The sequence below is a fragment of the Urocitellus parryii genome, chromosome 4, assembly GCF_045843805.1.
Source record: "Urocitellus parryii isolate mUroPar1 chromosome 4, mUroPar1.hap1, whole genome shotgun sequence".
Classification (NCBI taxonomy): domain Eukaryota; kingdom Metazoa; phylum Chordata; class Mammalia; order Rodentia; family Sciuridae; genus Urocitellus; species Urocitellus parryii.
The window spans coordinates 138,285,695-138,357,783 of NC_135534.1; positions in this window are offsets into that span (position 1 = coordinate 138,285,695).

Below are 72,089 nucleotides of genomic sequence, written 5' to 3' on the forward strand. Positions count from 1 at the left end.
TTTCATTGTAAGTTTTCATTAAAAGGACTCTATTTAGCTGAGCACAGGGCCACGTCTGTAATCCCAGCAACTGGGGAAGCTGAGGCAGGAGGATTGCAAGTTCAAGGCCAATCTCAGCAATTTAGTGAGGCCCTCTGCAACTCAGTGAGATTCTGTTTAAAAACAAAACACAAAAAGGACTGGGATGTAGTTCTATGATAAGGCATTCCTGGGTTCAATCTGCTCTAATAAGTAATAAAATAAAAATAATATTATTTAATTCCTTTTTCCAGTTTTTCTGTAAAGAAGTAATGAATAAAGAGAGTTTTCACTTGCATTTTGTTTACTGCAGATTAAGAAATAAACTATTAAATCACAGACAGGAAGTTGAGTGGTGGTTGCCAGGGACTAGAGGATAAAAAGGAGTTTATTTGTTAATGGATATGGAGTTTTGGTTTTGCAAGATGAAAAATATTCTGGTGAGAGGTAATGATGATGGTTTCACAACAATATGAAAGTACTTAGTATCACTAAACTGCATAATTACATGGTTAAGATGGAATATTTTATGTTATGTGTTTTACCACAATAAAACAAAATTGAAAAAAAAATTAAGGCCAGGAATTTAGCTTACAAACATCATCTGCTGATCCCTGGTTTAGTGCATACACTTCCGGTTTATCTGATTCTAACCTAACAGTGCTTTTGAGCTATTTTATAAACTGTAAGCTGATAACAATGCAAATTAATTATATTCTATGCATAAGAATATAAATATTGTCTATTATAGATTCTGTTGATTTTCCCCCCCATGGACATACTTGTTTTCATGTCAATATGCAAATCTATTTCAATATTTCTTTACCTCATATACATTTATATTTCTTTAAATTTTCCTTTGAACTAGTTATAATTGGGTCTCTATTTTAATCTGCTGAATAAAATTTCTGGTACATGTTTGGTTTATAGCCATATGAGACTTCTAATTTTACTTATTTTTGGAGGGAACTGTCTATTAAGAGTTTGCATATTGTTAATGTTCACTTCATTATAGTGGGAAAAGTTGTATTGTTAAAAATTTTAAATGACATGACTGTATATTATAGTTTCTTTTCAGAGATAATTGTCAAATGGAACATTTCAAATCAAAATAAATCTTATGTTTTTACTTTTTGAAACAATTATTATGAACAAAAATGCGCTACATTTGGAAGTAGAAGAGTCACGTAGGCGAAATTCAGATTCTAGTCATTCCTTGTCTCTCACAGAAGATACTGACTTCAGTCTTCTCCAATGCTGAGACCAATTGCCTTCTCTCTGAATTTGCGTTTTTAGAATCACTGATTGATGTAACATCAAGTATTGAAAAGTGCTCTGAAAAAAAGATTTAAATAGAATAATGGAGTGAAGAATTGTGAGAGGCTGGGGCAATGTAGCACTCCATGTAGACCTTCGTGGCTGCCACTAGACAATATGTATGCACTTATATATAACTTTACACCTTGCTGAATTTTATAAGATGAAGGAAAATATGAGTAAGAGAAGAGAAACTTTTCAGAAACACATGGCATTACACAGCAGGGTAATTATGTAGTTTTGGATGTACAGCAGTTTGGATTTACTTACAGAGGACAGATTCACTTAAACTTGGTGAAGAAATACATTTATTAAATGGAAATAAATGTATTTCAGATTCCTGGGAGGTCTGGAGAGATGAGCTTTGAGCTGGATGTGGAGATTGGCTTCTTAATGTCACACCTAACAGACTGAAAAGGGAGTTGATGATCTTGTCAACATCAGGAAGTTGGCCACTCCATTGGGAACTTGAGATACAGCTGCTTTCTCCAGAACAGCCAGCATCTGTGAAATCCAGCTCAGCAGAAGAGTGCTATTCTTTCCACTTAATTTAGTTCATCTGATCTGCAAATCCATGTAAAGAATTCTTAAAAATGTACTTTTCATCTCTCCATCTCTGTGGTATAGGCTATCTCTGAAGGAGCTTAGAATATATGCTTAGTAAGTTAATTTATTTATTCACCACATCACTTTCTCCTCAAATGACTGAGTGGAATGGTGTTTATTCTAACACCCATTCTCCAATTGTTCTGAAACACAGAGTGAATATGTAGGGCTGAGGAAAATTGAGGTTGCAAAAGTTCACTCCCATGACCCACTACCTCCTAGTTTTTCTTTGTTTTTTTTTTTGTTGTTGTTTTTAAGTACTATAGTTGCTGGCAAGGATGTGAGATGAAAGGTACACTTACACATTGTTGGTGGGACTGTAAATTGGTATATACTGTTTGGAAAGCAGTATACAGAATACTCGGACTAGGGATGGAATGACCATATGACTCTACTATCCCACTCCTTGGTATTTATCCAAAAGAACTGAAGTCAGCATACTATAATGAAACATCTATACCAATATTAATAGCAGCACAATTCACAACAGCTAAATTATGAAACCAATATAGGTGTCTGTCAACAGACAAATGAATAAAGAAAAAAATATATATGATAGACTTTTATTCATCTATGAAAAATGAAATTTTATCATTTGCCGATAAATATATGGAACTAGAAAATATCATGTCGAATGAAATAAGCCAGACTCAAAAGCCAAAGGTAGAATGTTTTCTCTCATATGTGGATAGTCTGAGAACGTATTTGTATGACATCTATCACTTTAATATATTAAAGTATATTTTATGCCCCCAAATGCAGTTATCTAATGAATATTCCATGTAATTCTGAAGAAAATGTGTTTATTATGTTGTTATATGGAGAACTCCACAAATATAAATTATAATTGGTTGTTTGATGATGTTGCTCAGATCTATTATGTCTTACTGATCTTCTGCCTGCTGGATTTGTCAATTACTGATAGTGGGCTGATTAAGTCACAATTACAATACCAGATATCTATATTTTCCTTTGTAATTCTATTAGTTTTGGTCTTGTATTTGTTGACAGTGGTTCAAAGTATACATATTAAAGATTGTTAAGTCTTCCTAAATAAGTATTTTCTGATGTAATGTCTCTGTTTATCCCTAACCATTTTCCATCTTCTGAAGTCTACTTTACCTGAAATTCACTTGACAACACCAACTTTTGTTTGATTAGTGTTCAAATGGTGTATCTTTCTCCATCCCTTAACTTTTCATGGATCTGTACCTTTGTATTTATAGTGGTTTTCTTGTAGAAAACATTCTCTTTGTTCCTTTTCATTTCACTGTGACAGTCTCTATATTTTAATTATTCATTTGGACCATTCATATTTAAGGTGATTACTGATATAGTTGAATTAATAACCACTTGTTTCTCTTTCTGTTTGTTGTTTTGTAATTTGTTTCTTTTTCTCTTTAGGTATAATTTAAAATATATTATAAATTATGATGCATTATGTTTAAAAACTATTATTTGATCTAATAAACCATCTTTAGTAATTTATAAAAAATTGGAGTAAAACCAGTGTAGACCCTGTCTCTGTTCATGGATAGGCAGAACTAACATCATCAAAATGGCCTTATTACCAAAAGTTCTCTATAGGTTTAATGCAATGCCAATCAAAATCCCAAAGGCATTTCTTGTAGAAATAGATAAAGCAATCTTGAAATTCATATGGAAAAATAAAAGACACAGAATAGCAAAAGCAATTCTAAGCAGGAAGTGTGAATCAGACAGCATAGCGATACCAGATTTCAAACTATACTACAGAGCTATAGTAACAAAAACAGCATGGTACTGGTACCAAAACAGGTGGGTGGACCAATGGTACAGAATAGAGGACATAGAGACTAATCCACAAAGTTACAACTATCTTATATTTGATAAAGGGGCTAAAAGCATGCAATGGAGGAAGGATAGCATCTTCAACAAATGGTGTTGGGAAAACTGGAAATCCATATGCAACAAAATGAAACTGAATCCCCTCCTCTCTCCATGCACAAAAGTTAACTCAAAATGGATCAAGGAGCTGGATATCAAATCAGAGACTCTGTGTCTGATAGAAGAAAAAGTTGGCTCCGATCTACGTATTGTGGGGTCGGGCTCCAAATTCCTTAATAGGACACCCATAGCTCAAGAGTTAATAACAAGAATCAACAAATGGGACCTACTTAAACTAAAAAGTTTTTCTCAGCAAGAGAAACAATAAGAGAGGTAAATAGGGAGCCTACATCATGGGAACAAATTTTTACTCCTCACACTTCAGATAGAGCCCTAATATCCAGAGTATACAAAAAACTCAAAAAATTAGACAATAAGATAACAAATAACCCAATCAACAAATGGGCCAAGGACCTGAACAGACACTTCTCAGAGGAGGACATACAATCAATCAACAAGTACATGAACAAATCCTCACCATCTCTAGCAGTCAGAGAAATGCAAATCAAAACCACCCTAAGATACCATCTCACTCCAGTAAGATTGGCAGCCATTATGAAATCAAACAACAACAAGTGCTGGCGAGGATGTGGGGAAAAGGGTACTCTTGTACATTGCTGGTGGGACTGCAAATTGGTGCGGCCAATTTGGAAAGCAGTATGGAGATTCCTGGGAAAGCTGGGAATGGAACCACCATTTGACCCAGCTATTGCCCTTTTCAGACTATTCCCTGAAGACCGTAAAAGAGCGTACTACAGGGATACTGCCACATGGATGTTCATAGCAGCACAATTAACAATAGCTAGACTGTGGAACCAACCCAGCTGCCCTTCAATAGATGAATGGATAAAAAAAATGTGGCATTTATACACCATGGAGTATTATGCAGCACTAAAAAATGACAAAATCATGGAATTTGCAGGGAAATGGATGGCACTAGAGCAGATTATGCTTAGTGAAGTTAGCCAATCCCTAAAAAACAAATACCAAATGTCTTCTTTGATATAATGAGAGCAACTAAGAACAGAGCAGGGAGGAAGAGCAGGAAGAAAAGATTAACATTAAACAGAGACATGAGGTGGGAGGGAAAGGGAGAGAAAAGGGAAATTGCATGGAAATGAAGGGAGACCCTCATTGCTATACAAAATTACATACAAGAGGTTGTGAGGGGAATGGGAAAATAAACAAGGAGAGAAATGAATTACAGTAGATGGGGTAGAGAGAGAAAATGGGAGGAGAGGGGAGGGGGATAGTATAGGATAGGAAAGGTAGCAGAATACAACAGTTACTAATAGGGCATCATGTAAAATTGTGGATGTGTAACCGACGTGATTCTGCAATCTGCATTTGGGGTAAAAATTTGGAGTTCATAACCCACTTGAATCTAATGTATGAAATATGATATGTCAAGAGCTGTGTAATGTTGTGAACAATCAATAAAAAAAATAGAAGTTTTGCCTCCCTGAAGTTAGATACTAAATATAGAATTTACATGAAACCATTATGTGGCTGCTTTCTCAATATTTAAGAATATTATTTAATCATTTCTAAAATAGTTCTATTTTATTTTACTTATGATACTTATATATTACATTTTGAAATTTCAGTATCAATTAAAGGTTACTTTATGTGCTTATCATTTTGATATCTATTTGAACTTCTATTTTCCAAGCTTCACTATTCAATTATGAGATCTATGAATCAACAAGAACTTTCTAAGTATGCCAAAAAAGAAAATAGTGTTAAGAAAATCACTAATATAAATGTAAATACTTATTTATAGTCATTCAAATCAATTCAACTACATATTTTTCTTGTAAATCTATGGATTTAAGGTACTGTGCTTATCAGCAATGGTTATCAACCATGGGGAATTTTGTCCTCATGGGTACATCTGACGATGTCTGGAGACAATTTTCTTATTACAATTGGAGTGGGGGGTGCTAATATCATCAAGGGGGTAGAGGATAGGGATACTCTGACATTTTAGAATGTACAGGATATCCCCTCCCCAATAAATAGTCTGTCAAATATGTCAATATTGCTGAATAACTACAGTAAAATTATCAATAATATCTGTTTCCAGTTATCATGATGTTATTCTATTTATATCTCCTAATTCAATATTACCTCAAGCTTGGTGATATTATCATTGTTCTGGAGATATATAAGGAACTCTAATATAACATAGAAAAACATTCATAATTGCCAATCATTTAATTCAAAACAAATATTACACTATGAAACAAAACTAATACAATTTCAGCCACATAATTTTGTGATGTTAATGTCACATTTATAATCTATTGCAACCATATATAAATAAGAAAAGAGAGCAAATAGTTTACCAGGTATCCATTTTTTCTAGACAGGGAAGTGATGAACTCTACAGTGGATTTCTAAGGATTATTTTCAGGCAAGAAAGAAATTAATTTCTTGAGTGTTTAATTATCGTATATATATATATAATTATCATATAATGCATTGTGTAAATATTATTTCATTACATCTTGTGCACTGTGAAATAGATGGGAGAATATGGGGAGGATAAAACATGTAATATGGCAAAATATCAGATCTAATCAATAGGAAAGTGGGTTTATATCCTAAATCCATCTGCTACAAAACACTAATACCACTTATTCTCCTCCTGTTTTTCTCAGAGAATAGATATTTTATTGCCTGTACCAGTAGAGAACCACCCAGAGTGATGACAATTACACTTGTAAAACAATGTGTAAGTAATTCCCAAGAACTAGTATATAAATTAAAGGGCAGGGCAAATACCATCATAATTAAAATGTTATATCTTGGGAATGGTTTTGGCCATATTTAATAGATAACTTGATTTATAGTAGTCTAAACAACAGTGGTTCCTTCAATACAGAAAAGAGAGGAGGCAGGTAGTCCCAGGAGTCTTGTGGTTGCTGAGTGAACTCTAAGATGTTGGTTGGTACTTATTTTATTATCTTGGTCTTTTACTTATTGTCACAAGTCATTTGAAGGAACATCATTTGAAATAACAAGTGTTCTAACAGTACAGAAAGCAGGAAAGAGTGAAACAGAAAGGACTGTACTTTCATGTCATTGGAGCAGAGGTTTAAAAGAGGGAACAGATTTTTCAGAAACCTTGAAGTTTGATCCCATATCTTGGCTATTGTGAATAACGCTGCAATGAACATAGGAGTCTAGTTATTTCTTTGATTTATTGACTTCAATTTCTTTGTACATATATACCCAGAAGTGGGATTACTGGCTCATATGGTAATTCCTAACTGTTTTCCATAAAAGCTGCACTAATTTGCATTCCAACAAATAGTGCAACAAGTTTGCTTTTCTCCATGTTCTTGCCAATACTTGTTATCTTTTGACTCTTTGATAATAGCCATTCCAATAACCGTTATAATTTATGAGATGATAGCTCACTGTTGTTTTAATTTGGATTTCCATGATAATTAATTAGTTAAAATTATTTTTCATGTATAAGTTGGCCCATCCCTGTGTCTTCTTTAGTGATGAATGTTTAGGTCTTTGGCCATTTTTAATTATATTATTTGTTTGTTTACAGTGGAATTGCTTGCATTCCTTATGTATTTTGTAAATTAGCCCCATGTAAGAGGCCTGGTATACAAAAATTTTTTTCCAATTCATGAGTTGCTTGTTCACTCTGTTAATTGTCTCTTTTGCTTTGCAGAGGTCTCTTAGTTTCATGCAATTTTATTTGTCCATTTTTGGTTTTGTGGCTATTGCTTTTGTATTCATAATCAAAAAATCATTATCTAGACTAACATCATAGTGGTTCCCTATGTTTTTCTCCAGCAGTTTTGCAGTTTCAGGTCTTGCATTTTTTATTCTATTTTGAGTTATTTTTTTTGTGTCTAGTGGGAGATAAGGATCTAATTTTAATTTTCTACATATGGATATTTATCCCTTCACCACTTATTGAAGAGACTGTCCTTTTCCCTTTTATATACTTGACACATTTGTAAAAAATCAATTGAGTATAAATGTGTGGGCTTCTTTTTCAGCTTTCTATCCTGTAACATTGGCCAGTGTGCCTGTTTATATCAGTAGTGTGATGCCACCTATATTTCTTTTTTTTAAATTTTGTTTGTTTTCCTTAAGGTTGCTTTGGTTATTTAAGGATTTTTGCTGTTTCATACAAATTTTAGGATTTTTTTCTATTTCTATGAAAAATAACACTACAATTTTGATAAGGATTGTATTGAATATATAGATCATTTGAACATTTTAATGACGTTAAATCACCCAATTCATGAACATGGGATAACTTTCCATTTATTTGTATCATCTCAATATTCTTCATTAGTTTTAGCTTAAGACACATTTGTCTTGTATGTAAAAAAGCTTAAAGTTATACAACTGAGTAATAGTAGAATAAAATGTAAATCTATATCTAATCAACTCCAAACCTAATATATTAATGATTATAGAATTATAATGACCTATCCATGGGTCACTTCTAATAAGTGAAGACACTAATTAAGTTTATACACATGGATTGATCTTACCATTGAATGTTTCCTTTAATATCACTCACACTTTATTCATCATCATTATCATCATCAAAATCATCATCTTTGTCAGCAGCAGCAACAGCAACACTACATCTGCACATCACAGATTCATACTGACATTGAAATTCAGAGATTCTGACTTTGTCTCTCAGGATTGCAATTACTTTCCCTTAACTCTCATATTCTCATGCAAACATTTCCATTTCTCTGCTCTACTATTTCACTAACCACACCTGTGTAGCTTCCCCTCCATCTGTCTCTTCCATGTTCTTATTTCAAGTCCCTCACATCAAAACAAGCACAGATTTGCTTACAGAATATTTAACATCATATTTTTCTTTTCTTTTTTCTTTCTTCCTTCTCTATCCCTCTCTCCCTCTCCCTCTTGTTAGATTCTGTGAGTAAACCAATATGTGTCATAATACATAGCCTTGAAACTCTGGCTAATGAGAATATAGAGTACCCAAGGTACATGCAGAAAGACTACTATTTTCAGGTTTAGAGTTAGATGCTGGAGAGATTCAAGTCACCAGAAATTAGGATGCAAAGAAGAATAGCCAGAGGAGAATGTGTATTAGCCAATAGCTGTCATTCAACACATATTTGGGTTAAATTAAAAATGTGAAGAAAAGATTAGACTAAATGAGGATAAAATATGTCAAATATGATATTAATGTATTATATTTAAGCACATATCAGATTGGTAAGCTGCTATGTACTGAAAAGCCTTGGCTATAGAAAACTAGAGGTGTGTTTTTTCACCTCTTAAGAATCAAATAAACAGAGAGAATATAATACTTTCATCATCGGCTTTATGAAAATGAGGACTAATAAAACCCTCAACAAATTAGGAAAGGCAACAATAGAATTGTAGAGATAGGAAAGTGTTGTGAAACCATGGAATAATAGAGCAAAAGCTTAACTGAAAAAAAATGCTCAGGAGAAAACATAACTCCTAGCATTTAGAGTACAGAAACTAATTTTGAAAACCCTGCCTCTGATCTTGAAGAACAAAACATGATATGTTATCACTTTGTAACTATTTATAAAAGTTTGTTTTATAATTATATATACATAATCAGAGTTAAAAATAATGTCTACATTGGAATTTAATTTATTTTTGCTCAATTCATATTTTAAACTAGATCCTGGTAACTATTTATGTTGACGTATATTTTATTATATGTATCTTGAGTTTAGATGTCTTAAAATTATGTGTGCTGCATTAAAATTTGTATTTGGATAATTAGAAATGAAATGATTCTGGGATAATTAGACATTTATTCTTAATTCTAGGAGGTATGTAGAAAGACCACCCTCACCTTTGTAGAATTATTGAGGAAAGTGACTAGAAGTAGTCTCTGTATGTGTGCACACTTTTAAAAAAATATCATCTATCTGTAGTTACCAAGTATTAATTTGATTCCTTCTTTTTCATTTTGAAGCACAGCTCAAAGCACCAAACCCATTCTCCAGTGATCAGGACAAAAGTAGGTTAGTAGAGTGGGTTGCTAGGAGACCAATGCCAGCATCATCTATGACCTTGTAGGATGTAAAAAATAAGTATAGATTTATTGAACTCAGTGGCACATTGTCTAAGTCCTCTGCTCTGGCTGTCTTATTTCATTTCTGTCTATCTCAGTGTTTTCCTCTCTTTCTCTTCTCTCCTTTTTTCTCCCACAAATGTGAACACATGGGGTCATACAACTCCCTTCCTTGAAACCTCCTAATTCCTCAAAGTTTTCACTCTACTGCATTTAACCACATCATTGTCTCTTAGCTAACAAGAAGCTCTAACAGCAGTGTCAGCAAATCCTGATCCTTTTAAAAGGCTGATTCTTCATACCATCGCTGTAAGAAATGTAGAAATCCGTTCTACTGTGAACAGCATTATGAAAAATGTATAAACATCATAAAGTAATTTTGCTGTCACATTCAAAATGTTTTTTCAAAGTTGCCTCCACCATTTTCACAGTTGAGGTGGCTTAGGTTAAATAATTGTATGCAGGAGAGAACTCTAACATTCTTGTTGTCTCCTTGGCATATTTTGTTTTGAAATCATTTACATTATGGATTTCATGGAAAAAAATACTAATAGAGAAAGTTAAATTTTAAAAAAATCTGGATATCCCAAAGCATCTATATTATCATTTTTATAGATTTTCTTCTTCTCTAACAGAGTATATTACACTGCAAATAAGTGGGTGATGTGTGTGTTTTGTAGGAAGGAGAAGAGTACAATCCTTTTCTCCACAGGTTAAATCTTTCTTAGAAAGCATACAAAATTGCAGACTCCATTCCATCTACAACAAAATTTCTATAATTTAGATTTGTCACTGTCTTTGGATAGGTTAATTGTTTAAAAAAGAAAAGTTAAATGGATGTGGATATGCAGATATATCTAAGCATTACAAATGTTTGCACTTTTGTTAACTATCAAATAAGAAAAATACAATTTCATTATGCCAAACTCAGCTAAATGATGTTATCAAAATGGAGCCATTACATTTTTTTTTTTGGTCAGAATGAAAACTTGTGACTCTACAAAGGGAATTTGTACAAAACATAATATTCATGATAATTGGCTAATAGAACTAAAAATAACTTTTTATTTTACTCCTGTTTATACTAAATCTTAAAATAACGACTAATGTTCAGGAAATAGACACTAGATGATGAAAGTTGTATACATGTTTACTCAACTTCTAAGAAAGAAAACATAATCCATCAAGTTTCTAAAACTTGGCAGGACACAAAGATGCTCATGAGACTCAACTTTTTTTCAATAAGTATATAAATTCATCCTTGGAAATGCATTAGTCTAATTTTCTCTGTCAATTATGCTCATAATTACTGACATACCATTTGGAGCAGTAAAGTTGTACTGTTCTATATAAAATGTACTGGTTTTCTGTAAGTCTGGCAAGAGGTATTTGGAAATTAATGGAAGGAATGGACATGGTAGCTAAAAATGTCAATCCCTAAGAGTTAAAACTCTTATGTGGCATAAATTAAGTTTAAAATGAAGGAAGCAAGGAAAACTATGCTGACTAGGTATAAGAAGAGCTCTTTGATTTTTTAGAGATAATTTTTGAAGCCTTACCTGTCAATATATAATCCAGGAAAGGTTCTGAAAGATCACTCTAGAAACAGGTTCTAGGGCAAAAAGCAATAGGACACTGAATGAGGTAGCTGAATTATGGGAAGAGAGGAGTGAAGGACTGAGTGAGACCTCAGCGGCAAAACTGTTGACCAAGTAACTTTATCAGGTCTGAGAGAATAGGTACGCTTCCTTTGCTTTCTTGAGTTGCCAAAAGAAATAGAAATTTCACTTCAATATGAAATAAATACAATGTTAAAATAATTACCATATGAAGTATGTAGAAATTTAATTGTAATAAAAATAAAATGATACATACATACATTTGACATTTATTTATTCGTCAAAGATACTGTTGAATGCTTATTATCTGATAAATTTCTTTACATCTGACCTCTGAGTTTAATAGGGGAGTAAGGTATGTAAAAAGATAATTGCTAAGCAAAGTAACAAAAAGTGCTAACAAATGTAGGAAAGATTGCTGTGTTGGCAGGCTGGATTTGCTTGTAATTGGCATATACATTATTATTATGGTGGTCCCAGAACATGTTTGAGATACTCCATAGAAACTAATATGGTACTTGGGATTTTGCATATTATAAAGCTCTAGGAATGATGATTTGGTTCTAGTTCATTTTGAAAAAAGAAAATTGAGAAAGTGATCCTAGAAGACCTATATTCACATTAAAAATCATATCCACTGCAAAAATTTTTTAATCCTCCCCATAATTCATTTATGGAAATACTAAAATGATTAAAATAACTATAAAATTGTGTCCCTTTGCCAGGTCTGTTTCAGACTAGGCATCAAAACATACGCACGAAATCAGGAGAAATAACATGAAAAAAAGAATATGCTGTTGGTAAGAAGTTATATCAACCAGAAGCACTCATAATCATTCAGAATAGCAAAAGCACTCTGTTTCACCTCGAATACCTGCACATAATTTGTACTTTGATTCAGTGAGTCCCCAAATTCTCAAAGGGTGTGCAAAACATAAACTATGACTATTGGCTTTCAGATGTTATCTCCATGATCTAATATGCAAACTCATTTACAATTATGTAAATAACTTAACATCACTTTTGTTTTCTTGAAGTTTGCAAAGAATTTTGGGGGGGAAGTAATAAGTTACCATAGATGCAGAGGGATAAACAAGATATTTTTCCCTTCTTAACATATTTTCTGTAGTAACTCATCATTCATCTATATTTTTCTGATCCAAGTGTGAAGTATCATGGAAGTTGATCTCTCTTCACAGTATTTTTTTTCTGTGTAAAATTATTTATTAAAAAACCTAAGAGTAATACGTTTGTCCTTCATTCCCTCGAACTCATTGGTGCAACTTCTTAGAATCAGAGCAAATAAAGAACACTAGGAAGAAATATATGCTATTTTTTATTATATGCTATTATTTTCCTATTATCATCATCTGTTTTGGGTATTAACACTGTACAATGATCAGAAGTTTTTATATTTCTCCAGTAAGCCCTGAAGCCCTCTGTGATCAATAGGATGGACATTTGAAATGAAAAATGAAATTTTGGGATATTTCTGACAAAGTAGCAGAGCATTTTTGTAAAAGTAAAAGGTCTCAGAATGCTTTTTATTTGTAAACTTTACCAAATCATAAACAATGTTTCGAAAACCTGGAAAGGACACTACACTGTTTACATGAGTGAAAAACTGCAATGCAAGGCAGTAGGAGGAGTTGGCCAGCTCTGGGTTTTGCACAGTTGTTTCTTATTGAATTAGCAGACCCTGAACATTATCTCCTGTCTTCCTGATAGGTCTCTAGGTATGTCAACTCTTGGAAAGGCTGATGGTTTGCAATCTCTGAGATAAAGTGGGTCTAGTATATAAGTGAAGCATTTAAGGATGTCTTAAATGGCTGCCTCCTAGCCTACAGGGAAAGCATACCAATATAGGCACTACGTGGGCTAGCCCCGGTGGTCTGGTTAATAAAACAAAGAGCATGGCTGAAAGTTAGTTATCAGAGACCTTAAAAGCACTGCACAATATTGCATTACATACAACAACTGTTTTAGCTTTAAAACCACAGGATTAAGCAACCCTGGAAGGTTTAAAAAACTTGAAAAACAAAACAAAACAAAAAAGCTCAAAGTAACAAGCAGAAATTCACAGGGGTCTCTTTGGGTGCCCTGTTGATTCTGCTAATTCAACAAGGGATAATTGAAGAAAGTTACCAGACACATTTAAAATTCCCCAAAGCACAAAATTTCTATCAAATACTGGCCTATGGGCAGAGGGTCTACAAAAAAGCTTTTTAAGCTTTTACAGCAAATGAGCATTGGAGCTTCAATCTTCAGAGTATTTAAATGCAGCACATTTGATTCCTCAAAAGGAAAAAAAATGTACTTCTAAATCAAGTAGTTTTTACCTATAAAAAATCTACAAAAGGATAATTTTGTTTTTCTTCTACTAATCCAAATAATACAATTCTGCCATATGACGATGCTTAGAAAGATAAGCAACTGTAATTTGATCAGTATGTTCAAAAACTTAGTCTAGTAGAGGCATGTGACTATTAGTTGCATAGGTTGTAGCTAGGACATATTTTTTAGTTATATAAAAAGGGCTTTTATTCCTTTTGTGAGTTTGTAGAGGATTTTTGTTAAGACTTATTACTAAAAATGGTTTGTTTTTTGTTTTCTGATTATTAGGGATTCATAAGGTGCTAATATTTAACCTCACTCCTATGTTCTGAACTCTGTTTAAATTGAGAATATTGCAAAAATTTTTTTAAAAAAACTAAAATATTATCCTTCTTAAATGTTTGTTAGGATCATAGTAGGTGAGGAATTTAGAGTGTGAAAACAAGTTGATAATTCCTATTCATCATGTTTTTCATCTGCTTTCTGTTGGTATAAGAAAATAGTGTGGCAAAGTAATTTATGAGGAATAGAGGCTTATTATCTCACAGTTCTGTAGGTGGGAAGTTTAGAACATGGTCCTGGCAACCAGTAAGGCATTCTTAAGTACATCATAGCTTGGTGAGGGGCATTACATAGTGAGACAGAGGAAGCATTTGTAAGCTCAGGTCTCTGTTTTTATAAAGCCATGAGTCCCATCATATGACCACTTCTTGATAACCTTATCTGTCCCAGTGTCCTCCTAAAAGGCTCCATGTCACCAACATGTGAACTTTGGGATGAAGTTTTAACATAAGGTTTGGAGGGGACATTGATATTATAGCATGCTGTTTTTCTAACTAATCATTGGGAAATGTTCAATGGAGTTCTGGATATTTTAAGCAGAGATTTACCTTTACATGGAAAATAATGCCCCAGAATACAAAAAGCCAGCTCTGAGAGAAGTTTGATCTTTAGTTCACATGGTGGGAAAGAAGTTAAATATCTGATAATACAGAGAAATGAAAAGTTGTGCTGCAGTTGTGTCCAACTAATCAAAATGCATTCTGTTGTGATATATAACTACTTAAATTAAATAAATAAATTAAAAAAATAAATATCTGATAATGGAGGAAGATAAAAACAACCGGAGGCCAAGAATGTGGGTCACCTAGGAACTGTAACCTTTGCCCCAATGTGTCAACTAGAAAAGTCATTGTCCTTCCCATAGGGAGGAAGGAGTACGAATGGAGAAAATGATGGAAGAATTGACAAAAATTATCATTTTATAGGTCAAGGAAGGAATGTGGGAAACGAAGAGTTACCTTCACTTTTAAGAATCCAGTCTTATCCATAACGAATGGACTACATAAAGTCATGAGGAGCTGCGGAATGCATATTTGGTCTATAACAAAATCTGTCTTCTAATCCCCACTTCACATACAATTTAAACAATACAATAAGTAAAAAGGAAGTATTTAGGAAAACAAATCCTAAACTTTGTATAGATAACCATTTAAATTATGAGGTACTGCTGGCTTTTAATGCCAGACCAACCATTTTATGTTTAATTTTTCTAAATTTTCTAGTTTAAGTATATTTTTAGCTTAAAAAAGAAAGAAAAATGTATTCATTGGAACAAATTTATTTGATTAAAAGAAGCTGAGCATGGGGGCACATGCCTATAAACCCAGTGGCCTGGGAGGCTGAGGCAGGAAGATCAAGGTTCATAGCCAACCTCAGTAACTTAGCATGGCCCTAGCTACTTAAAGAGACCCTATCTCAAAATAAAAAATAAAAAGGGCTGGGGATGTGGCTCAGTGGTAAAGCATCCCTGGAATTTATCCCTGGAAGAAGAAGAAGAAGAAGAAGAAGAAGAAGAAGGGGAAGGGGAAGGGGAAGGGGAAGGGGAAGGGGAAGGGGAAGGGGAAGGGGAAGGGGAAGGGGAAGGGGAAGGGGAAGGGGAAGGGGAAGGGGAGGAGGAGGAGGAGGAGGAGGAGGAGGAGGAGGAGGAGGAGGAGAAGAAAAAAGAAAAAAATAAATTTTCATTTAAGGTATATAATAACAATATCTGAAAATTGTCTCAAGATTGGCACTAGTTAATGTAGGTTCAAGCTATATTTATATAATCATGTACATAGAAATGCATCCATTTTTTACATCATGTGAATGGACCTAGAAGAAATTGAATGGACATCTCTCAGTCTTATTGTATGTGGCTAAGGCAGGACTATTAGTAAAAGGCTTTAAATTTGAACATTTAAGTGGATTCTCTGGATCTTTAGAGACACAGGGTCTAAAAAATTACACTGTCTTCTAAGAGACTTTGTAGTCACTATTTGAGAATAGAATGGTATTGTATCCTTTCAATTTTTATCCTCTGTCAATCACTATATTCAACTATACTACACAACAATTAGTTACATGGAAAAAGTAATGAAAATTTCTATGTGACATAATCCAGGTCAGAAGCAACTCCTGGTGTTCTCTTGTTATTCTTGTACAAAAAAAACTTTCATGTACACAGTTCTGTACACCTTCATGTTATGCTGATATTTCTATACAAGATGAATTTAACTAGCTTTTTATTTTCCTGCTACATTTATTTTTATATTAATATAATTTATATAGTCCACTTTTAAAAATTTTGCAAATTTTTCCTAAACAAGAAAACCAATTTGTGTGTGTGTTTGTGTGTGTGTGTGTACACACACCCTTGATATATTTCAAGATTAAGATTTATAGGTGTGGAATAATATAATTCTCCCACAGTTTAGATTTTTCTTCTTCTTTTACTCTCTGCTTATCATTAAAGTTTTTCAACTTTTTCAAGATTAACCAGAATGTCTGTTAAATATTAATATTGTTTTTGTGCTATTTTCTACTTCAGTTAATATTTTGTGATCACTTTGATTTCGTCACCTTGATATGCATGCTCCCAAGTTTAAAGTGATATATGAAATAAGATTCTGTTTCTCATTAAGATTGAGAACTCTGTCCCTGGCACAATTTTTCCATCAGAATGATCTCTTTTTGGTCCAATACTATCATTATCTAAGTTAATTTAATTCACTTAAATTAACTCACATATTTTATAAGATATGTATGTGCATATATATTTATATGCATGTGTACCTTTGTGTATGGATATATGTATATGCATAGGTATGTATGTGTACATGTTCAGATCAACCTAATGTATCAGGAGGAAAGATTTACAGTTTCTCTCAATATACCAATGGCATGATCATACAAAATTTTTTTCTGAAGAATTTATGTGTGTCACCTCTCTAAATGCTAATGGATGCCAGCAATAGATGATATATTTTGAAGACTTTTTATAAGGCAGACAAGAAAGGAAGATTGTAATGATTGATATGTGGCATAGAGGAAATCACAAATGAAGCCTCAGGTGAGAAGGCTGTAAGTGGGTGTAAGAACTAGGGACCCTGAACATGAATGAATTTGAGGAAGACTGGCCTGGCCTTGAGGAATACACCTGCAAGCTGCTCTCTAAAGGAAGTAGCAGGCTTGTGGTGAGTGCCGGGCCTGGAGAAAGCGGAGTAGCAGAGTTCACACAGAAAAGTCAGTCAATAAAGGCAGTTCCACGCTGAACTCAGGGATAAACACCTGGAAGCTGCTGCCTCGGACTATTCTCCATCTTAACCGTGGGAATTATGGAGCCCCAGGCACTGGCTCATCTTCTCTCTTGCCTCCCCATACTCCATAAACAAAAGCCCAAATCACAATAGGGATCATTCTTATATCATAGCCTTCTCATATGCCTCCTATTTGATGGAAAATTCCTTTAGGCAAAGTGTTGAAAGAAACACATCTAAGGAAATAAAACAATTGACTGGAGAAAATACAGGAAATAAATGAAGATTAACAATTATAATTAATATTCCTAGAGATAGGTAAGAGAATATTATATTTATAATAAGACTAAGTTACTTTGAAATAAAGAGCAAATATAGAACAAGAAGGAACAGTGCCTGCTATTTCAAAATATAATTTCAAAAAACTAAAAAATAGAAAGTCTGACAGACCTTGAGGTCTATTATAGAACAAATAAGGAATAAATAAATACACAAAGAAAAATCCACAATTTAATGTGGAGTATCTGAGATTTCAGATACTTAAGTATAAAAGAAAATTGAAAATCTTTTAGAGAAAATAAATCAGGATACCCAGAAAGATAAAATTTTCACACTAGTTTCGACTTCTAAGAATGGTACTAAGTTCTAGAAACTAATTAAGCAAGGCAAATTCTCAGAATTTGAATCTGGAAATTACAAATTAGACATGAGGGCAAAAATGAACACTTTTTTATATATGCAGAGATGGAATGTGTTTTGTCTGTATGAATCCTTAAAAATCACTTAATGTCATGGTCTATCAAAACAAAAAAATAGAAACCCAATAAAAAAGAAATTATCAGATACAAACATTAGGCATAATCTACAATTTTGTTATTTGAAAACAAATTTCGGAAGGGCAGCTGTGCAACTGAAAGAGACTTTCATGTGTTTAGCAAAGACCAAGAAATAAAAAGATCCTTTTAAAAACTGCCATTTTGGACTGATGGGGGGGAAAACATCAAGATACTTTGCCACCCTAAATAATAAGATGAATCTGCAGTTCTCTTCCATTCAAAAAGAAAATTAAAAAGTAATTGGATCTTATAGGAAAAGAAAAACAAGTGCATTATGATTTAAATATTGAGCAAACTAAAATCTGACATGTGATGAAATGTAAAGAAAAGGAATCTACTAGATCTTAGTGCTCAGAAGATTATGCTAATTAGCATACAATGTATGAGCCTAGAACAATGCCTTAGTTTCTGACCCCACTAATTCTAATCAGTTATTTAGGAAACAATATATACATTGTCAAAATGTAAATGACTAATGATTTCAAACTACTTTAGCAAAATTCCAGCAGATTTAATGGACCTGTTTTGAACTTTGACAAAATAAAGAGTTTGTAGTTACTGAGAGGGAGGGAAGAGGTGTTACCAGAAAAGTATTGTCATTCATTCATCTGGTGTGCTAGGAAATCAACATGCACTCTTTAAATATGTTGAGTATAAACTAGAAAATACGTAAAATAATGACAATGAAATTAATAGTATAATAAATCAAAATCTTAGAGTATGTGGGTTAAAGGGAAAGGAAAGATATAAATAGGATACTAACTACATTGCATAGTTGGAAATAAAAAATAAGTTGTTTAAAATTAATCAATCAATAAATGTAAGACTATCATTTTTAAATACAATAAAGAACATAAAATATTAAATGGAGTAAAAAGTATTCACATCTCAGGAATTAGAAAGAAGCCAGGCTCAGTGATACACACCTGTAATCCCAGCAGCTCAGGCTGAGGCAGGAGGATCATGAATTCAAAGCCAGCCTCAGCAAAAGCTAGGCACTAAGCAACTCAGTGAAACTCTCTTTCTAAATACAATACAAAACAGGGCTGGAGATGTGGATCAATAGTTGAATGTCCCCGAGTTCAATCCGCTGTACTCAAAATAAAATAAAATAAAATAAATAAATAAATAAAAGAATTAGCATGAAAAGATGTTACCTATTTTTATGTATTTTTTTAAAAACTTATTGGATACTGGGGATTGAATCCAAGGGAACTTAACCACTGAACCACATTCTCCAGCCCTTTTTATTTTGAGATGGGTTCTCACTAAGTTGTTTAGGGCCTTATCTAAAGCCTTGATCTTATGATTCTCTGCTCCAGCCTCCCGAGTCACTGGAATTATAGAAGTGTGCCACCATACCCTGCTATTACTTTATCTGTTTTAAAATGAGTTTTATTTACTTCTGTTATGATTTATAATATGAGTGGAAAAGAAGATACTAAGGAAATACCAATTGGGAAGTAGCTCAAGGTTAAACCCCTATCTCAAGGATGTTTTAAATTCTAAATAGTAGAAACTTTTGACTCATACTGGATTAAATCATAAAGACATTTATTATCTCAATTTAAAGTCCTTAGAGAGAATGAGCATCAAGAAAGGCACTTTAAATAGTTGATTGATTCAGGCTATTTAGCAGCCCAAAGAGGCAATGGATGTTACATTTCTTTACATTTAAATACTGTAACCTTTTTAATAGTTTGGGTTTGCCCTCAGGACCCATGCAGTTTCAAATTGGTTGTAGGACTCCCAGGCACCCAGTCCAAAAATACCAATGCCTTAAGAAAAGGTCCTCTATGTTATCATAATTCCTTGTTAGGTGTGAGTAAATATTTCTTAAAAGATTTCTTCTTATCTCATTTGTCATATACCTTATACTATTCCAGTAAAAAGTCACTAAATGCTACTAAGCTGATTTACTTAGAGAAATTACAAGCTGCCTTTGAGCTAAGAATAAGGCTAATTTGAACCATATAAATGCAGACTGGATCCTTTAACAGGACCTTTATTTGGACAGGAATAAAAACAAATAATGGATGCTGAGTAAATGAGTTAAATGTTTTCAAGAAGACTTTAAGCACGATTATCAATATAGTGGAAACTGGTAGCTAGTAAACATTTTAATCCATACTCCCAAATCACTTCCAAAATGACATTTGAATTTCCTCACGTATGAGATTAGAATGAAAATCTAGGACAATGGCTCTCATACTCCAGTATGAATATGACTCTAGTCACCTGGAAGATTCCTTGCAACAGAGGTTACTGGGGACCATCTTCAGAGTTTCTGATTCAGTAAATTCTTGTGTGCTCTAAAAATCTGCAAATCTAACAATTTTCCAGGTGTTGCTGCAGCTGATATCTGGGAATATTTATGAAGAACTTGTGGCCTAGGTGATTCTCTCTGGGAAGCCTCATCCTAGGTGACTGGCATAATTCTTGGTAATTGGCATAGTAACTGAAAAATAACAGGTCTAGATAGTGCCTTTCCAAAAGGAATTAAGGTGGGCACGGTGGCACATACCTATAATCCCAGAAGCTTGGAAGGCTGACAGGAGGATTATGAGTTCAAAGCCAGCCTCAGCAAAAAGTGGGGCACCAAGCAATTCAGTGTAGACCCTGTCTCTAAATAAAATACAAAAAAAAAAAAAATAGGGCTGGGGATGTGGCTCAGAGATTGTGTGCCCCTAAATCCAATCCCCAGTACCCCCTGCAAAGGGAATTAAATACATATACTTCATTTCTGATGTTTAGTAACTCTTTAGTTTCCTCTAGGCCTAGATTCATTATAAATACAAATTCCATTCTTCTTTGCAGTTAAATGCTCATGTTATAATTTTGATATTAATTAATTCTTTAATATCTTGGTTCATCTGGCTGTACATATTACGCAAGTATTCATCTGGCTGTACATATTATGCAAGTATTCATCTGGCTGTACATATTATGCAAGTGTACTGCAAAAATATGGCTGGTTCAATTTTAACATTTTGGAAATCAAACACTCAATAGCTAAAATTCTATAACCTGAGTGACTCCAATGCTATTTTGTGGTGACCAGGATGGAGCCAAAAGCCCATAACTGTGCCGCAGGCTTTGTGTTGTAGGGAATCATTTCCTAAGCTTGTTTGACTACAGAGCACATTGGCAGAGTATCAAGCAAAGCTCCTGAGATGTAATGTCCATTCAGATTAAAATGGACAACACAAATGATCTCACAGATGAATCCTCTGCTAAAAGAAATAACTGAGCTCTGATTTATATGCTTTCTAATAAACATTGTAAAAAATAAATTAGAACAATTAATTTATATTCATTGTGATCGAAATGAACAAAATAAAGTAAAATAATTCACTTTCTATGTTAATATAACACAAAGAATATTTTAATAAGACCAGTTACTTTAAGTCATTTCTTCCTTTCATACTCAATACTGAGAATAATTTTATCAAATTAAGTTTTAATCATGGGCCCAATATTCAATATTTGGGTGTCATTTTTTCCCATTATAGTACTGTATGACAGACTTGTTTGCAAAGATCTATTGCAACATATATATTAAATAAGACTGGTTCAACAATTAAAAAATTCTAGAATTAGAGTATTATGAAAAAATTATAGGGTAGTATAAGACCACTCGTCTTTTGATATAAAAAAAAAAACACAAAGTCTTCAATTGTTAACTTTCTCTTAATTTATTCTGTTCCATTCTATTATGCGTTGGATATGAGGTGTCCTCCATAGCTCTTGTGTTAATCCTGGAATGAAAATGATTGAACTGTGAAAGCTGTAACCTGCTCAGTTCACCCTCATTTGAATAGACTAACTGGATAGGAACCATAGGGAGGTCCAGGATGGCTGGAGGGGATAGGTCACTGGGGGTGAAAGTGTACCTCTTTCCCGTGGCCCACCTACCCCTCTGTCTGCTTTTTGACCTTGCTATGAGCTAAGCAACTTTCCTTTACTGGGCCCTTCCTCATGATGTTCTGTTTCTGGCTCAGAGCAATGGAATCCCCTGTCTGAGGAATGAGACTTATGAAACTATGAGACCCAGACAAACTTTTCCTCCTTTAAGTTGTTCTTGTCATGTTTTTTGGTGACAGTGACACGAAGCTAACTAATATCCCCAAATCCTTCTTGTCTTTTAAATTTACGACTCTGTCAAACTACAATTCTATTTCTTATAAATATTAGACTTTGAATAATATTGAAAAATTAAATATACACCGAAATTGTAGACTAATAAGACATGCCATGGGCTGGTAATCATCCAAACATAGATGAATCAATCAGTTACTTCTTTGATGAATGATACCTGAAAAAAATCTGAAGTTCAGATCAGAAAAGAACATTCATGCATTTCCAATTTCTATAATATTTTCTGTAGACACTGTGTGCATAGCATATTATTCAATATATCATTATTCAATGATAAATATTATACATGTTTTCAATATTATCCTTATATATATATATAAAGGATTTTTAGATGAGATTATTATAAGGGTTCTGTATAGGTAAGTACCTATGGAAACATTAATATTTCAGGAATATCTGGGACTAGGCCACAGTTAGAGAAACAGTGTGGTGCTAAGATTTTTAAATCTCATGTTCCAGATCTTCTTTCTTTAAAGCAACCAAATTATAATTCTGTACCTAATACAACATTAGAAACGTTCTTATATGTGTCACTGATGATTGACAGATTTTTATTTCCTGTAGTCAATTTTCAATGCTCATCTTATTGAGCCTGTAAGCTGCATTTGTCATAGTTGATCAGTCACCTCAAAAGGCTTTTTTCCCTTGGCCTCCAGCTGGCTACCTGTGAATCTTTTTCCTCACTTCACCCTTTAATTTCCCGATCTGTACTGTTGGAATGTTCCAGGGATCTGTCGTTTCTTTTCTCTGTCTGTACCCATCTATGTCAGTTACAGAAGTGATACATTCTGGTTCCGTTTTATAAGCTAATCGCCAGTAGGTGTGTTCGTGTCAATATGTATATTTACAGCATTGGCCTTTCCCCTGAACTTGAAACTGTTATAAACAGCTACCTATTCACCGCCTCTTCTTGTCTAATGGGATTCTAAATCATAGCACCCTAAAGAACAGAACAAGTGATCTCTTCTTCCCAGGATGCACCTCCCATCATTTTCCCATGACTTTAAGAAGGAGCTTCTAGTTTGTCAGGCCTGTACCACTGAGATACCCTTGACTTCATTCGTTTTCTCACCATGACTACTTCTGAAAAATGCTATTGGGTTTACCTACTAAGTATATCTTGTATCTGTTACCACTACTATCCTAGACCCTTAACTCTCATCCTATACTGTTGAGATAGTTACCTAAATTGTTTTTTGTTTGTTTGTTTGTTTGTTTCCCTCTTGTCCCTTTACAATGGTGGGAGGTATTGAGAGAGGTGTGTGTATGTGTGTGTGTGTGTGTGTGTGTTTTTTAATGAGTACTGTGGTGCAATCAAATAGATAAAAAAACAACAACTTCTAATGTAGGATAACTATGGTTAAAAACAGTTAATTTTACATTTTTAAACAGTTTGTAGAGAGGATTTTGAATCTTCCAACAAAAAGAAATGACAAAGACTTATGGCAATGGATATGCCAATCACACTCATCTGATGATTGCACAATTTGTACACGCAGTGCATTGTCACAGTGTACCCTATAAATATGTTCAATTATAATGTACAAATTAAATACATATTAAAATATTTGAATGTTTTCTATGATATGTGGAAGTTAATCCAAAATAAGTGGAATATAAAAAATAGAGTGTATGACCAATGTGATTCTGCAAACTGCACAATCAGAAAAATGAGAAATTATATCCCATTTGATTCAAATGTATGAATTGTCAAGATCATTGTACTGTCATGTGTAACTAATAAAAAAATAGAAAAATCAGTGGAATAGATGAAGGAGAGGGAGAAAGGATGGGATAAGGAAGGAACATTGGAATGAATGTGACCTTAATTTTCCTATAGGCATATACCACAGGAAATCTCACCATTACATATGTTCACAAGACATGAGTTAAAAAAGAAACTGAGTAAAAAGCAGAAAGAGTAAAAAGGCAAGAGAACATGGAGAGAATGGGAGGAAAAGAGGAAGTACTGGGGAGTGGATTAGAACCAATTATATTCCACGCATTTTTAACTTTGTCAAAATGAATCCTAATGTTACGTATAACTAAAAAGAAGCAATAAGCAATATTGAGATCATATCAGTTCTCTGCTCAGAACCATAGATTGACTTAACATCTTATGCAGGGAATTTCATGGCATAGGACCTACACGGCCTGCCCTCTTCTGTCTCACTGATGATTTCACGCATTCTCTCTGGCCACAATAACCTCCATGTTGCTCAGCAAACACACTTAGCATTCTCCTTTCTCATGACCTTTGCCCTTAAGCTACCCATTCCCTGGAATGTTCTTCCCTCTGTAGAAGAGTATTTTAGGTCTACATTAAAAGGTATCTTATATGCATGATTTTGTCTAAATGACCCAATCATATCACTGATTGTTCTTTCTCCTGTTTTTTTTTTTTTCCTATAACTCGGTGTTGGTTCTAATATCCACCTGCTCCCCTAATTCTCTCCCCTCACATTAACAGTGGCAGTCCAAGGCAACTTCATTCTTCTAGTTCTTCAGGCCAAAAATGTTAGTAATTTTTATATCTTTTTCTTTCAGATTCCTTAGACAACCCATTAAGAAATCATATTGGTTCTGGTTTCAAGAGAAATAGCTATATGAACAATTGCATATGTATATCTGTACAAAGGCTTTACCACTCCTCCCCACGTTGTGGCCATCATTTTTTCCACCTGGTTTATTGAAGTAGCTTTCTCACTGAGATCTCTGCTTATGCCCCTGGTCCTCTTCTGTCAATTTACAACAAAGTAGTCTGAGTGATCTTATTAAAATGTAAGTTAGGTCGCCTTATTCTTTTGATGAAAACCCCTGATGACTTTCCTTTTTACTCACAGTAAAAGCTCACCTCCTGTTACAATAAAGGAGTACCCACCCGATCTCCCACTGCTATTAACTTTCTTAGTTCATTTCTATACTCTCCACCTTGTTTATTACTGTAGTCACCCTGGTTTCTTTGAAGATTTTTTGACATGGCAGATTTACATCTGGCCCAGTGTCTTTGCCCTTGCTTTTCAGAAAAACTCCTCCAGTACATATCCAAGGAATTGCTCTTTCCTTAATTACCTTTAGGGCCCATAGCACAATGTCATAATGATAAACTTACCTGGCCAGTCTACTCAAATATCAATATTCCCTGTATTTCATATCTCCTTTTCATTCTTTATATATATATATATTTTTAAAATTAAGTGTTCTATAATTATCTATTGATTTCTCTCTCTCTCTCTCTCTCTCTCTCTCTCTCTCTCTCTCTCTCTCTAGATTGGAAGCCCCGTAAGGGCAGAAGTTGTCCGCCTTTTCTTTTCTATTTTTGATGTTGTATTCTTAACTTTTATAACTGTGCACATAGTAAGATCCAATAAAATACTGTTGAAAAACAAATGAATTGTTAAATTTGTGTGTTTTCACTGCAAAATGAGCTCCTTGTAAGCAAGAGCTCTAGCCTATCACCATTTCCACAGAAATGGGAAGACTGCCTGGAACACTTGAGAACTCAAGAAATATTTTTTGAATGGCAAATCAGGAGCATGGTTTGGAGCTACACTTGACTCGGTTTCACTGAACCTCAGTTGTCCCCAGCTAGGAAATAAGAGGCTTGGATGAAAATGTAGTCATTTATTCTGGAATCTGACTCTTCTGTTGTAGATATTATATATCTTTCTGGTCCTCTCTTTAGTCATTGACTTCTTGTGAATAGGTAAACAAAAGGACTTCATCTGCTATAATACTGTGTCCCCCAAGACACATAGTTCACTGATGTAACTGTTGATCTATTTCCTCAACAAATCAGAATCACCATTTTGGGACTGTTTTTCAAGTAATTTTTGGAATGCCAAGTTCTGGTAACACAGTTGAGGATGAAGGAAGAGCTTTAACCATGCCTTCAAAATCCTCCAAAGACAGCTCATCTTTCTCAATATTTTTAGGAGGCAGTTAGAAATATATTCATGTATTCATTATACAGAGAATATAGTTTTATTATAGGTCATCACAATCAATTCCATATCCTTTACTAACTGTTCCAAGTTAGAATAACCTTGTGATAGGGTTGTGGATGTAGTTCAGCAGTGGTAGAACACTTGCTAACATGTGGGTCGGGTCATAAGGACCCCCCAGGCAGCAAAAAAAAAAAAAGAATAACCTCAAGATGGGAGACTCATGCAATTGCTCAAACTTTCATCTGGGAATTGTCAATCTGCTTGAAAAATATGTGGCCAGATTACACTTGAGAAATGTCCATTTCTTGCCTTTACTCCTGTCTTCTTCTAGTGTAACTTTCCTTTCTATATTATTTAATCCACTCCAGTTGTCTATTTCTATGATTCCTTGGTTTCACTTTTGTGTATTGTGTACATTTTCCCTTTCCCCCAAAATGCTTTCTGCAAATCTCCCTTCATGAAAATTGCTATGCAAACTCTTGAAGTAGTTAGAACAGTATAGTACAGCAGCCACAAATCACCTGTAAGTATTTAAATAAAAATTAGCTAAAGTAAAATAAAATTTCAGTTCTTCAATTGCACTAACCACATTTCAAGGGCTCAATAGACATGCAGGTAGTTCCTATAACATTAGACAGTACAGACACCCAACACTGCCATCATGGCAGGTACTTCATTTGGAAAGTTCTTCCATATATAATTTATCATTGTCTGTCTTCTTGTTACATTTCTCAATATTTTCTCTTTCACATTCTTAATAATTCAGAATAGTATACATTGTATCATAGGTGCTCAATATTTTGGATCTCGTTATATTTTGGCTAATGCAATTTAAAAGTGTCCATCCTCCAAATTAAAATTCCTCAGTAAATATGCAGGTTTTGTTTATTGGTTTCTTCTGCTTGGGAAAGAACTTAGAGAATCTCGAATTTCATATGTCAAGAAAGAGAAGGCAAATATGCTAATTAAATTGTAATCTTTTCTAATGACTCAAACATGGAGTAAAGTTGAACTTTTGCTCAAAGAAGATTATGTGTATCCTATTGAGTTTATTTATTTATTCAGCAGTACTAGAGATTGAACCTGGGGGTACTTTACCACCTAGCTGTATTCCAATTTTTTCTATCATGGTTTTTGTTTTGATATAGGGTATTGTTAAGTTGCCCAAGCTGACCTCTACTTTGCTGTCCTCTGGCTTCAGTCTCCTAAGTGACCATGCTTATTTTATTTATTTTAGAAAGTTTTGTCGCATAGATGTCCCTGTTATCATATTGAATTGACTTACACACCCAAGGAGTCAGTAATAGGTTACATTTCATAAGTTTGCATAGTAGAAGAATAAGGCTTGCCTACATTTGCATGCTATCCAGGAAGGAAGATATACAGTGGGACCCTAGGGAAATAATAAACCCCAAGTGACATCCCTTGGTCCTAAACTACTATCATTTTATTACTTCTTCCCTTTTATCCTTAGCATGCACACACTGAAAACTGGACAGGAAGAAAATATTGGTTTAGATGGCACATATATGTTTTTGGAAAATGGTGGTTTAATATCACAAAAGGCATTGTGAGTGCCAAGTCAATATACTAGAGTGATTGTTTAGTACTCATTTCATTTAAAAAGTTACTTAGGGACCAGCATTAATAGCAGAGAATTTTCTAAATGTTTGTGCCACAAGGGAAACCACATCCTCACTGATGACAAATATTCAAAATGACAAACTGAGGTGAAAAAGTGACATGTTCAACATGAGCATGATTTACTGTTTTGCTAAGAGGTTTTCTATAAGAATGAAAAGACATTTACAATTCAGGCAGGTAACTATACACAGTAATATGAAGTGTTGAAAAAGATCAAGCTCATATCTGTGTTCTCACACTTCAAGATATAGCTGTACAAATATTTTTTTTCCTTTATCCTTTTATTCTTCTCATTTCTTAGCATCCTGCAACTGAATTATTTTTTAATACCTTTCTTTAAGAGCCATGCTGTGTTTTGGTTGATTATAACTAGAAATTGCAACCAAATTGCAGGATCACAACCCAGCCTACAAACTACCACATTGTAAAACCTTAGGTGAAGACCCCCAAAAGTTATATTAACTGCTTTGTGCAAGCATAAAAGACAAAGTGAATGCCAGTATAGAGAAACTTTGCTAATACTGATGATTTTTTTTCTTACAAACGACAAATATAGAAGTATTAACATACCTACTGCCTATTTTGCTCATTATGACACTGCTATGTAACCACATATGGTATCCTCCATAATTTATCATAATATGTAGAAGTGTTACCTTCAGGCAGCTGATATTATGGGAAACAATTAAGTAAAACACTATGGTGCTATCTCTGTGGGTAGAAAACAACTCAGGGATTCAACTATCTGCCCATCCAGTGGGGCAGCCAGAATCTGCCTATCCAGCATCCTCATGGCTGAATTTATAGGGTGTGCCATTTAGATTGTAGATTTCATTTGCAGTGGGGTGGATGTGAATGCAATGACCTAGCCCTCTATTCATCAATAAAGATTTTTCTGCATCTTTCTCTGACTGAAATATTATTCCTACAGTTTGTATTTCCATACGAATCAACCCTGTAAGGCAGAGGAACCAAGACAGACACAGCAGGGACATTTCTTTCCTTGTGTGCTTCCATTTTTGAAGCTGACATTAAATAGCAGTACCAGGAATAATGAGGGAAGCTGCATTGGCTGCTGTGGCTCAGAAAAGTGGTAACATTAGGAAGAAAGTCACAGCACAATGATCACAAGGTAAATTTACAAAAAAAAAACAACAACACTAATTAAGAATTCGACCAGTGACTTAAAGATCCAACATGATGATTATTGAAGGGTGCTGTTTTAATAATAAAGAAGAAGATGATGGATTTCAAGATCATGGTAATTGCTGAGTGAAATCTGCCAGACATTATTTTTATAAGATTGTATTTTATTATTATCACTTTGAGATTTTTCTTCTAAAGTAACCTATGTAGAATCTTCTGATCTGTGCACTTTGAAAACATTAAGTCAAATTCCTTCTGTATCTCAAGCCCTTTTCTTGTGACAATGGTCACTCAGAAGCTGTTACTGCATCACTAATGTCCCTCAGTGTTGAAGTTTCCCTTGTCCCACTCCCCAATAGAACAATAAATGTCATGGGATGATTGAAGCATTTGAACTATGATTTGAGAAATTCAGCTCATCCCTGGAATCTGGGCCAGTGCATTTAATTGAGAACACATTTAAATTTCTTTGATATTTTCTTTATAGAAAAGTATAATACCCCAAGGGGAAAACATATTTCATCTAAATTGCATTAACTTTTTAAAATAAGCAAGTAACTACTTACCTGTAAGCAAAAGAAATGGACAAAATATAAGCCTCGGCTTTATCATCTTTGCATCCAGAATGAGCAATTGCCTTAGCATAGAATAATTTTCAATCAACAATTAGTCATACTGAATAAAATATTTTATAAAGAGGCCATAAGAAACAATTGAGCTGTCCTATAAAAGTAATTGATTCCTGTCTGTGTGCAACTCTTAAAATATTACTTGTCTGCCTTTGATTATTTAGGATGTGTAAAGACAAGATCAGCATGATTCCCACCATCTTTCTTTCTCCTGAGTTATGGATATGTGTGGCCTATAATAGAGTTATCACAGCTGTAAAGTTCATTACATAGGTTTTAGAGTGAGGAGAAAATGTAAATTCTATAGCTGGATTTTCTGCACCTAGTGTTTTCAGGATGCTCAGATTGAATTGAAAGGCTCTGTACCTCTACCTTCTAGGACACAAATTGTACATTACTAGGTACAGGATGCATGAGAACTAATCCATGGAGAAAATTGTTCCACAGAAGTTCACTCTGAGAGAAATATCATTTCCATCACAGTCAGACATTTACAATCACTGAAGAAGAAAGTGATCATGATGAAAAACATGGTTATGAAAATGGTTGCATGGCACTACTCCAAATTGTTCTGAAAATCATACCAATTTTAATCTTTATTTTAGATCCTACCAGAATTGTATAAAGTTTTGATAGTATTGGAGAGTGGTGGACAAACTATTTTAATAATTAAATGATTGTTAAAATCTATTTTACTATTTATTTATTAAATGTCCAGCTTTTTCCAAAGAGCATTTCTAATAATAAAATCAAATCTGAAAGAATTTTTTTAAAAAAATGTTAAAAGCATTGGCAAATGCAAAGAATCAAAAGTGGTAAGGTAAAGTTTGGATTAATCAATTTTTGAAATGAAAGTTATGACTAGTAGGTCACTGATTTTTTTGAGTGTCTGATTGGCAGTGTTAAAGCAGAAATATACTCTAAATATTTTCTTGATTCCACACATTTGCTGGTATAAAGGATACAAGGTTATACTGCCACTTAACTCTTTTCAGAGCATTTCTTTTTGAGGATTGTTATAATTTTGCTCGTTTGAGAATCATTTACTTTGATAGAGATTTCACTTGTCTGGAAGAATCATGTAACACATATAAGTTAAAAAGAGAAAAAACAGTGAAAGGAAAATTGTGGTATAAAACAGGTTAGTTTTCAGATCTCAATTCCAACACTCACTTGCTGAATTAATGTGTCCTTATGAGTTTAAATTGGTTTCTTCATGTGAGAATGGTAAGATTACAACTTACACAATGGGCTTATGTTCTAGGTAATTTTGGTTGCTCAATTAGCAAATTTAAATTATTGAACACCAAATAGAATGAAATGAGGTCTGACAGTATCTTAACAAGTTGAACTGGGCAAAGAATGCTCCCCCTGCATCTGTGTTCACACATAATTATGGAATGCAATTCTAAATCTCAAGTCTTATCTCCCATTTCTGTGAGGCATATGCTGAGGTAAATTTTTATCATCTATCATCATCTCTACTTTATAAATAAGTAACTGAGTACTTGAATAATAAAAATATTGAGAATAAGTTGTTCTGTTTGTAAAGATCTTTACCTGCAAGGCAAAAATTAAATGAATGATTTGCATCTATGATGCAATGATTTTCAGGTAACCCTTACAACTTGGGGTAAGAGCTTTGACTCTAAAACAAGAGGGTTAGCACACATCCAGTTTGACTGATCTGTCCATTTTCAGATCTGAAGTACTAAAATCCTAAATCTGACATATGTTACTCAGTTGAAAAGCAGTCTGATTATTTTTATCAGATAGCTACAGCTTCAGTTATCAGATTATATCTAAATCTATATCTGGGAACTGGATACAGTGATAAATGCTAGGTAGGTTGCTAGATAGATAGATAGATAGATAGAGATAGATAAGAGATAGATTTAAAAGAAAAATACTCAGAACATTTGTAAACTCATTGTCTAAATAATTTATATAATATTACTAAGACACGTTTTAGAAATTATTCAGTTTTTTGTCTTAGTTTGTATGTACAGACGTAGCCATGAGCAACATTTTTAGAAATTTCATGTCATTAGTGTAAAAAACAAAGCCCTATAAAAGCTTCATGAAGCTGATATGGACCTCTGAACTTTATTTGAAGAAAAAAGATCTTGAAGATTCATGCCTTTTCACTGAAGTTTCCACAGTATGTTGATCTTAGAAGGTAAAGGATAGGAAATATTGAACACTGCATTGAAGATTTGCAATAACCCTGTTCCATGTCATCACACTTTAGTAGAAATAAAATGCCATCATGATTTAGCACTGAATGGAGGAAAGGAGGATGGGCAATGTTTTTATTTCTGATCTCAGCAAGCATCTAGTCCCTTTTTCTTTTCCTCACTATGATCTGAATTTGATATCAAGTTCCTTTAAAATGTTATTTATTCTCTTAAGATATGCCTTGTATTGATGAAGTTTGTTTACTATTTGAGAGGTTCAAGAATAAAGTGAAATGTTCTCTTTAATCCTCAAGGTGAGTGTCTGCAAAGTAGGTGTCACTTTTATGTAGAAAAATAAATATTGGTTTCATCAATTAGGTTGTACACTGAACTCATTCATGGCAGAGGGTGTAGTTCAAAGTGCTTAATGAAATGAAGAAAAGTTTGAGATTTCCATGATTTCAGTGTGGGTGAAGGGACACCTCTTTTTAATTATTTTAAATTGTTATTTTAGTTCTTCTGGACATGTTCTTTAGGATATGTTCCTACAAAAAAATGTCAGATTGAAAGAATAAACATTTAAAATCTATAAGCAACTTATATAAGCCATCTTTAAAAAAATGTGCTTAGAAATTTTGATCCAGCTACATGAAAGGGCCAAAATGAATGCTTCAAATGCTTAATTTATGTTAAGAAAATTGCTTGGGTGGTAGACTGTTGACTCACAATACTTAGGCTGAGAATTCATTTATGACCCTGCCCAGATGAGGACAGGTAGAGAGGTTTCAGAATACACAATATGATAAATATTGTATTTGTAAAAGATAGAACAGATTTACTAAAATGTTCAATATGATAATATTTGCATAAAATTCTGACATTATAGTATATTTATTGAAAGCTCAGATTTGTAAAATAAATGTTTTGTGAAGGGATAATTAAAAGTGTCTTTATTACCAATTTATATAAACCTGTAAAGTAGGTACATGTTATAATTAAAATTGGCAATGGTGAAAAATATTTGTAAATAACTTGATATACCTTAAAAGCATCTGTTTAGAGACCAAAAGCATAAAGCAGTGAAAACAATACCTATTGCCCTGGTTTTAAAATTTCTGGGTTTTACCTATGCAAATGGAAGTGGTCTGCCAATGCACTATCAAAGAAAATTTAAAAAGGCAAGACAGAAAAACAAAGAAAAATTTCCCATTTAGAATATGTGCATCCATGTATGATATGGATAATACTGAGTTTGAAAGAAGATATTGATATAAAAAAGTGAAATTTTAAGTCTAATTGTCATAATAAGTGGATTTCATAGAGGAAATATGTTAAGAAAAATAATATATATTCCTCACTTTTATAACTTAATGGCAGTTCTTTTGACTATTAATTAAATGCAATATGGCATTTACATACGGCTTAAAGTGTATCTATTTAAAAATGAAACATTAAAATTCACACCTCTGAGCAATCAAAATCTTAGTTTTTACCATCCAGTGATCTGAAGGTAAATATAAACTTAAATATCAATAAATTCTTGTTTCTGAAGAACAAAACAATCCTCAAGCAACTGTACATCCCTCACTTGGCACTGAACTTGCAGTTGATTATTCCAAGCCACAGGGTTTCCCTCAGAGTCCTCTTACATCAGCCTTTCCCCCCCCCCCCCCTGGAAATGTGACTACTCAGGCCACAGGATGAGTGTGTAAGGACTCAGGACTCAGGTGGCTTTTTAACCACCCTCGCTTCACACACATATATACAACAGCACCTGGGTCCTCAAATTGCTAAGCTCTCTTTTCCCGGAGTGACCAGAAAGGGGACTTGGCAACCTTTGTCCTCAATTGGTCTTTGGATTGTTTGTTGGTAAGTAACATCTGCGACTGTGCTCTGTGTTCAGCTTCTGCTGGCTCAAATGCACCTTATTTCATAAGCAGAGCTGTTCTACAGGCACCTGATTAGGCTGATGCTAAGTCACCCAAGAAGAGGAAATGTGAATTGACATTTCAATTTCCTCTTAAGTCAGTCAATCTTAGATTTAGATATGACATCATTAAAAGGCCCAGAAGTTGTTCTTCTTCAATGTCTCATTTCCTTTAAGTATTTATTATTTATATTCTAAATCATGCTACTGTAGTCCAGGTCTGTGCTGGAGACTTAGATATCTAACTCCCAATCCTCATGGCAAACACGTTAGTCACATTACACTGGCCTCTCTGACTGCATTAGCCCATGTTGCTCTAACTACACTTGCCAAAGCCTCATTGTGACAATCTGTGACATGGCTTTATTTGTCAACTGCCAGCTAGAAAAGAATAGGATAATCTCCTGCAAGACAATTGCTACCTCTAGCCTAGCATTTTAATGAATATGATTTTCTCATCTTTTCTCAAACAATAGTTTGATTCTGCCACCATGCAAAGGAAACCAACCATTTTTCATTTCCTCTCTTCTGTGGTACTTTCTTCATTGACTTCTGTCCTTTGTGTCACTGCCAACATATATTTTACATCTACATATTTTATAAGCTTAACAAAATATTACTTTATGCTTTCAACAGAAAAAAATCAAGAAAAAGTCTCATATGAAATAGTATGTGAAGTCATGTGCTGAGTATAAATATGTATAATAAATATCATCTATATATATAGATAGTTATATTTATTATTCCCAGTATGCTTTAGTATTTCAGAATATTATAGTGTCTCTCTCATATGATTTCACCTTCAGCCTTAAGAACAACTTTAGTTTCTCTTTTTGTATAAATACACTGTTAAAACAGACAAAACCTCTCAAATTTCATTCATCTGAATTCCGTTATATTGGATGACAAGTTAGTCATCATTTGCATTGCTAGTCCCTTGTGTGTAGCATGTTCCTTTTCTCTAGGAATCTGTATGATGCTAAAATTTTGTTTCTCATCTGTGTGACCATGATTTTACAAGGTGAAGTTACTCTTTTGTTTTATTAATATATCTATCTATATATAGATAGATAGATATAAACAATGTTTATCAAATGACTGATAAAATTTTAAATAAAATCTCTTTACCTGTTCTTTCCACTATCCATTTTCATCTCTCTCCTTGTATTTATTTCACTCACTTTATCTACCCTCCTCTCCTTAACCATGTATCATGTTCTTACTTTCCATAGCTTTGGTAGCTCTGGGTTATAATCCCTGAGACTTCATCTCAAACCACTGTGTAAACTGAGGATTCTCTGTCAATGGATGTTTTACAGATTAGTGGTGCTATTTGTGAAAATGAGTGAAACCTGGTCAGTGTGATTCTGAATTAGGAGAAGGTGCTAATTTGCTGTTTTTCAGGATGGAAAAAGGGACCATAAGGCAAGAACTTTTAGAAGATGGAAAAGAAAAAAGAATACCTTCCTCCTGAAACCTTCAAAAGGAACTCAGACCTTCCAAAACCTTGATTTTAGTCCAGTGGGCCCTATTTCAGGTTTCTGATCTTCAAGAATACATAATATATTTGTGTTGCTTTAAGCCACTATAGTTTTGGTAATTGATGACAGCAGCCATAGGAAACTAACACTTTTCCTCTATGTAGATGGTGGCAACTTTAAGGAGCTTTTAAGTTTCTAAAATGATATTGCATTAGTTGACATCCGAGTAAGTGATATTTTGACCATGAATTAAAGACAAAGGAAACAGATGACAGACTGGTAAAGTGTTGATTTCAATATTCCTATTCATAAACAAAAAAGAGAATGAACAATGTTGAAGGTAGTCCTGAAAGGAGTGAGGGCCTTCATCTTTCCAGGGAGAAAATTTTTAATAATTTCTAAAGATGACAGAATTGTCAGATAAGCGTACCAGTCTTTGACAGTAAACATCATAAACAGTTTTTCAATACCTTTTATGTAACTCCACAAAGGTATTTAGAGAAAAATAGGAAAAGAAAGGCTAATACAAAGAAAAAAGACAAAAAGGAGGCTATTTTTTTCTTGAGACATAGATATAATTTTTCAATCAATGTCACTACTTCTTAGTTCTACAGCCCCTGATTCCTTAAGCCTATCTGTCTTTTACTTTTCGGGCTTAGTTACAGCCTCCAGCTAGAAAAGTTCAGTTCTACTATCTTCTCTAATATGGCATTTTATTTTAAATTCTGGGGCAGTGTTGTGAAATCATTTTTGTAAATGAAATAGAATACAATGGAAAAAATAAAAAAAAATAAAAAGCCTCATATGCAGAAAATACAGTGTTCTTTTTTTTCATAGAAAAATTACCATTTGATATGTATAAATGAGTAGATGTGTGTGAGAACCAGGTCAAACATCTTCTGTACTATTATTCTTGTAAAAAGTTTGAAACAGGGCTGGGGTTATGGCTCAGTGGTAGTTTGACTTGCATGTGTGAGACACCCGGTTCAATCCTCAGCACCACATAAAAAATAATCAATAAAGGTATTATGTCCATCTACAACTAAAAATTTTTTTAAATTTTTGAAACACACAGATGATAAATTCATAAAATTTTCTCAAAATTTAGGCATACTATACCTGTGGTTAAGAAACCTGTGGTTAAGACTGTAGTCTAAGGGACAGAGATGAAAACAGTATTTGAGAGACATTTTGGGCAATGGAAATGAATTTGATTAAAAAATACACTAAGAAAGTAGAAGAGTTAATACTCAAGAAATGATTATTTTGTAAAAGATTTTCAGTCCCATAAAATAAATATACTCCGTATTTTAAGAGCTAAAGACAGTTGTTTTTACTGACATTTTCAATGTGTGACCTTTATCATCTGGGGCTCATATAATACAAATAGAGTGCAAATTTACTTGTGCCAGAAAACAAGAAAGTACTCCAAAGCAAATGCAATCATGTTGAAAGTATACAGAAATGACATGAAATGTGATGGTAATTGAATATATATATATATATATATATATATATATATATATATATATATGATACTGCATATTTAAGAATCCATAATCCATAGTGATATTCAAAAAGGGAGAGAGAAGGTATATGAAGCCTGAGAGAGAAGAGAAATATTTTAGGCAATACTGCTAAAAAGGTGAAGAATGTGAAATTTATTATTATAAAAATGTATGTAATTTTCCAATACCCAAAGTAAAAAACTCATCCAAGAAAGGCTCATTGACCACTTAGTACTATTGGTTCAACCAATACCTGATTGTTGGTGAATACTGATTTATAATTATGCAAAAGCATCAAGCATCACAGAGAGCTCACTATGACAAACACTATCTATGGGATTTGTACTCCAGGCATTTAATGTATATGGGATCATAAAAAGAAGTGATCTATTTTGTCTATTTTCCTTCACTAGGTACAATATATTCAAGGCTTATTATATAACGGCATGTGTAAATACTTCCTTCCTCTTTATGACTGAATAATGGGTCATTGTTTGGAAATAATGCATCTATTTTCCCATCCATATGTCGTAGAACACTTCAGTTCTTCTCAATATTTGGCTGTTAGAAATAATGCTACAATGTATTCTTGCATAAATTTTTGTGTAAACACATGTTATTAAGACTCTTGAGTTACACCTAAGAATGGAATCTGTGTCTTATGTAGTAACATGTTTAACATTTTAAAGAACAGCTCAGCATTTTTTTTAAGTGACTGTCCTATTTCACATTCTCTCAGCAATGACTGAGGGATCGAATCGCTTTAAGTAGTCACCAATACCTCTTATTATGCATCTTTTTTATTATTGTTCTCCTTGTAAGTATGAATGTCATTATTTCTTGAATTTCATTACATATTTTTACTTCTAAAAGAAATCCATATGAATATGTGATTTTGTTTTCTAGAAATAATTTATAAGTAATCCCCTTTTCAAGAGTTCATTATCAGAAAAGATCTTAATATTTCTCAATACAAGCAAGTATATACATTAGTTTCTATGTTCCATACTACTTTTGGCCAGGATTTTTAAAAGAAAGTCATCTAGTTCTCGTATAAATATGATACTACAATGATTCTTATTACTTTGTTGGAAATTTGTGTGTGTTAGTTATATTTTTCTCTGTTGTGACCAAAAACCAAGATATTTATTTTGGAGATTTATGGTTTCAGAGGTCTCAGTCCATAGATGGCTGATTCCTTTCCTCGGGGGCTGGGATGAGGCAGAACATCATGGCAGAGAAGTGTGGTGGAGGAAAGCAGTTGGGAACATGGCTCTAGGAAGGGGGGAGGGGGGAGAGAGAGTGGGGGGAGGGAGAGAGAGAGAGAAAGAATATGAGTTAGAGTTAGTTCTGCTCAACAAGGACAAAATATAAACTCCAAAGGCAAGCCCACAATGACCCACCTGCCTACAGTCACCATCCAGTTAATCCCTTCAGGGGATTAATGCACTAATTAGGTAAGGTTCTCAAAACCCAATCATTTCACCTCTAAACCTTCTTGCATTAACTCACACATGAGTTTTTGGGGGATACCTAATATGTAAACCATAACAATGTGTGCAATGTTTCTTTTTAGAATCTTTCAGAATATTCCCTAATCTCTTTATACTTGAAGTTATGGAATTGCACAAATTTATATTTCATTGTGAATTCTCTTTATTTATCTTGCTTATTCTTCTGTAAGCCTTTTTAAATTCAAAATTCAGAGCTAAGAAAGTATTTTCTCAACATTATTGAGGCATTTTTGACAAAATAAAATTTGAGTATATGTGATATATAGTGTGATATTTTAGTATATCATACATTGTGAAATGATCACCATAATCAAGCTGATGCTTCATCTCACAGAGCTATATTTTTTTGTTGTTGTTTGATTCAAGCCAACTTCTATACATGCGCTTTTGTTCCCTTGTGTTTTGAGGTCATATCTGAAAAATCACTGGCCACACCAATGTCATGAAGTTTTTTCCTTCTGTTTTCCTCTATAAGTTCTGTAGTCTCAGATCTTACATTTAAATCATGCATTTTGAATTGACTTTTTCATATCTTGTGAGATAAGTTTACAATTGAATTTTCTGTGTACATATCCAGTTTTTCCAAAATCTTTTATGGAACAGATTTTCCTTTCCTTATTGTGTGTCCTCGATGAATATCAATCGACAATACATGTCTGCATTTGTTTCTGGGCTTTCTTCCATTCCAATGATGTGAATGTTTCTATGCCACTGCAATACTGTTTTGATTATGAAAACCTTGAGATATATTATGTAACCAGGTAATGTGATGTGTCCAGCTTTTTTGTGTGTTTGTTGGTGTTTCTTTTACTCAAGACTGATTTTAGTTATAGGGGTCTTCTTTACTTCCATGTGAATTTCCTGACATTTTAAAGTTTTTATAAAAAATGCCATTGGAGTTTTGCAATAATTACACTGAATATTTAGAATGCTTTATTTTGGAGGCTTATAGTTTCAGAAGTCTCAGTCCCTAGATGGCTGACTCCTGTCCTCAGGGACTGAGATGAGGCAGAACATCATGGCAGAGGAGTGTGGTGGAGGAAAGTAGTTTTGGTTTAGGTATGTGGTGCCCCCCAAAAGCTCCTCTATGAGACAATGCAAGAAAGTTTGAGGTAAAATGATTGGGTTATTAGTGCCTTAATGTAATATATGTGTTAATCCCCTGATTGGTATTAACTGAGAGGTGACTGTAGGCATGTAGGGGGTAGCTGGAGGAGGTGGGTCTTTGGCTGCATGCCTTTGGGTTATATAGTTTTTGAATTAATTCTCTCTCTCCCTCCCTCCCTCTCTTTCTCTCCCCTGGTGTCATTTCCCCAGATGCTTTCCTCTGCCATGCACTTCTATCATAACATTTGCCTTTCCTTGGATCCAGAGCAATGAAGCCAGATTCCTATGGACTAAGACCTCCACAACCTTGATCCCTGAAATACACTTTTCCTCCTCTAATTGTTCCTCTCAGATCTTTTGGTTACAACAGGAAAAACCCTGATAAAACAGGTAGTATGGACATTTTAACAATGTTCTTTTAAGTTCAAGAACACATCTTCCAATTCGTTTTTGCATCCTTTAATTTCTTTCATCATAGCTTTATGGTTTTCAATGTGCAGATCTTTCACTTGCATGGATAACTTATAGCTGAGTATATTTATGCCAATGTACATATGACTTTTTGTTTGTTCTTTCTGGAGAGATTTTTGTTAGTGTATAGAAAAGCTACTGATTGTTATATGTTGATTTTATGTTTCATAACTTCACCAAATTCATGTATTACTTCTAGTAATTCATGTAAAGTCATTAGAGATTTTTATATAAGTGAAATCATTCCATCTACAGATAATTTTACTTTCTTTCTGAGTTGATGTCGTTTATTTCTTTTTCTTACTTAATTGCTCTGGTCAATATTTCTAGTGTTATCTTAAATAGAATTGGCAATAAGTTGTGGGCTGGGGTTGTGACTCAGTGGTAGAGTGTTTGCCTGGCATGTATGAGGCACTGGGTTCGATTCTCAGCACCACATATAAATAAAATAAAGGTACATTGACAACTAAAAAATATTTTTAAAAGTATGGCAATAATTTATCTTGTTTCTGATTGTTAATTTGGAAGTTAACTATTCCCCCAAATGGTCATCTGTTAAAATCTTGGTCCACATTGTGGTACTATCAGGAGGTAGTTGGACCTTTGGGAGGTATGACCTCCTGAGACATTTTTAGGGGATTAGAGGCATGCTCTCAAAGTGCACTATGGAACCTGGGTAATTCTCTTCCCTTTTTACTCCCTAGGAGTATGGTGAATAGCTTTACCCTGCCACATAGTCCCTGCCATTGCCTATCAGCACTACCACCAGAGACCTAAATGCCATGGGTCTGACCAAATACCTTCTGAAATTTCTAAAACTGTGAACTAAAATAACCTTTTTTCTTTTTATAACTTACTGTCTCCTATATTTCATTATAGTGGCAGAAAGCTGACCAACACATTAATATTACTGAACAAGCTTATTTCTGTTCATCATTGATATGAGGTTAGCTTTGACTTGTCAAATATAGCTTTCATTATTTTGAGATAGTTTCATCCTATATTCAATTTGTTGGAAGCTGTTATGATAGAATATTAATCTTTTTCAAATTCATTTTCTGCATTTATTTATGTGATCATATTACTTTCTCTACATTTTGTTAATGTGATCTACCATATTTATTGATTTGCATATATTTAGCCATCCTCACTTCCCAGGGAAAAATCCTACTGGATCATGAGGAATGACCCTTGTTAATGTTTTTATTAGTGTATTTTAGTAATACAATATATAATATTGGGGTTCAATTTGGCATAATCATACATACATAGACTATAATTTGTCCCACTTAAGTCTCTACTACTTTCTCTTTGCCTCCCCACCTCACCTCCCTCTACCGTTCACCTTCCTCTACTCTACTGTTCATCCTTCATTTATTTATAATGTTATCAATAATAGATATACATAAAGGTAAAAATTTATCATTTTATATTAATATTTTGTCACATTTCATTCTTCAATTTCTCCCTTTTTATGTTCCTCTCCCCTCCCCTCCATTCCCTTTCTTTGCTCCACTGATACCCCTCTATTTTTGTGTGATCCACTCCCTATTTTCCTTATCATTCTCTAGCTTCCACATATGAGAGAAAACATTCAACCCTTGACTTTCTGAGTCTGGCTTATTTCACTTAGTGTGATGTTCTCCAGTTCCATTCATTTACCAGCAAATGTCATAATTTCATTTTTCTTTATGGATAAGTAAAGCATCTTTGTGTATGTATAGCAGATTTTTTATGCATTAATCTGTTGATGGACATTGGAATTGGTTTCACAATTTGGTTATTGTAAATTGTGATGCTATAGACATTGATGTGGCTGCATCAGTATAATATGCTGATTTTAATTCTTTGGATAAATACTGAGGAGTGGCATACCTGGGTCCCATGGTGGTTCCATTCCTAGTCTTTTGAGGACTCTCCAAACTGCTTTTCAAAGTAATTTCATTAATTTGCAGTTCCACCAACAATACATAAATGTACCTTCCCCCACATCCTCACCAGCATTTTTTATTATTTGTATTCTTGATGATTACCATTCAAACTGGAGTGAGATGAAATCTCACTGTAGTTTTGTTTTGCATTTCCCTTATTGCTAGGGATGTCGAACATGTTCTCATATATTCTTGGCCATTTGTATTTCTTCTTTTTGGAAGTAACTGAATGACCCTTCTAATGTACTTCTGAATTTGGATTTCTATTGTTGTGTCAAGATTTTTTCCATGAATATTTATTAGGGATGATTTTTTTTCCTTTCCTTTCCTTATAGTGTCTTTTTCTGCCTTTGATATGAGGATAATGACTGCTTCATAGGATTAGCTTGCTAATTTTTTAAAGAGTTTCAGGAGGACCAGTGTTAATTCTATAAACTTCAGTATAATTTATCAATAATGTCATCGTCTTCTGGGATTTTTTTAATTGAGAAGTGCTGATTACTGATTCAACTTTCTTGTTTATTTGGTTTTTTTAGGTTTACATGACAGTAGAATGTATTTTGGCATATTATACATACAAGGAGTAAAACTTACCTATTTAGGATACAGTTCTTGTGGTTGTACGTGATGCAGAGTTACACTGGTCATGTATTCAAATACAAGGATAGGAAAGTTATATCTGATGGATTCTGCTGTCCTTCCTATTCCCTTCTCCCTCCTTTTCCTTTGTCTATTCTTCCCCTTCTCATCCTACCTTCTTGTGGGTAAGCATCCACATATCAGAGAGAATATTCAGCCTTTGGTTTGTTGGGATTGACTTATTTCACTTAGCATGATATTCTCCAGTTCTATCCATTTACCAGCAAATGCCATACTTTCATTCTTCTCTAGGACTGAGTAATGGAATCATTGTGTAAATATACCACATTTTGTTTACCCATTCATTGAAGGGCACCTAGGTTGGTTCCATATCTTGGTTATTGTAAAGTGAGCTGCTATGAATTGATGTGGCTGCATCATTATAGTATGCTGATTTTAAGTCCTTTGGGTATAGACCTACGAGTTGTATTTACTGGGTCAAATGGTGGTTCCATTCCAAGTCTTCTAAGGAAACTCCATACTGTTTTCCATAGTGGTTACACCAATTTGTATCAGTAATGTATGAGAGCATTTTTCTCCTCACATCCTTGCCAACATTTATTGTTTACTTGTATTCTTTATAATTGCATTCTGACTGGACTAAGATGGAATCTCAGTGTAGTTTTTTTTTCAGAGTTAATTGAATGTTGAATATTTTTTAACATAGCACATTTTTTATAGAAGAATAGAACTTCAACATATAAAGGTATATATTATATCTGCATAATATATAATTATATATATTATGTAATATGTAATTATATACAAACATATATGTACATATATTTATATACACATCACTTGTAAATTCTACCACAAATACATTTTTCTTGATTCTCTCCAAATTAATAGAGAGAAAGAGAAAGAGGGAGAAGGAGTTCTAATTAGCTATACATGACAGTAGAATGCATTTTGACATATTGTACAGAAATGGTGCACAACTTCTCATTCCTCTGGCTGTACATGGTGCAAAGTCTCACTGGTAGTGTATTCATACATGTATATAGGGTAATAATGTCTATCCCGCTACAAAATAGCCATATAACTAAAAGTGTTATACAGATTTAATGTAATTCTTATTAAAATCTTGAGACATTCTTAATAGAACTAGAAAAAGTAATCATGAAATTCATCTGGAAAAATAAGAGACTCAGAATCACCAACTCAGTGCTTAGTAAGAAGACTTAAGCAGGAGGCATCACAATACCAGACCTTAAACTATACTATAGAGCAATAGTAACAAAAACAGCATGGTATTGGCACCAAAATAAACATATAAACCAATGGTACAGAATAAAAGACCCAGGGAGAAACTCACATAAATATGGTTATCTCATACTAGACAAAAGTGCCAAAAACATACATTGGAGAAAAGATAGCCTCTTCAACAAATGGTGCTGGGAAAACTGGAAATCCATATGTAGCAAAAAAGAAACTAAACTTCTATCTCTCATCCTACACAAAAATCATCTCAAAGTGGATCGATGATCAATGAGGCACTAGAATAGAAGCCCTGTGCCTAATAGAAGAAAAAGTAGGCCTAACTCTTCATCATGTTGGCTTAGGAACTGACTTCCTTAACAAGACTCCTAAAGTGCAAGAAGCATAATCAAGAATCAATAAATGGGATGGATTCAAACTAAAAAGTTTCTTCTCAGCATGGTTTTAATTTGCAGTTTTGTCATTGCTAGAGATGTTGAACATTTTTTTCATGTATTTTTTTGACCATTTCTATTTCTTCTTCTGTGAAGTGCCTATTAAGTTCCTTTGCCAATTTATCGATTTTTTTGGTGTATTTGTTTTATGGTGTTGAGTCTTCTTTATAACCTGGAGATTAATGCTCTATCTGAGGTACAGATGATAAAGATTTTCTCCCATTCTGTAGGCTCTCTGTTCACATTCCTGATTGGTTGCTTTGCTGTCAAGAACTTTTATTTTGATAACATCCCATTTATTAATTCTTGATTGTACTTCTTGTGCTTTAGGAGTACTGTTGAGTACAGTGATTCCTCACCCAACAGGAAGTAGATTTGGCCCTATTTTTTCTTCTAGTAAATACAAGGTCTCTGATCTAATGCCTAGGTCCTTGATCCACTGAGTTGAGTTTTGTGCAGGGTGAGAGAGAGGGTTTCAATTTCATTCTTCTACATATGGGTTTCCAGTTTTCCGGGCATTCTTTGTTGAAGAGGCTATCTTTTCTCCAAAGTATATTTATCAAAGCTTTGTCTAATATGAAGTAACTGTATTTATGTGGGTGGGTCTCTATGTCTTCTATTGTATTCTGTTGGTCTACTTGTTTTTTTTTTTCTCTACTCTGGAATTTGAATTCCTCTTGATTCATTCTTGATAGGTTTTGGGCTTTTAGGAATTTATGCATTTTTTAGATTATCCAATTTATTAATCTGCAATTTTTATAGTATTCTCCTTAATACTTTTCATTTCTGTGACTTTGTTAGTAACGTTTTTCCTTTTACATCTCATTTTATTTATTTTCTCCTTTTTCTCACTTTCTTTAATTACTCACTCCTGTTCACTTTTTCAAAGCTAGCTTTTAATTTGATTATTTTTTTCTAGTCTCTGTGCCACCTATTTCTGCTCTGTTCTTCAATTTCTCCTTTTGTCTGCCAACTTTGGGCTTTCTTTCTTCTTTTCATGCATTTTAGGATGTAGAAAAAGGAAAGTAATATTTTGTCAATTTTTGTTTCTTTCTTCCTTCCCATTGTATGTTGAATCTACCCCAAACTCTTACAAGATAGAACTTGAGTTTCAAAGTCTCATGTCCTTGTCTGTCCAGTTTTTATTTTACCTCATATTTTCATAGAGCTACAGGTAAATCAGAGAGTCAGAGCATTGATTTTCTTTTTTTCCTTAAGTGTTAAATACAGAGGATTAGAATTTACCCAAGAGTTGTGTGTTTGTGCATGGTCTCAAGGGGGATGATTCCTCTATGGGATTCTGGGTTTCTTCTCATGGAAGAAGAATTTTAAGAGAAAAAGTGGAAACATACATCATCCTTTGAGATCTAGGCTTACAAAAGCCCCACTGCTCCTTCTGGCACGTTCTTCTCATTCAAGTAAATCACAACACCAGCTGAAATTTAATGGGCATAAGTTTTGCCGTCTTGGTGGGAGCAGAAGCAAAGTTATATTGCAAAGGGCATCCATAGAAGAAAAAATGAAATGTCTAGGTTACTATTCCAAGCAATCAAGTTTGTGCAATCAGTGTGGGATACCATTTTCCTCAAGTATTTCTATCTACTCATGTCAATGTGCTAATTATTTATCTATTTTTTTGCTTAGCTTGAAGCTCACCTTTTATCATCACCACCATCATCATCATCATCTCTCTCACACACACAAACACATGCATGCATATGTGTACACACACACACACACACTATAAACTATGAAACTACATTTTCTACATTTTAATGTCAGTTGGCTTCCGGTGAAGTTCTGCAAACCAGAAGCCAGGAAAGAGAAAGGCAGAAGAGAACGAAAAAAACTGGTTGATATTTTCTTTGGGAACAATGCACAGCTACATGTTCTAACTTCCTCCTTTCTTTCGCAGGCCTGTCCCAGCCATTCCAAGCTCTCTTAGAAGTGCAACCATCACCACAAGGCTATGTCTCCACTTGGTGGATATGGTTTTAGCCACACATCACTCATTTCCAAACACCAATCATGTGGGGCACAGTCTTCTAGCTTGTGAACACTCTACTTCTTCTTTCTTTTTGTATTATCAGCTCTAAGAATTTTAAAGTGCTTCCTGTAGCTATTAACATCTGTGTTAATTGAGAACCTCTTTAGCTCTTTCTGCCTTCCAACACCTAAATAATAAATTTATGGCATTACTTATTTAAAAACTAGCTTATACAATTTTTTCTTCACATAACACTGATACATACTCTGTGCTGTTTCCCAGAACTTTTTAAAATTTACTTTTCACATTCATTTTTTTTTTAATTTCTATAAGATTTTCAGAGCAGCAACAGCTGCAAGTGAACTTTTTATTTTTTTAACTAAAACAATGTATGGCCACTTATGTTATCTTGTAGTTCTTTATACACAAAATAGTAAACCTTTATTTTCTGAATGAAAATTTTTCTATAGCCTAATTCCTGTTTATAACTTTGCTTGTGTTGAAACAGTCACTATTTAACATGTTATCTTTTACTATATCAAAGCTGTCAAATTTTCACAGATAAAATGAATAGGATACAGATTACCCTAGAGGATACCCAATTATTGCTATAATGAATGTCAAAAGGATGCAATGGATTGTCTGTATGCTACAGTAAGGTTTTTTTTGTGTGTTTAAATTCACCCTATGTTAACATTTAGGTGTATGCTTTTATGAAAGCTATTTTATGACCTTAGTTTCAGTTTCCTCATCTGAAAATTGGTATAATAAAAAAAAACTATGCAGTACAATTTTCTTAGGACTAATTTGAAAATGAAGTGATGCATATGGATATGAAATTATAGGTACTTGCCAATGGTATCATCTACACCCATACTGTTATTTATACCATTACTACTACTGTTAGTACCACTTTTATAATCACAATTATCACTGCAACTATTAGTACTACTGTCATTATCCCTAGCAATATCTTTGCCTACACTAAATTTATTCATTCTGCTTTTGTGCAGTTTATTAGCTTTGGGGGATATGGTAGGCTGAATAATGATCCTCAAAGATGTTAGTATCCTAGTTGCTAGAACTTGTAAATGTAACCTCGTATGGAAAAAGAGACCTTCCACATGTAGTTAAGTATTTTTAATTGGAAGAGTATTTGAAATTATACAATCATACAAATTCCTAGATGTAATCAAAAGAACCCTATAAGAAGCAAGCAAAGGATATTTGACACTGAAGAGGAAAGGACAATGTGACCAGAAAAAGGAAATTAAAGTGCTCTGTGTGCCCAAGCCAAGAATTGTTGCATCAAGAAATAGATTCTGGCCTGCCAGAGGAACCAGCTGCACCATTCCTGTGGCTTTAGCCTAGAAACATATTTGGAATTTCTGGCCTCTAGGACTATAAGAAAAGTTTGTGTTGTTTTAAGGCACTTACCTTTTGAAACTGATACAGGAGATATATTTTACAATTTTAAAGAATTAATTACAGTTCCCTAAGACATTAAAAGTTCTTAATACATTATATAGTATAGTGGTTTTGAATATCCTGCTTCAGTATAAATCTTTTTTAGCTGAACCAGGCATGGAAACTCAATATATGGAATGTTAAACATCGATATCTCTTTTTATGTTTTTTATTAACATTAGTTTAATGTTAAATCATAATTATATATTAGCAGGGTAGGTACAATGTGATAGTTTTAATTATATGAACACATATACAGAAAAATATAGAACAATTAATAAAATTGATTAACACATCTTTCACCTTATTTTTGTGACAAAACATTTGGAATTTATCCTTAGCTTTTTTAAAACATACAATACTTTACCACTGAATACATTTATGCTGCTGTGCATAAACCTTCCTGTTATCTAATTGAAACCTTGGACACTTTGACCAACAACTCCCCATTCCCCCTTTTCCCCATCAGCCTTTAATTACTACCAATCTATTCTTCACTTCTGAGTTCACCGTTTTTAGATTCCTTGTAAGAGCAGAATAGGTATCTCTTTTTGACCTAGTTCCACCCATAGCATCCTCTTCCACAAAACCTAAGGCAGCCAAAGATAACCTAGGCACGTGAAACTCCAAAGAACATATTTCTGTCAGTGCTGGTTTAAATGAAAAGTAGCAAGAATGTTTCCTAATCTTATGTATTTTAGGAATGTCTTCTAATCTTATCCCTTGGTATTCTCTAGGGATTGATTCTAGGATCTCCGATGGATTCCCAAATCTGAGAATGCTGAAGACCCTTATACAAAATGTCACATTATTTGTGTATAACTTAGGCACATCCTCCTATGTAATTTGTATCATCATTAGATTAATTATAATACTTAATGCAATCTAAATGCTACATAAATAGTTATTATTCTGTATTGTTCCAAGTGAAATGTCTGCATGTTCAGTACAGAGACAATTGTATTATTTTGGTATATTTTTTATACATAGGAGTTTGAATTCCCTCATGAGGGACCTGAAGATACAGAGGGCCAGCTGTACAATCCTTAAGTGAAGCTGAGAAAGGAAGAGTACTTGGGGGAATTCAATTAAAATGAGAGGCTGACACTGATCTCAAAGTTTTGTCTCACCAAGAAAAATCCTATAAGCAGATGATTTTAATGCAGCATGACAAGTGCTAAAATTAAGTAAACACATCTCCCTGGGTGGTTATAGGAGAAAGAAGACAGAGAAACTGATCATTTTTATAGTATTCTGAATGCTGAGATCATTACTGGGAAGGATGACTATGTTCCTCTAAAAATACACACCTCAAGTTTACTTATTTCTGCTCTATAATTCAGTTAAAATGAAAAAGTTTCCACTTATGTGAAAATGTCCATAAGAGAATCATTGACTTAGACATTTTAGTAAACACGTTCACACCATTTTTTACTTAAAGTTACGAAATCTCAAAGGTCAGACTGCATGCAGTCTGTTAGAGCAGTAAGACCATATTGCCAATTGAATTCTGACATTTTGACAACTTTGGTATCACCCTCTTAATGACTAATGATATATGCTGCTAATAACCTAAAGGCTGATGTCATGCATGAATACTTTAGAGAGCAATATATAGCCTCATTTTCAACCTTTATAGAACAAGAAAGCAATTTTAAAGCTATTTTTTGCCTAATAATGATGTAAATTTTATATTATTATGTCATGTGACTATTTCACACCATGACCAGTCATCCATATATAGTGATTTACTACATATGAACAAGAAAGGAGAAATTATTATTTATTATTAAAACAAAGTCTAGATTAAGACTTCAATACAAATATCTACTGAATTATAGCTTAGTACTATGGAAATTCCTCCAATGACTAAGTAATTCATATGCAGGAGTTAAGAGCACCATTGGAATACATGCCTATTACTGCTCTCACCTGCTTTGATACATCCTTTATTAACACTGCTTTCAAGCAAGAAGGGGTCTACTTTGAAGTAACTAGATTAAAAGTTTCAGTGTTTTAAATTAACATTATTTTGTAGTCTGTTCTGTCTCAATACATCTCTCACTATGAAACTCTAAGATTGAGTCCTTTCTCATCTTTGGGAAAAAAAGGGACTTTAAAGAAGTTTCCAAATTAAATCTCAAAGAGGATATTACATGATTATTAATAGGAATAAACTATTGTCTAATAACTATAAAGTTGAGAATAGAGACATGTGAAATATATATCCTAAGATAAGTATTATTAAAGAATTATTATATAAAAGATGTATGTTCCAAGATACATAAGGTCAAGATAGTCTTATATTGTTGCAAATAAGAATGTATTGATACTTTTGTATTTTAGCAAATAGGTTAGACTTCATTTTAAAAGCAAATAAAACATTAGAGTTTATTCTTATGGGTTTCTATTATAATATGTCCTTGCATTATTTTGATGCAAAGTAGAATCACCCAAACTCACATATTTTACATTTTCTATTTGATGAATTTTAACAAATATGTATTCATAGGTAACTCCTATCAAGATAATGAACATTCCTTTTGTAGGATTCCTTCATGCCATTCTTAGTTAATTCCCTCCCTCCTACTTCTTCCTCCGTAGCACAGGGAACTTAATTTCTAAAATGACACATTTGCTTTACCTGATGGATATTTTTAAGAATGAGTATATTATATTAATTTTTATCTCAATATACTACCTTTGAAATGTTGAATTTTTCAGAAATTTAGTTATTTTATTGCCAAGATATACTGTAATTTGTACAACAATAACACAGGTGTTTACCCACTCTGTTGACAACTATTTTTTTTGCTTATTTTATTCTCTAAATCTATGCTAATTTTCTTCCTTGGTGGGTGAGGCAGCAGAAGCTAGTTTGGTATGAGAAACAGCCTAAATATAACAGCCTAAATACAATGAGGATTCTTTACTCCCAGTCAAGTATCACATTAAAACTAAGGAAACGGCAGAGTTGAGAATCAAGTGGGGACTTGACCAGAGAACAGGACACATGATATCAAATTGGAGAAGTTCAGTACTAAAGAGAATAGCAGAGATCTTCAGCCAGAGGCCCAAGAGTCAAAAAGTCATCAATGAAGAGAAGCAGGATGAATGACAATGAAAAAGATTGGTCCTGGAAAAAAGCCGGTGATAGTCAATAATCTCTAGATTCTAGATTTTTCTTGTTTAGGATTGTTCACAAGGAAAGTGCGATTGTTTATGTGGTACTAATGAACAGTACTTTAAAAATCTGAGCAATTAAATATACTTTTCTGATCATAAAAGTAAAAGAGCAAAGAGAACTTACATATAAGCTAAAGAGTTTATTGTATACTGGTATAATTAATAAAATCATGTGATCCAGAACATGTTATCACAAACTTGACTAATGTCTGTATTCATGATCATTACAATCAGAATCATTAGACATTCTTTTTTAAATTTAAATTCATAGGGATATTTCTAGTTTAATGTAATCTTCACTTCAGAAATGTTTTACTTAGTTTTATTTGCTTGTACACTATAAGAAGCCCTGTAAGAGAAGCTCAATTCAAAGAAGATTTTGGAAAATGATACATGTGGAAGGATAAGGAGTGATGAATCTCAGGAAAAGGTAATCAAAATGGAAGGACCTCCCTGAAATGAGGGCTGAGATTGGGCCCCATAAACTTCTTGAGTAGGATTTAGTGATTTCCCCCCCAAGGTTCAATCACTAACATGTTAGGTACATACATGGATTTTTTTTTTTTTTGCTTACTGTTTATTTTTGCTTACTGTTTAAAAGGTAAATCATGTTCAGTTATTATTTATTTATTTATTTTAATGCATAATAAACTCCTCATCAATTTTGGAATTGTCACCCTGAGGTCAGGTCCCTATGTGGTAGGAGTCATATGTTAGAAAACCCAGCCACTAGCATTAGCATTCTCTTGAGAGGATAGATCCACTCAGGAAGAGGTAAACACTAAAAGATTGCTAAAAATCTGATCAAATTAAGACCTTAAACAGGTTTTACTTTTCAATTTCACATTTTAGATCAGGTGTGTTTTCTGAGTATTTATTAGCAATAGTTTGATCCAATATTGTTCACTATTCATTAATATCTATTTACATCAGGTTTGAGCATTAAAAGGATTGGATAAGGAGGATGGTGCAAAGAGTAGTGAGTTAGAGATGATGAAGACCAACTGAAAACTAACCCGAGAGGGTAGATGTAAGGGGTTACTTACAGGCTATGTACCAGCAATTAGGACCTGGACAGAAAGAGATGGGCAAAGCAATGTAGGCGTCACTGCCGGCCAGAAAGTCCACAAGCAATAAGTGCATGTAAATAGAAGGTCGTACACAGAAAGGTCTGTAGAAAAAGACACAGTTCCAATATTAAGGAAACTATCAAAGGACTATTGACATTTGTGTCCTCAGTGTCATTTGCTTTTACTTCTGTCATTCGTGGGAGAAAAATTTATAAGAGAGACTTTCAGGACCTCGCTGTGTGAGACATTATTCACAAACACCTAGAATTACACAGAGCTATACAAAAAGTCTGTCCTGGAGAGCCAGATGATTCCGGAAGGATACACACTATTTCCTAAGGGGAATACATACCACACTAAAAAGCCTTTCCACCTATACCCTTTCAAAAGACATAGTTCAAATCTGAATTATTGTGAATCTTGTACTTAGATTGGTGTCTTGGGGGTTCTAAGAATTATTCTGTGGTCACTTGTTAACACTCATATTCAGAGGGACCCTAGTAGATCATATCATCTTTTCTGAAGTCTGGGTGTGTTTTCTTCCCTGATTATATATTGTCTTTATTTGTTCTAGTCAAATTATGTACTAATGTCATGCGGATATTGAAGAAAAGATGTTAGAAACAGGAACTACAAACTAGAGAGGAAAAATCAGAAATTAGAAGCAACCACCTATGCCCACTATTAATCTTTGTCTTGAGGTAGAAGACACCTGCAGAATGAATTTTCTCCCTTGACATGGAGGATGAAGCTGGTGATGAACATGATGTTAGTAACACCTCCTCCTCTTAGAAAATTGTGCAACAATTTCTTCTTCACTGAAACCAGTGGCCTGTTCATAAAGAAACATGAGGGGCCAGTTTGAAATTTAAAGCACCACCTCAATCAGCAGGATTTGTACCCTTGATGAGGACAACCACCCCATTCACAATATCCTCAAAAAATAAAATAAAATACTTGGGAATAAACCTAACAAAAGAGGTGAAAGACTTATACAATGAAAACTCCAGAATCCTAAAGAGAGAAATAGAAGAAGATCTTAGAAGATGGAAAAATATACCCTGTTCATGGATAGGCAGAACTAACATCATCAAAATGGCCATATTACCAAAAGTTCTCTATAGGTTTAATGCAATGCCAATCAAAATCCCAATGGCATTTCTTGTAGAAATAGATAAAGCAATCTTGAAATTCATATGGAAAAATAAAAGACCCAGAATAGCAAAAACAATTCTAAGCAGGAAGAGTGAATCAGGTGGTATAGCGATACCAGACTTCAAACTATACTATAGAGCAATAGTAACAAAAACAGCATGGTACTGGTACCAAATCAGGCAGATGGACCAATGGTACAGAATAGAGGACACAGAAACCAATCCACAAAATTACAACTATCTTATATTTGATAAAGTTTCTAAAAGCATGCAATGGAGGAAGGATAGCGTCTTCAACAAATGGTGCTGGGAAAACTGGAAATCCATATGCAACAAAATGAAACTGAATCCCTTTCTCTCGCCATGCACAAAAGTTAACTCAAAATGGATCAAGGAGCTTGATATCAAATCAGAGACTCTGCGCCTGATAGAAGAAAAAGTTGGCTCTGATCTACATATTGTGGGGTCGGGCTCAAAATTCCTTAATAGGACACCCATAGCCCAAGAGTTAATAACAAGAATCAACAAATGGGACTTACTCAAACTAAAAAGTTTTTTCTCAGCAAGAGAAACAATAAGAGAAGTAAACAGGGAGCCTACATCCTGGGAACAAATGTTTACTCCTCACACTTCAGATAGAGCCCTAATATCCAGAGTATACAAAGAACTCAAAAAAATAAACAATAAGAAAACAAATAACCCAATCAACAAATGGGCCAAGGACCTGAACAGACACTTCTCAGAGGAGGACATACAATCAATCAACAAGTACATGAAAAAATGCTCACCATCTCTAGCAGTCAGAGAAATGCAAATCAAAACCACCCTAAGATACCATCTCACTCCAGTAAGATTGGCAGCCACTATGAAGTCAAACAACAACAAGTGCTGACGAGGATGTGGGGAGAAGGGTACACTTGTACATTGCTGGTGGGACTGCAAATTGGTGTGGCCAATTTGGAAAGCAGTATGGAGATTCCTTGGAAAGCTGGGAATGGAACCACCATTTGACCCAGCTATTCCCCTTCTCGGTCTATTCCCTAAAGACCTAAAAAGAGCATACTACAGGAATACTGGTACATCGATGTTCATAGCAGCACAATTCACAATAGCTAGACTGTGGAACCAACCGAGATGCCCTTCAACAGATGATAAAAAATGTGGCATTTATACACAATGGAGTATTACTCTGTACTAAAAAATGACAAAATCATGGAATTTGCAGGGAAATGGATGGCATTAGAGCAGATTATGCTAAGTGAAGCTAGCCAATCCTTAAAAAACAAATGCCAAATGTGTTCTTTGATATAAGGAGAGCAACTAAGAACAGAGCAGGGAGGAAGAGCATGAGAAGAAGATTAACATTAAACAGGGATGAGTGATGGGAGGGAAAGGGAGAGAGAAGGTAAATTGCATGGAAATGGAAGGAGACCCTCATTGTTATGCAAAATTACATATAAGAGGAAGTGAGGGGAAAGGGACAAAACAAGGGGGAGAAATGAATTACAGTAGATGGGGTAGAGAGAGACGATGGGAGGGGAGGGGAGGGGGGACAGTAGAGGATAGGAAAGGCAACAGAACACACCAGACACTAGTATGGCAATATGTAAAACAGTGCATGTGTAACCGATTTGATTCTGCAATCTGTATAAGGGGTAAAATTGGGAGTTCATAACCCACTTGAATCAAATGTATGAAATATGATATGTCAAGAACTATGTAATGTTTTGAACAAACAATAATAAATTTTTTTAAAAAAATGTATCAGCTGGAGACAAATTTAAAATCTTTAACAGATTCCTTTTGTCTCACCTGTGAACATCATCCTTCCTATTTCTTTTTCTTTCTTTTGTTTTTAGGATAAAATCTATTCAACACTACTGCATTCAGCCTCCAGCTGCTACAAGAGAAGGAAAGTCTTGCTCCTGTTTGTCTTACTTATGGCTAAGTCTGACTCCAAGTAGGGACTTAGTTTGTATGGATTCAATGGCTTCATCCCACTCAGTGTATTTCCACTAAAAAGAATGATTATGGATTTGATTGTCATACAAACAAAAGGTATATGATCCCCAAACATTTTGATCATTCTTGCTACCTACACTTTCCTTGTAATAAATTCCTCTACAGGAATTTTTTTCCTTCAAGGAACTTTCTTCTCTGTGGTATTATGATAGGCATTTATTCACTTACTTGTATAATGAACGTTTGTTTTGCCATTTACAACAATACAAATGTGTGCCAGGTAGCACTACCTTGAATGTGTTTGCTCTTAAAAAATGTAGGTAGCCATGCAGTGCAAATGCATGTACAATTTATACTTTCATGGAGAGTAACTTTTCCTCAGAGTTGAAAAGTACTCATAAAGGTGGGCACAATTAATGCATCGTACAACCTCTATTAAAGAAATGAAACAACAATTTCAATTAAATAGGTTTTGTTGGCAAGTTGTGTCATCAATTTTTATGGTGACATAAAAGAAGAAAGGAGCAAAGACACATAATTTTATTACTATCTTCAGGGTAAAGCCAAAACTGATTTATGTCTTAGGATTTTGATTTCGAACCATGGATTCATGAATAAGACCATATTAATGAAAGTTGTAATTATGACTGTGTTGCCATCTTAAGGCTCAACAAGTCAGTTTAATTGAGCACTTCACAGCCATGACTGGTTATTCTGCATGGAGCATATTTTCATGAAGATAATCATTTAGTTTGTTACTATTTTAACTCTATTGGCCCTGGCACAACGATATTAGCTGTTTGTTATACTATTGAAAAGATGCTATAAAATTATTCTTACTGTAAGAAAACTTGCACCAGTAAACCAATTTATAAGTCTTTTTATCCATATTTTTTTTCTGTATTTAAACTGAACAAGCATAATCACTTTATTTTAAAGACACTTTGGAAGCTTTTTAAAAGATATTTTGGAAGCTTTTAAATCTTTTATAAATATCATTCAGTGTTGGTTTAGTATCAAACCAAGCTTTGCCTACAAATCTTTGTGAGTAGTAACTTGAAATAAAGATTAGTATTTTTGACCAAAATCAGAAAAAATTATACTTTGATTTTGCTATTTTCCAAATTTATTACATGTAAATAAAGAACATAGACTTAAGATCTGTTGGCATATTTGTTATTAATAGTTGACACAAAGTTTTCTTAAAAGTCCAAATTAATTCATTAATTTAATTAGGTATATATGACAGCAGAATGCATTTTGATTCATTGTTCACAATTGCAGCACAACTTTTCATTTCCCTGATTGTACACTATGTAGCTTTGCACCATATGTGCAGTAATACATGTACCTAGGGTAATGATGTCCACATAATTCCACCATCTTTCCTGCCCCTATCCCCCACTCTACCGCTCAAAGTTCCTCCATTTTTCAATGTTTCCCTCCCCCCATTATGGATCAGCATTCACTTATCAGAGAGAACATTTGGCCTTTGGTTTGGGGGTAGTGGCTTACTTCACTTAGCATGATATTATCCAACTCCATCCTTTTACCTGCAAATGCCATATTTTATTCTCTTTTAATGCTGAATAATATTCCGTTGTTTACATATATCACAGTTTCTTTATCTATTAATCTATTGTAGGGCATCTCAGTTGCTTCCACAGTTTAGATATTGTGAAATGAGCTGCTATAAACATTGATGTGGCTGCATTACTATAGTAGACTGTTGCCTTTTTATCATATGCAGCCTAATCTATCCTAAAAGCAAACTTCAGAAAACTTTTTCTATATTTTCTCTTTATTTTTCCTCAATATCTGAAATTTCTTTTCCCATGGAATTCATTTATTTTTCTAGTTAGATTATTTCATGAGGACAGAATCTCTCTGGTACGTGGAAGCAGGCAGTTACTGCAGTGGGGGAAAGCTATGCCCTCCTTAATGTCAGTATACATTTCCACTTCTATGCCCAACAGGGAAGCAACCGAGCCACCTGTAGGAATTCACCACGTACAATGTTACTAGAACTGTAATTACATTCCTGAAATTATTTACCTTTTATTCTACTGCTATACATCATAAGCATTAGTTATTATAGCTTCTTACTGTATTTTTAGCAAATACCTGCTGTCTCATAAGCACTCTGAAAATTTGTTAAAATTAATTAACCTGGTTGGTGTTCCTGAAAATATTTTTTCCCCAGGTTTCTTCAAACTCCATTTGATTCTAGGCTCAGATCAGAAATTCTTTGCCGAGATCCAACAAGGCGGCGGGCGGGGAGGCAGAGATTTCAGTACCTCCTCAGTAATGGGGTCAGAGAGATGCATTGATACGCTTGGATTCTACCTGCTGAGAGGCTCCTGGCGAAATTCCACTGAAGAGAGACCAGCCAGCAATTGGTAGGATTTTTGGAGGTGACAGTTTGCCCCAGACGAGTGAATCTCTGCCACATGGTGCAGAGGTCCGGACCTGCCAGCCGCTGCCAGCGCTACTCGGCTGTCGGCCACCTGCCCGCCCGCGGAGCGGTGCAGGGACTCTAGGAAGAGGTCTCTAGCCAGGCCTTCATGAAGTAGCGAACCGGGAACTGAAACCAACCAGAGACAGACCAGTCCCACCCCTCCCTTCGGACACTCTGGCAAGGAGCCTGGGGCCCACCATAGCAGAGAGGTGACATCAACGGAGGTCGGCCGATGGAATTCCTTCCCAGCGGAATCCACTTTAGCAGGTGTGTGACTACCACCCCCTCCAGATACAAGCAGCCAGGAAACCTTGGGAATCTCTCCTGGGGCATGTCTGTAGGGAAGCAGAGGGGATTCCCGATCCCCAACTCCCCTTACCACCAGCTGCAACACCAAAGGTCTTAGCAGCCAGTTTCCGGGGGCATGTCCACCAAAGGGGTCCGGAAAAATTAAACTGTTGGTCCCCAGATCACCGCACCACAGCACTGGGACTTAGATGAATGACAGAGAGAGTGCTCAGTCATTCGGGAAATATGACACGTAGTGGGGCTGCAAGTGTAACTAGATCTTTGGGGAACCGCCTCCAGTGAACAGGACCTGGCTGGCTGGTTGGCAGGAGGAAGGGGGGGAGGGGCCAGAGAAGTGAAATGGCTCTGGACTAACAGGATTGAGAGACTCCCAGGAGCCACCTTACAGGGATTGCTATCAGCACATAGAGGGCAGAAGCTCAGCTCGGAGGGCACAGCCCCGCCAACTGGAAGAGAAGAAAATGGATCTCTAAGACTTCATTTTTTTTTCTCTCTTTGTTCTTTTCTCCCCTTTTCCTTCTTTCTTTCTTTCCTGTTTCAAGTTTTATTGTTCTTTCCATTCTCCTCTAATCTATCTCTCTCTTCTTCTTTCTTTTTAAGAGCACCTTCCTTCCCCTACCTCCCAACTTTCATGCCAAGCATTACGTCTTCCATTACGTGTAATTGTCTAAATGCAAATAGGTGAATATTTCGAGGCTGTCTATAGGGCTCCTAAATACCTAGCTACTACCAACACCCTGATCCAATCACCCGTTAGTATCCCCCTTCAGTAGAGCAATCTTCTAAAGTAGCCAAGACATACTAACCCTCATACCATCATAGCACCTAACCTAAACATAAAGTCCTAAGAACAGACAACAAATCACTATATGCATAAAGAATCCGGAAGCCTTTTATGAATTGAATGAATCAGCTTTAAAGTACAATAAAGCCCAACATTTCTAGGCATAGTCTCCCACCACAAAGGAGAGACAACAGAGATATACAAAACCAAAACAAATTTATAGGAGAAAGCAGAAACACAGCAGTCAAACAGAGCTGGAAAGTAACGTGAACAACATGAAAAAACAAGGGAAAAAAGGATTACAAACAATGCAGGACAACTTAAATCTACAGGAGGACCTAGAGGCATCAGAAAAATGGACAGAGAAAGAACTCAAGGCATACCTAACTCAGATGGAACGGAATATTAGAGAAGACATGAGACAGCAAGTCCAAGCAATGAAAGTATATTTTGAAAACGAATTAAACAAACAAATTCAAATCTCTACCAGGAGATAGAGATTTAAAAAAAAATCAAACAGTAATCCTAGAAATGCAGGAAACCATAAACCAAATTAAAAACTCAAATGAAAATATTACAAATAGACTAGATCAAGTAGAAGTCAGAATATCAGATAATGAAGACAAAGTTTATCACCTTGAAAAGAATATAGTCAACACAGAAAGGATGCTTAAAACTCACGAGCAATCTATCCAAGAGATATGAGATGTCATAAAAAAAAAAAACTTGAGAGTAATTGGGATAGAAGAAGGTATAGAGGTTCAAACCAAAGGAATGGACAACCTATTAAATGAAATAAACTTAGAAAACTTCCCAGATATGAAAGATGGAATGGATTGCCAAATCCTGGAAGCCTACAGGACCCCAAACATTCAAAACCATAATAGACCAACTCCAAGACACATAATTATGAAGATATCCAACATAGAGAACAAGGAGAGAATATTAAAAGCTATGAGAGAAAGGAGGCAGATTACATTCAGGAGTAAACCAATTAGGTTAACAGCTGATTTTTCATCACAGACGTTGAAAGCGAGAAGATCCTGGAACAACGTATTTCAAATGATGAAAAATAATGGATTCCAACCAAGAATACCTTATCCAACAAAATTAAGCTTCAGATTTGACAATGAAATTAAAATATTTCATGATAAACAAAAGTTAAAAGAATTCGCAGCCAGAAAACCAGCACTGCAAGGCATTTTGAGCAAAATACTACAAGAAGAGGAATTGAAAAATAGCACCCAAAACTAACAGTGGGAGGTATCTCAGTAAAGGGGGAGAAAAATAATCAAAGAGGAAAAACTAGCCAAACTAAAATAAATAAATAAATAAATAAATAAACAAACATCACTGGAAGTACAAACCATATTTCAATAGTAACCTTAAATGTTAATGGCTTAAATTCACCAATCAAGAGACATAGGCTAGTAACCTGGATTAAAAAGAACATATCCAACAATATGCTGCCTTCAGGAGACTCATATGATAGGAAAAGACATACACAGGCTGAAGGTGAAAGGTTGGGAAAAAATCATACCACTCACATGGCCCTCGGAAGCAAGCAGGAGTGGCCATACTCATATCGAATAAAATCAACTTCAAACCTAATTAATCAAAAGGGATAAAGAAGGACACGATATACTGTTAAAAGGAACCATCCACCAACAAGACATAACAATTATCAATATGTATGCACCAAATAATGGTGCTGCAACGTACATAAAACAAACTCTCCTCAAATTCAAGAGTCAAATAGACCACAACACAATAATTATGGGTGACTTCAACACACCGCTCTCTCCATTAGACAGATCCTCTAGACAAAAGCTGAATAAAGAAACTATAGAACTCAATAACACAATCAATAACCTAGACGTAACTGACATATATAGAATATATCAACCATCATCAAGTGGATACACATTCTTCTCAGCAGCACATGGATCTTACTCAAAGAACATATACTATACCATAGGGCAACTCTTAGTAAATATAAAGGTGTGGAGATAATACCATGCACCTTATCTGATCATAATAGAATGAAACTGGAAATCAATGATAAAAAATGGAAGGAAAAATCCTGCATCACCTGGAAAATGAGCAATATGTTACTGAATGATCAGTGGGTTACGGAGGACATAAAGGAGGAAATCAAAAAATTCTTAGAGATAAACGACAATACAGACACAACATACTGGAATCTAGGGGACACAATGAAAGCACTATTAAGAGGGAAATTCATTTCCTGGAGTTCATTCCTCAAAAAAAGAAAAAAAACCAACAAATAAATGAACTCACACTTCATCTCAAAACCCTAGAAAAGGAAGAGCAAAACAACAGCAAATGTAGTAGAAGACAAGAAATAATTAAAATCAGAGCGGAAATCAATGAAATTGAAACAAAAAAATTGAAAAAATTGATAAAACTAAAAGTTGGTTCTTCAAAAAAATAAATAAGTTCGACAGACTCTTAGCCATGCTAATGAAGAGAAAAAGAGAGAGAATTCAAATTACTAACATACGGGATGAAAAAGGCAATATCACAACGGACACCACAGAAATACAGAAGATAATTAGAAAGTATTTTGAAACCCTATATTCCAATAAAATAGAAGATAGTAAAGATATCGATAAATTTCTTAAGTCATATGATCTGCCCAGATTGAGTCAGGAAGACACACACAATTTAAACAGACCAATAAGAAAGGAAGAAATAGAAGAAGCCATCAAAAGACTACCAACCAAGAAAAGCCCTGGACCGGATGGGTATACGGCGAAGTTTTACAAAACCTTCAAAGAAGAATTAATACCAATACTTCTCAAGGTATTTCAAGAAATAGAAAAAGAAGGAGCTCTTCCAAATTCATTCTATGAGGCCAACATCACCCTCATCCCAAAACCAGACAAAGACACTTCAAAGAAAGAAAACTACAGACCAATATCTCTAATCAACTGAGATGCAGAAATTCTCAATAAAATCCTGGCGAATTGAAAACAAAAGCATATCAAAAAAATTGTGTACCATGATCAAGTAGGATTCATCCCTGGGATGCAAGGCTGGTTCAATATATGGAAATCAATAAATGTTATTCACCACATCAGTAGACTTAAAGATAAGAACCATATGATCATCTCCATAGATGCTGAAAAAGCATTCAACAAAGTACAGCATCCCTTTATGTTCAAAACACTAGAAAAACTAGGGATAACAGGAACCTACCTCAACATTGTAAAAGCTATATATGCTAAGCCTCAGGCTAGCATCATTCTAAATGGAAAAAAACTGAAGGCATTCCCTTGAAAATCTGGAACAAGACAGGGATGCCCTCTCTCACCACTTCTATTCAATTTAGTTGTTGAAATACTAGCCAGAGCAATTAGACAAAAGAAATTAAAGGCATTAAAATAGGAAAAGAAGAACTTAAATTATCACTATTTGCGGACAACATGATTCTATACCTAGAAGATCCAAAAGCGTCTACAAAGAAACTACTTGAACTAAAAAATGAATTCAGCAAAGTGGCAGGATATAAAATCAACACGCATAAATCAAAGGCATTCCTGTATATCAGAAACAAAACTTCTGAAATGGAAATGAGGAAAACCACTCCATTCACAATATCCTCAAAAAAAAAAAAAGATACTTGGGAATCAACCTAACAAAAGAGGTGAAAGATTTATACAATGAAAACTACAGAACCCTAAAGAGAGATAGAAGAAGATCTTAGAAGATGGAAAAAATATACCCTGTTCATGGATAGGCAGAACTAACATCATCAAAATGGCCATATTACCCAAAGTTCTCTACAGGTTTAATGTGATGCCAATCAAAATCCCAAAGGCATTTCCTATAGAAATGGATAAAGCAATCAGGAAATTCATATGGAAAAACAAAAGACCCAGAATAGCAAAAGCAATTCTAAGCAGGAAGTGTGAATCAGGCAGTATAGCGATACCAGACTTCAAACTATATTACAGAGCAATAGTAACAAAAACAGCATGGTACTGGTACCAAAACAGGCGGGTGGACCAATGGTACAGAATAGAGGACACAGAGACTAATCCACAAAGCCACAACTATCTTATATTTGATAAAGGGGCTAAAAGCATGCAGTGGAGGAAGGATAGCATTTTCAACAAATGGTGCTGGGAAAACTGGAAATCCATATGCAAGAAAATGAAGCTGAACCCCTTTCTCTTGCCATGCACAAAAGTTAACTCAAAATGGATCAAAGAGCTTGATATCAAATCAGAGACTCTGCACCTGATAGAAGAAAAAATGTTGGTTCCAATCTACATATTGTGGGGTCGGGCTCCAAATTCCTTAATAGGACACCCATAGCCCAAGAGTTAATAACAAGAATCAACAAATGGGACTTACTTAAACTAAAAAGTTTTTTCTCAGCAAGAGAAACAATAAGAGAGGTAAATAGGGAGCCTACATCCTAGGAACAAATTTTTACCCCTCACACTTTAGATAGAGCCCTAATATCCAGAATATACAAAGAACTCAAAAAATTAAACAGTAAGATAACAAATAACCCAATCAACAAATGGGCCAAGGACCTTAACAGACACTTCTCAGAGGAGGATATACAATCAATCAACAAGTACATGAAGAAATGCTCACCATCTCTAGCAGTCAGAGAAATGCAAATCAAAACCACCCTAAGATGCCATCTCACTCCAGTAAGATTGGCAGCCATTATGAAGTCAAACAACAAGTGCTGGAGAGGATGTGGGGAAAAGGGCACTCTTGTACATTGCTGGTGGGACTGCAAATTGGTGCGGCCAATTTGGAAAGCAGTATGGAGATTCCTGGGAAAGCTGGGAATGGAACCATCATTTGACCCAGCTATCGCCCTTCTAGGACTATTCCCTGAGGTTCTTAAAAGAGCGTACTATAGGGATACTGCCACATCAATTATCATAGCAGCACAATTCACAATAGCTAGACTGTGGAACCAATCTAGATGCCCTTCAATAGATGAATGCATAAAAAAATGTGGCATTTATCCACAATGGAGTTTTACTCTGCACTAAAAAATGGCAAAATCATGGAATTTGCAGGGAAATGGATGGCATTAAAGCAGATTATGCTAAGTGAAGCTAGCCAATCCTTAAAAAACAAATGCCAAATGTGTTCTTTGATATAAGGAGAGCAACTAAGAACAGAGCAGAGAGGAAGAGCATGAGAAAAAGATTGACATTAAACAGAGAGGAGTGGTGGGAGGGAAAGCGAGAGAGAAGGGAAATTGTATGGAAATGGAAGGAGACCCTCAATGTTACACAAAATTACATATAAGAGGTGAGGGGAAAGGGGGGAAACAAGGGAGAGAATTGAACAACAGCAGATGAGGTAGAGAGGGAAGATGGGAGGGGAGGGGAGGGGCGATAGTAGAGGATAGGAAAGGTAGCAGAATACAACAGTTACTAATATGGCGTTATGTAAAAATGTGAATGTGTAACTGATGTGATTCTGCAATTTGTATTTGGGGTAAAAATGGGAGTTCATAACCCCCTTGAATCAAATGTATGAAAGATGATATGTCAAGAGCTTTGTAATGTTTTGAACAACCAAAAAAAAAAAAAAAGAAAGAAATCCTTTACCATGGAACCTTCATCACTATTCAGAATTCTTTCTACTTTGTGTAATGCAATGTATAGCATATTACTGTTATTACCCTTAAAAGTACCTGCTATAATTATTTGTTTGGGGGTCCATCTCTTGTAATAGACTATAGCTCCTTCGATAAGGAGCATCCTTCTCTCTCCCCTCTTCCCCATCAGTTCAATATGGTGGATAGATACTGGTAACATTGGTCAGTATTAGACAAATCTTTCTTGAGCTTAGTAGATGCCCAGGTAGGCTTCTAGACACCAGGAATTCAGTGGTGAGCAAAACAAACCTCTTGTCCTCAAGGATTTTGTGCTCCTTTGGCAGATCATATAATAAACAATTAAACAATGTAAAGTTATGTAGTGATCAGAAAATAGAGTTAGGCCCCTGATTAGAGGTATTTAGGTGAGTGGTCATGGAGGCCTTCTTTCCCCTGGTGGCAACAGATGCTCCACATGTGTCCTGTGAGAAATGAAGTGTTTGTTTATTTTATTTTTTTAATTTGTTCTAATTAGTTATACATAACAATACAATGCATTTCGACATATTGTACACAAATGAAGCACACATTTTCCTTCCTCTGGCTGAACATGGTGCAGAGTCACTCGGGTAGTGTGATCATACATGTACATAGGGTAATAATGCCATCTTATTCCACCATCCTTCCCATCCCCACAACCCCTTCCGTACCCCACTCCACTCTGCAAAATCCAAAGTTCCTTCATTCTTCCCTACCCCACCCTATTATGGATCAGTCTTTGGTTCTTTAGGATCGGTTTATTTGGCTTAGCATGATAGTCCCCAGCTCTATCCATTTACTAGCAAATGCTGTGATTTCATTCTTCTTTAAGGCTGACTAATATTCCATTATGTACATGTACCACATTTTCTTTATTCATTCATCTGTTAAAGAGTGTCTAGGTTAGTGTCCATAGATTAGCTATTGTGACTTGAGTTGCTATAAAAATGGATGTAGCTACAACACTGTAGTATGCTGATTTTAAGCCTTTGGGTACAAACCAAGGAGGTCTCATTCCAAGTTCTCTGAAAAATCTCCATACTGCTTTCCATAGTGACTCTACCAGTTTGCATTCCTACCAGCAATGTATGAGTGTATCTTTTCCCCCACATCCTAACCAACACTTATTGTTTCTTGTATTCTTACTAATTGCCATTCTCACTGGAGTGAGATAAAATCTTAATGTAGTTTTGATTTGCATTTCACTAATCACTAGAGATTGATAAACATTATTTTATGTTTATTGATGGATTGTATTTCTTCTTCTGTGAAGTGTCTGTTTAGATCCTTCGCCCGTTTATTGATTGGGTTATTTGTTTTTTTGGTGTTGAGTTTTTTGAGTTCTTTATATATCCTGGAGATTAGTGCTCTATCTGAGGTGCATGTTATAAAGATTTTCTCCCATTCTGTAGGCTCTCTCTTCACCTTATTGTTTCCTTTGCTGAGACTAAGCTTTTTAGTTTGAATCCATCGCCTTGTTGATTTACTTCTTGTGCTTTAGGAGTCTGGTTAAGGAAGTCAGATCCTAGGGTGACCTGGTGGAGATTTGGGCCTACTTTATCTTCTATTAGGCACAGGTCCCTGTTCTAGTGCCTAAGTCTTTGATCCATTTTGAGTTTTGTGCAGGGTGAAAGAGAGAAACAAAGATTTGAAATCACCTGCTTTTATTACATTCCATTTTCAGGAAACAACAAGCAGAGTCCAGAGACGGCAGCGCATTTGATGTGGTTATGAGGATGCCAGTGTATCAGGAACAGAGGAAGTGAGTAGCAGTCAGAGGGAGCAAACAGGCGCCAGATATTCTAGACCATGGTAGAGAATTTGGACTTTAAAATGTCCAGCGTTAAAGAAAAAAGGAATTGAAAGTTTATTCCCATAAGTGTGTGGCTATTATGTAATTTAGCTGACTTTCAAATGTACCAGACTTAGGATTTTTCTAATAAACAGTAATCTCATCAAAGTAATTATTTTGGAATGTGGAGAAAGAGTTCACTGGTGTTGTTCCTGCTGGAGACATTTTGGAGAGCACCACTCATGTTGTGCCTTAGAGATCCCATGGTGTGCTCTCTCAATACTTCAGATTGATGGAAAAAATCATGATTTGAAAATGGATTTGGTTTTTGGAAGCAGTTGTTAGCCATTTAGAGCCAAGTTTACTGAATGAAATGGGTAATAATTCAAGTAACAGAGCTTTGACTCCAAAGAAAAGCTTTTTAATGGAGTGAGGCTATAAATGTTAGTGTCTTTCACGTTAGCTCAAAAACATATTCCAAAAGACCATGCCCCCAACTTTTAAAAATAATGGCAATATTGTTGCTTTCAGGACGAGTCTTCACTGTTTAAAATCGAAGGTACATTTACTAAAGCAAAATTTGATCTTATTAAAAAAATCTATACCTCTTGCATCCAGTAACTCTTAACAGAGTATTTAATTAGGTATGTATGAAAGCACAGTATTCTTATACTATGCTTTTTCATGGAGAACCAAACTATTTTATATCAACCACTAACACAATGAAAGGAGAAAATCCTTTTTTCCCCTACCAAATTTGACCCAACTTTAGATGTGAAAAAAGTAAAATTTTACCTAGCACATTGTGTGTGATGACTCTAGAACTTAATTTATTGTTGGACATTTTGCTATATTTTTTAAAATATTTATAAAAAGATCAGAGAAAAAAGATGGATTGGATGATGGAAAGCATTTTAAACAGTCAAATTACCTTTAAGATATTTCTCTCATTAGAGAAGTCAGAGCTCACCATTTTCTGCACAAATGATGATATTTCCTTCTTTCTAAATCACTTTATGAGCTAGATTAAAAAGGCAAGGAATGAGGCCCCACATCCAGCATTTACTTAGTTGACCGTGGAACCTCAGAATTAGCTAAGGAAGGAATTCTAAAACAGCTCCAATTGTGGTAAATCTGTCCTCATTAACATGTTAAATGGCAGTTTCTGTGTTGATGATGCTTCTACTTTATGAAAGCATGGTTTTAAAGTTGCTTCTTCCTACTTAATGTACATGACTCTTGAAACAAAATGTCATTATTTTGTTTTGCTTTATAATACTTAAAACATAAAATTTACCTGCAGATGACCCATGTTGGAACCCAGCCTCTAAATTCACCCAAGTTCTGGGTCATCAGGAATATGGCTATAGCAGATTATCTAATCAACTGAGGCTATATCAAGACTAGAGTACTTTATAGGACTACCGAAGAATTTTTTTTTTCATAAATGCAGTATTTGTACTATTATCTCTCTGAGATTTTCTGTAGATACTTATAAGCATTTCCATGCTGAGTTTATTCAAAAGAGTATGTTTCTACCAGAGAGAGGTAGATTGGTCACTTTTAAAAGGTTGTTTGCTTTTACAAGTTTCTGAGTAAATTTTGAGGGTTTCCTGTTAGCTATACTTTCCAATATAGTAAAGGTCAATATTTCAAATTTTCATACATGTGAGATTTTACTAGGATGTATTTATACATCCTTGGTTGGATTATAAAGTAATTAGCATTGCCCTTATGCCATTCTCTTTCTGGATGCGCACATGGAATTTAACTTTGCGCTGCCGTGCATGTTGGCTCTAGAGGAATGAATGTTATAAGAGTTCTTAATCTTTACTATAGGGCATGTTACTAAGTGTGATCTTGGCAATCACTGAATAATTTGACATATTTGGAAGTACAAGTTAATTTCACATATGAAACTAAGCCAAATCCATCATATTCATACTTTAAAAATACTTCACATGTAACCTGCCACACTGAAAAGTCTACATTTTGCATCAAAATCCTGCCTTAGAAAATCAATATTCATCTCAGCCCTATATTAGAACAAATAGTAGTTACAACCCCTTGAACTATGTAGTTCACCATAGCAAGAATATCATCTATCTACCTAACCACTCATCCACCTACTTATTCATGTCTTCATTTAATAGACTTGCATTATGAAAAATTATGCCCACTTCAAGGGATAGAAAGTAAATATTTCGTTCTTGCCTTGGAGAGGCACATAGTCTGGTCAGGGAGACATGCATAAAACATGATTTTATTTTAGTTTTTGCCCCTGAATGAGTCTTATTATAATTATTGGCTTTGTTGGTGTTTTATCTGTTTTTATTGCTGCATAATAATTATATACAATAATGGGATCCATTGTGGCATATTTGTACATGCATTTAGTATAATTTGGTGGGTTTTATTTCCCCAATACCATCCCTGGCCCTCCTCACCAAGCATGATTTTAAACACACAAAATTAACATTTTGAACTTAGTAGCATGCAAAGAAGCATTAATTCTGCCTGGAAGAACAAAAAAAAATCATAAGACATGGAATATTTAAGTTGGCCTTTTAAATTTGTGCAGTAGTTTTATAGGATATTTTAGAAATACAGACAAGAATAGAATTGTGATGGGACATGCCAAATTATAGAGAGAAGTCTAGGGTGGTTGAAGTGTATAGCACATAGGAAAGTGAAACAGAATCTAAAGGTAAAAGTAGGGGCAGAGTTTTAAGGGGCCTTGTATAATGTGCTCATGCTAATCCTAATCCTAATAAAAAATCAGTTACCACTTAATGAGCTCCCCAAAGAAAAGGAAATTAAATGTAGTATTTATCATATTCAAAATATTCCTTCACAAAAATGAAAATATACCTAATATACAAATGAAGAAAATAAGACGGAGAGGGTATAAGTTTCATGCCAACAATCATGATCATCATAAGGAACCCAACCAGATTCAGACACGGTTCTGATTTTATAATACTTGTTTTTGGACTATTCTAACTGCCGTGATTCATGTGTGGAATGAGAAATTTTGGTAGGAAAATAAGTGATCATATTATGCAATGGAAATTCCAGCACTAAAAAACAAAGAAATTGGTGAGCAGGTTCTTGAATTGATTCAAAGAAGAAATGATGAAGGATTTAAGAGATTAAGAATATGGGTGGGAGAGGCTGGGGTTGTGGCTCAGTGGTAGAGAACTCACCTAGCAAATGCAAGGCCCTGGGTTCAATCCTCAGCACCACATAAAAATAAAGGTATTGTGTCCAACTACAACTAAAATAAAAAATAAATATATAAAAAAAGAATATGGGTATGAGAGAACAGAGATATTAGATACATATTAGATGATGTCTATTGGAGAAGCTTGAGTAGAGTCTTCTCTTATGAAGTAAGAATAGCTAGGTGTAATGTTGGAGGCCAAAGTAATATATCTGTTTTTAGAAGCATTAGTAAATAATGCATTAATCATTTTTTGTCTTACTTTCAATGAGATTGCCTAATATTTACATTCCAACCATGCTACATAATTTTTATCTTTTGACTATAATACCATTTTAAATTTTCAGGATTTCTTCCTAAAAATTTAGCAAAATTAAATTAAATTGCTAAATTTATTTCTCAAAATGTTAATTTAATTTGTAACCACAGGTTACACATTTCTAATATAAATTATCACAGTATTTTATATACATATTTTTCAAAATCCAATAATATAAAAAGTTTATGAATAAATATTTTCTTTATTTCTCAATGGCAATTAATTGAAAATGTTTTAGTTATTTCTTCTGGATTTTGCTGCCAGATTGCCATATAAGTATATTTCTACTTATAAATTTTTTATTTATAGACATTATCTATTTACAATTATCTGTATTGTAAATGAAGATTTTTTAACTCATACTTCTCTTTCCTCAATTGCCAACTGTGGACTAATTTTTTTTTTTACTTAGTCCCTATTCATTCATTTAAAAAAATAATTATTTCTTAGCTTTTAGTGGACACAACATCTTTATTGTTTTATTTTTTAAATCTTTTTATGTGGTGCTGAGGATCGAACCCAGCGCCCCACACATGCCAGGCGAATATGCTACCGCTTGAGCCACATCCCCAGCCCTAATTCATTTTTAACTTTAAAACTCTAAAGGTGTTGATTTCTATTGAGCTGTAATTCTATATTATGCTTATATTTCCTATTTCCTTTCTCTTATAAATTTCATCTTTTCTCAAGTTAATGATTCATTATTATTATTATTTTCAATTTTTAAATGTCTGATTAAATCTAAATTCCCTAATAACTTAGTAGAACTTCTCTTAATACAAGTTGTACATTGTCAAACCTGGAGCTACAATTGTTCCTTTGCAGCTCATTAATATGATCCTGTTGATCTGTATGTACACTGCACAGCTATTATCCTGGGAATGCCTTGTCTCTGGTTAATAATTGCTTTGCCTTGGTTTCTGGTTTCTGTCTTCCCCTTTCATGATTCTCTCCCCTGTTTGGGGATATATGTGTTTCCTAGAAGCTCTATGAAAATACATAAATGAGAGCAGCTTTTTGATGCATAGAAGAAAATGTCTAAATTTTAGCCTCCTGGTTGACTATCTGAGAAGGAATTTCTGTGTTGGTATTTTCTTGATTCAACATTGACAGGCATTGCCTCATTGTCATCTCTTACATTCACTTTTGAAACATGCATTTTGTTTATGACCAAATGATTGTCTTTGTTTCTAGTATTTTAGCATTTTAATATTGTGTCTTGTGTTGCCCTCCCTGCCCTCAGTCAATACCTCGTGTTTTTCTTATGTACACTTTTGCATGATTCCTGATCTCCTTTCCCAGATGTACTATGCAATAAATTTCCTGTATTGGGATGGAGTTGGAGCAACGACTTGCTGACTGGCCTAACTGACAGTTTGAAGTTTGAGTAAACCACCAGCTATCTTTTTGAGGAATACTCAAATGCCAGGGTTTGCAGGTCTTCCCCCCACCCCCACCCCACCCCCAGCAAATAAATAATATTTATTCTCATCCAGAAGATATACCTGTCTACCAATGTGGCAGGGGGGATCTGGCATATTAGTTCATGATGTTACTATCTTTGTTTTCCAGTCATTTGACTTACCATTTTCACTGTTGGTGATGCCCCTAATTCCTAAATAATTTTTAAGGGCAGACTGACCTTCAACTTGTTTATACCCACATACTTCTTCCTTCAAACACAAAGATTAAATATTTGTTTCTCTCTTCCATGAGTTATTTACAACTAAGCTTTCTGTTTTCAATATACTTCATGATTGGGGTTAATGTACTTTCTGCTTTATATTTTATGATTTCTTTATATTTCATGATTTCCATGGCTTTTAAGGGAATGAAAGAAGAAAAGTATTTCCACAATATCATGTTAAAGTTTTCTTTCATCAGTTAATAATACCAAGGAGAGACATAAACATCAGCATAAATAACTGTAGTGATGTCCCCTTGTGATGCCATTTCTGCCAATGATGAACTACAATAACTGCTAACTCATAAGACAATAATGGAACTGAAAATTCATATCACCTAATGTCATAATAACTTCATAGCTTCATAGCACAGTGAATTACTCATAACACAACTGATTTTTAGAAAAATGAGTTGCAATATATTTTCTGTTTTTTTTTTCATTTTTCATTTTAATTTGTTATGTATGACAGCAGAATGCATTACAATTCATATTAATATAGAGGACAAATTTTCATATCTCTAGTTGTACACAAATTAGAGTCACACCATTTGTGTCTTCATACATGTTATTAGGGTAATGATGTCCATCTCATTCCAGGATCTTTCTTATACCCATATCCCCTCTCCTTTTCTACCCTCGCTTTTTCCCCTTTGTCCAAGCTACAGTTCATCTAATCCTCCCATGCCCCCCCCCCCACATTATGAATCAGCAGCCTTCAATCAGAGAAAACATTTGGCATTTGGTTTTTGGGGATTGGCTAACTTCACTTAGCATTATATTCTTCAACTCTATCTATTTACCTG